The sequence below is a fragment of the Miniopterus natalensis genome, chromosome X, assembly GCF_054644295.1.
Source record: "Miniopterus natalensis isolate mMinNat1 chromosome X, mMinNat1.hap1, whole genome shotgun sequence".
In the NCBI taxonomy this organism is placed as follows: domain Eukaryota; kingdom Metazoa; phylum Chordata; class Mammalia; order Chiroptera; family Miniopteridae; genus Miniopterus; species Miniopterus natalensis.
The window spans coordinates 63452899-63524987 of record NC_142103.1 but is presented as its reverse complement, the minus strand read 5'-3'; the positions used below and the strand labels follow the sequence as shown (position 1 = coordinate 63524987).

General features: G+C 37.7%; 1 protein-coding gene across 1 annotated transcript; it reads right to left on the bottom strand.

The window, feature by feature from the left end:
* Positions 1–23758: 23758 nt before the first annotated feature.
* On the bottom strand, positions 23759–68888 carry UPRT (uracil phosphoribosyltransferase homolog). The gene is made up of 7 exons (XM_016203898.2): positions 68414–68888; positions 51399–51441; positions 39989–40058; positions 38881–38943; positions 27604–27765; positions 26853–26951; positions 23759–24906 (listed from the first exon to the last, which is right to left on the bottom strand). The coding sequence occupies exons 1-7, from the start codon at positions 68788–68790 to the stop codon at positions 24800–24802; spliced, it is 921 nt and encodes a 306-aa protein (XP_016059384.2). The 5' UTR covers positions 68791–68888; the 3' UTR covers positions 23759–24799.
* Positions 68889–72089: the final 3201 nt, after the last annotated feature.

Below are 72089 nucleotides of genomic sequence, written 5' to 3'. Positions count from 1 at the left end.
ACAAAAAAAAAAAAAAAAAAAAGGCTAAAGGAGTTCAGTAACACCAAACCAGGATTACAAGTAATGCTAAAAGGACGGCTCTAAGAAAACAAAAGAATAGTGAGAGAAAGGTACATCAGCATAAAGGGAAAAAATGGCATTGAGTAGATATCAATAGTAGCTTTAAATGTAAACAGAATAAATGGTCTAATCAAAAGACATAGAATAGCTGAATGAATAAGAAAACAGGAGCCAAATTTATGCTGTCTACAAGAGACGCACCTGAAAGCAAAAGATTCACGAAGGATAAAAATGAAGGGATGGAATAAAATATTCCATGCAAATAGAAAGGGGGAAAAAAGCTGGAGTAGCAGTACTTATTTCTGACAAAATAGACTTCAAAATAAAGGCCATAACAAGAGACAAAGATGGTCACTACATAATACTAAAGGGATCAATCCAACAGGAGGAAATAACCCTTATAAATATTTGTGCACCAATATAGGAGCACCTAAATATATAAAACTTTTCTCCATGGACTTTAAGGGAGAGATTGACAACATCACAATCATAGTGGGGGACTTTAACACCCCACTGTCAGCATTAAACAAATCATCAAGACAAAAAATCAACAGGGAAACACAAACCTTAAATGACTAACTAGACCTAATGGATTTAATGGACATTTACAGAACATTTCATCCCAAAGAAGCAGAATACACATTCTTCTCAAGTGCACATGGAACATTCTCAAAAATAGACCACACGTTAGGGCACAAGGCAAACCTCTACAAATTCAGGAAGATTGAAAACCTTTCAAGCATCTTCTCAGATCACAATGCCATGAAACTAGAAATCAAGCAGTATAAAAAAACTCACAAATTTTCAAACACATGGAAGCTAAATAGAATGCTATTAAAGAATGAATGGGTTACCAATGAGATCAAGGAAGAAATCAAACACTTCATGGAAAGAAAAAATGAACAGAAACAACCCAAAACCTATGGGACACAGTGAAAGCAGTCTTGAAAGGAAAATTCATAGCTTTACAGGCCTATCTCAAGAAACAAGCAAAAGCTCTAATGAACCATCTAACACAACAGCTAAAAGAACTACAACGAGAACAGCAAGAAAAGCCCAGAGGAAGTAGAAGGAAGGAAATAGTAAAGATCAGAGCAGAAATTAATGACATAGAGACTAAAAAAATAGTACAAAAAAAACAATGAAACCAAGAGCTGATTCTTTAAAAAAATAAATAAGACAAACAAAGATAGAGGACCCAAATAAATATAATCAGAAATGAAAGAGGCAATATAACAGCCAACCCAACAGACATACAAAGAATTGTAAGAAAATACTACCAGCAACTATATGCCAACAAACTGGACAACATGGGGGAAATGGACAAATTTCTAGAAGAATACAACCTTCCAAAGCTGAATCAAGAAGAGGCAAAAAACCTGAATAGGCTGATAACAACTAATGAAATTGAAGCAGTAATAAAAAACTCCCAGCAAACAAAAGTCCTGGACCAGATAGATTTACAGGAGAGTTTTACCAAACATTCAAAGAAGAATTAACACCTATTCTATTCAAACTATTCCAGAAAATTCAAGAGGAGGGAAAACTCCCAAACTCTTTTTATGATGCCAGCATCATCCTAATCCCAAAACGAGATAAAAAGTGTACAAGGAAAGAAAATTACAGGCCAATATATCTGATGAACATAGATGCTAAAATCCTAAGATACTAACAAACCGGATCCATCAATACATTAAAAAGATCATACTCCAAGACCAAGTGGGATTTATTCCAGAGATGCAAGGCTGGTATAACATCTGCAAATCAATAAATGTGATATGTCACATGAACAAAATGAAGGACAAAAATCATATGATCATATCAGTAGGTGCAGAAAAAGCACCTATTTGTGATAAAAAAAAATCTCAGCAAAGTCACAATAGAGGGATCACACCTCAATATATTCAAGGTCATATTTGACAAACCTTCAGTCAACTTCATACTCAATGGTCAAAAACTATAACCACTTCCCTTAAAAACAGGAACAAGACAGGGATGTTCACTTTCACCACTCTTATTCAACATAGTACTGGAAGTCCTTGCCACAGCCATCAGACACGAAGAAAACATAAAAGGTATGCAAATTGGAAAGGAGGAAGTAAAACTGTCATTATTTGCAGATGACATGATATTGTACATAAAAAACCCTAAAGACTTTATCAAAGTACTACTAGATTTGATAAACAAATTTTGCAAGATAGCTGGGTACAAAATCAACATCCAGAAATCAATGTCATTCTTATATAGCAACAGTGAACTTTCAGAGAGAGCAGCTAAAACAACGATACCATTTACCATTGCAACTAAAAAAATAGGATACCTAGGAATTAACTTAACCAAGCATGTAAAAGACCCATACTCGGAAAACTCTGGGACACTGAAAAAAGAAATAGAGAAAGATATAAACAAGTGGAAGAATATACCATGCTCATAAATTAGAAGAATTAATATTAAAATATCCATACTACCCAAAGAAACTTATAAATCCAATGCGATCTCTATTAAAATACCACCAGCATATTTCACAGATCTAGAACAATCATTTCAAAAATTTATATGGAACCAAAAAAGACCCTGAATAGCCGCAGCCATCTTGAGAAAAAAGAACAGAGTGGGAGGGATCACGTTGCTGGACTTCAAACTGTACTACAAAGCCATTGTAATTAAAATAGCCTGGTATTGCTACAACAACAGACATATAGATCAATGGAACAGAACAGAGACCCGAGAAATAAACCCATTCCAATCACGGTGACTTAATATTTGACAAAGGAGGGAAGAGCATACCATGGCATTAAGACAGTCTCCTAAATAAGTCGTGCTGGGAAAGCTGGACAGATACAAGCCAAAAAAATGAAGCTAGACCACCAACTTTCACCATACACAAAAATAAACTCAAAATGGATAAACGACTTAATGTAAGTCAGAAAACCATAAAAATTCTGGAAGAAAAGATAGGAAGTAAAGTCACAGACATCCCACGTAGTGGAATTTTTACTGATACATCTCTTAGGGCAAGAGAAACAAAAGAAAAAATAAACATATGGGACTATCTCAAACTAAAAAGCTTCTGCACAGCAAAAGAAAACAGCCTCAAAATAGAAAGGAATGAACCTCACATCTATGAAAACATATTTGCCAAGGATATATCTGTTAAGAGGCTAATTTTCAATGTGTACAAAGAACTCATACTACTTGGCAAGTGGAAGATAAACAACCCAATTAAAAAATGGCCAAAGGACCTGAATAGACACTTCTCCAAAGAGGACATGCCGTGGCCAAGAGACATACAAGAAAATGCTCAAGATAGCTAATCATCAGAGAGATGCAAATTAAAACCACAATGAGGTATCACTTCGCACCTGTAAAAATGGCTACCATCAACAAATCAACAAACATGACATGTGCTAGCGAGGGTGTGGAGAAAGGGGAACCCTAGTACACTGCTGGTGGGAATGCAGACTGGTGCAACCACTATGGAAAACAGTATGGAAGTTCCTTAAAAAATTAATAATGGAGCTGCGTTTTAACCCAGTGATTCCACTTCTAGGAATATATCCTAAGAATCCTGAAACACTAATCAGAAGGAATATATGCACCCCTATGTTCATAGCAGCTCAATTTACAATAACTAAAATCTGGAAACAGCTCAAGTGTCCATCAGTAGATGACTGCATAAAAACGTGTGGGACATTTACACCATGGAATATTATGCAGCTGTAAAGAAGACAGACCTCAAACTCTTTGGGACAGTACGGGTGGACCTGGAGAATATTATGCTAAGTGAAATAAGCCAGGCAGAGAAAGACAAACATCACAGGGTCTTACTTATATGAGGAATCTAAAGAACTTAATAAACTAATGAACAAAATAGGTTCAGTGACATGGAAGCACTGCCAGACTGACAAATTTCAGAGGGAAGGTGGGGGTGGGTGGGGAGAGATTAACTCCCCAAAGAATTTATATGCATAACCCAAGGACATAGACAATAGTGTTGTGATGGACTGGGGAGAAGAATGAGTATGGGGTGGAAGGGGTCAATGGGGAGAAAGGGGGACATTTGTAATAGTTTGAACAACAGCAACAAAAAAAGATATACCCATAGTGCGGTTAGCCAGAATAGGAAAAATTCAGTATTACTCTCTTGTATTAGCCATAGGAAAGAGATTGGCCCTGCTACACAACAGCATACAATGGAAACAGTCTCAGTGAAATCATGTATACTCATACAAGATGACTTGTCTAATTTTGTCCCCATGTTATGGATTGTATTGTGTATGCACAACATTCATATGCCAAAGTAGTAAACCCTAGCACCTCTGAATGTGATTGTATTGGCAATAGAGCCTTTTAAGAGGTGATTAAGTTAAAATGAGGGCATCAAGATGGGCCTTAATTTAATCTGACTGGTATCCTTATAAGAAGAGAAAAGTTGGACACACAAGGGATGTGTGTACAAGGAAGAAATACATGTGAGAACACAGCAAGGAGTTGGCTATTTTCAAGCCAAGAGGAGAGTCCTCAGAAGAAACTAAACCTTCCAACACCTTGACCTTCCAGCCTCCAGAACTTTGAGAAAATAAATTTCTGTTGCTTAAGACACTCAGTATTTTGTTATGACAGCCATAGCAAACTAATATACCATGTGATTTAGAACATAGAAATAACCCAATCCTGGCCAATGGTGATACCTGTCTATAATAATATCTGATATATGGGCAAAGGTCAATTACATTGGGAAGATATGATAAATCTCTAATTCTTATTGACTTGTGGAACGAAACAGAACTGTACTATAACTATAGTGTGATATGGTATATTTTGGCATTGCTGATAAGATTCAATTACCTTACATAAATAATTCCTATAATATAAATATTAATAATTTATATTTATTCAGAAATTGAATTAAAGCCTCCTCAGTGTATGATATCAATGGAAAATGGTTGGTATTAGGAGGAATTATATCTAGTTAATAACAATGAATTAATATGTTAAATAGAGTAGTCTCGGCCCTTATCCATAGTTTTGCTTTCAATGGTTTCAGTTACCACGATCAACTGCCATCCAAAAATATTAAATAGAAAATCCCCAAAATAACAATTCATGAGTTTTAGGTTGCAAGCCATTCTAAGTAGTGTAATAAAATCTTGCCATCCTGCTTTGGACATAAAGCATCCCTTTGCCTAAGGTATCCCTGCAGTATGCACTACCTGTCCATTAGTCACTTAGTATCCATCTCAGTTTTCATATTGTTGTGGTATTGCAATGCTTATGTTCAAGTCACCCTTACTTTACTCAATACTGGCTCCAAAGTGCAAGAGAATTGATGTTGGCAATTCTGATATGCCAAAGAGAAGCCATGAAGTGCTTCCTTTAGGTGAAAGGTGAAAGTTCACAGAAAAAAGTTGTATGCTGAGGTTGCTAAGATCTATGGTAATAACAAATCTTCTACCCATGAAATTGTAAAGGAAGAAAAAGAAATTCATGGTAGTTTTGCTGTCACATCTCAAACTGTAAAAGTTATGGCCATAGTGTGTAATAAGTGCTTAGTTAAGATGAAAAAGGCATTAAATTTGTGGGTGGAAGATGTGAACAGAAACCATGTTCCAATTAATGACAATGTGTTGTGTCAAAAAACACTGAGTGTATTATGAAGACTTAAGCAAGGGATCCCCTAAAATGAGTGGCATTAAACCATTTACCATAAGGAATGGTAATACAAATTCAGGAATAAGTTTGGAATGACAAACAATAATTACTGGAAAGGTTGCATCTGCCTATGAGGATGCCACTGACACAATTCTTGCAAAGTTGAAAAAGTTAAGGAAAAATGATACTATTCAAAACAAGTCTTCAATCGTGATGAAACTGGGCTCATCTGGAAGATGCCCAAGAGAACCCACATTCATAAAAATGGGAAGGAGGCACCAAAGCATAAAACAAGGAAGAACAGATTAATTTTGGTACTATGTGGTGACACTGCAGGGCATACAATAAAGCCCTTCATAATGTACAAAGAACCCATTTGCTTTCAAAAACAAAAATTATCTGCCTGTGTTCTAGCAACACAATCAGAAAGCATGAGTGACAGCAATCTTGTTTATGGAATTGTTCCACCAAAGTTTCATCTTAGAAGAGAAAGGGTTGGGTTTTAGAGTCCTGTTAATAGCAGACAATTTACCTGATCATCCTGAATTTGTTTGTTATGAAAAGGAAAATGTCCAAGTTGTATTTTTACCTCCAAATACAACCTCATTGTTTGAGCCCCTTTAACCAGGGCATGACTGTCAAGGCCACATACACACACCTGAGATCTGATTGCATTCAATCAGTAATTAATGGATATCCTAATCCTAACATAATGTAGTACAAGAATTCATTCAAAAATGCTGATGCAGTAACATTCACCAAAGCTGCAAAGAAGGAATTAAAGTGGAAAACTGTAAATGCCTCCTGGAAGAACAGGGACTGATGGAGAAATTAGGAAAATCATTCACAAAGCAAGACAAGTTGGTGGAGAAAATTTGCCGATATGTTTGATGAAGTTGAAGAACATATTGAAGGCCATCAAGTGTTAACAAATGAGGATTTGTAAGAACTTGTTGAGTCATCTACAGAAGAGAAAGAGCAAGATGAGGAAACTGAAGCAGAACCAGCAATGTGGACATTGCCAACATTTGCTGAAGTGTTTCTAATTGCAGATATTAAAGGACAAAATTAAAGAATACGACCTTCAGATGGAATTCAGCATTAAAATCACCCACGTGATTGCCAAAAGATTACCTGGGCAGCAACACTTTTATGAGTTAAAAGAAAAAGACAACTTAAGATTGCAATGATCTTCAAAAGGTTTCAGGAAAAAACCTTCAAATATTGAAAATGCCCAACCATCGACATCATCTGCTTCTGATATGCATCGATGTCATGGCTCAGTGATCCAAGATCACTTAAAACAAATGGTTCTCCTTCTGATATATTGTCAGGTCAATAGTAGTCTAACACTACAACACAGTGTCTACATCATTCACCTCACTTCATCTCATCACATAGGCATTTTATCATCCCACATCATAAGAAGGGTCAGTACAATAAAGTATTTATGAGAAGCTACATTAACATAACTTTTATTACAGTATAGTTATAGTTGTTCTATTTTATTAGTTATTGTTGTTAATCTCTTATTGTGCCTAATTTATAAATTAAATTTTATCATAGGTATGTATGTATAGGAAAAAACATGTATACAGGGTTTGGTGCTATTGGTGATTTCAGGCATCCACTGGGAGTCTTGGAAAGTATCCGCTATGGATAAGGGGAACCTACTATACTTCTATCACAGTTTATCATAAAGCACAAAAACTACAGATGAAGTGTAAATTAACAAAAATATGGAGATATACATAATGACTTTATAGTATGTATTAATTGCTACTTCATGTCTATCCCTATGCAGCACTGGCTCCTCCAAATGCTGGGCATACTCATGTTGATATTATTACTATATCTGTTATATAAATCCTATACTAAATGTAGGTGCTCAGAGAAATATAATTGTTTTCCTGTCAGAGAGCCTGGGTGAAAGGCCAGACAAGTGAATTGTGCAGGAAAGATTTGACTTAGCAGGTCTAAGTTGTTCATACCTTACACATTCCTAGAAGAGTCTATTTTCATGAATGGCCTTTGTCTAACAGCTAGACATTGAGCTCTTGGAATGTTTTAACTCATAAAAGATTTTTCACACACTTGGAGCTTCTTTGAACCACACTGTCTAGATAATGTGTGTAAATAATGTGATTTATGGTGAACATTTGCTTTCCTTAAGGTGGTTTGTTTTGATAACTGTGCCCTATCATGCAGGCAGTATGCCTTTGTGACCAAACCCAAATAAAAACTCTGGAATATTAGGCTAAAGCGAACTTCCTTGGTAGACTACACTTCACACCTATTGCTAGACATTCTAAGTAGAAGAACTAAGTATATCCTGTGTAGCTCCACTAGAAGAAGACTCTTGGAAAATTGTGCTGGTTTTCTCCAGATTTTGCCCTATGCACGTAATTCCCTTTGCTGATATTTTTTGTATCCTTTAGCTATAATAAATCATAACCATAAATATAATGAATTCTGAGTCATATTGAGTCCTGGGAGTGGTCATTGGGATCCCTAACACAAGTACACTACAAAATATTCAATTACCATGAAAGAAAGCAGCAATGGACAAATAGAGGAATGAAACAGGCATGTAAGACATAAAAATAGCAAAATTGCAGGTGTAAATCCTACTTTATCAGTAATTAAATGTAAATAAATAAATAACAAGAGAATTATCAAAAACATCCAACAAAGACAGTGGAACAATGTCTTTAAAGTACTGAAAGAAAAAAAGCTGACAACCTAGAATTCTATACTGATCATATGTCTTTCAAAAGTAGAGGTGAAATAAAGACTTTTGCTGACACAAAAGCTGAAAGACTCCATTACTAGGAAACGTGCACCATAAGAAATGTTAAAGGAAGTAACATGAGTAGAAGGAACATAATACCTAATGTAAATCTGGATCTACACAAAGAAAAGCACCAAAAAGATAAATAATAAAAACTTATTTGTTATTTTTTATATCTCTTTAATAGCACAAAAGCTGAGGGTGTGTGTGTGTGTGTGTGTGTGTGGAAAGATATTGTTTAAATTCTTACATTATACACGAAATAGACTGGGATAAGTTAAAGGTGTACTATAAACCCCCAAAAAAACCCCCCAAACCCCCACTAAAAACAAAGTATAATACTTAATAAGCCATTAAGTGATAAAATGGAATCATAAATAATATTCAATCCAAAAGAAGGTGGAAAAAGAGAATAAAGAACAAATGGGCCTAACAGAAGGCAAATACAAATAGCAAGATGGTAAGTTCAAAACCATTCATAACAATAATCACATTAAATTAAAATGATCTAAACATCCCAATTAAAAAGCAGACTGTCGAGAGAGGTAACAGCTGTACCTGCCACCTCCTGCAACGACATCAAAATTGCAACTAAAATACAGAAACATCATCACTCAGAAACTCCTGAAATCTGCCTAAACAGAAGCCCTAGAACCAGAGAACTGAAAAAGCATTGAGATCCGTAGGAGGGGCAAAGCTGGGGGCAGATCTGGGCTGAATCACGGAGACGTGGATGTAGGCCCACACCCAGTGCACAGTTTAAACATGGGAGGGATATCATAGCAGTGGAGGTTTCCAGGAGGAATGAGGGGGCCCACCCCAAAACAGGCCCCCAGCCCAGGGCTCCAGGGCTGGGAAGAGAAATCCCCACAAATTCAGGCTGTGAAAAACAGTGGGGACTGTCCCTGAGGGTCCTGGAGGGTGCAAGAGTCCCAGACTTTCCTCTTAAAGGGCCAGTGCACCGACTCACTCAGACACACTCCCTCTAAGCTCCAGCACCAGGCTGCAGCTTGAAAGGAACCTGGGACATTTGGGGAGAAACTAACCTGTCTGAACTTGGGGCAAAAGGTGGAGGGGTGGCTTTCTCCCAAACAGAAGAACTGACAGAGGCCATTGCTCCTTTGGCAAGCCCTCCCCCACAGTGCTGGCAGGGAGACACAATATTTAAATTTGCAGCATCTGACTCACACCTTTGGCCCCACCTCAGTGATTCGAAGAGGCCCCGCCCCTCCCTACCTGCAAGCTCATCCAAGCCATTTCCAGTGGCTTTTCCGTGCAAGTAGCATCTCTAGCCTTATGCCGACTTTTCTAAAATCTCTCAAACAAGCAGTAGTGTGCCTCATACGGCTTCATAAGTGGCCCCAGGCCTGGCACTAGTGGCAGCCTGCATTGGCTCATAGCCTGGCCTCTCCTAGACAACGCCAAGCCCAGCACAAGTAGCAGCCAACTACGGTTTGCTGTGCAGCTCATGCTGGGTGGCCCTGGGCAAGGTACTGACACAGGCTGACTTTGCACATCCTGGGAGGCCCCAGAGACAGTGCACCTGGTAGTCAGACTCGACCATGATGGATTACAACCCTACCACATCCACAAGTGACACTCAAGGGGCGCACTTGGTAAACACCAAACCTCCACTGAAGTAAATCATGCTCCATAGGGGTGTCTCCCGGACAGCAGCTCTTTGGCTATAGCTGCAGCTGGTCCTCACAGCCAATTGGCTTGAGGGTCAATTCCTCACAATGACACCAACAGCAACCAAGGCTGAACTACAACAGGACAGCGCACAAAGCCCACACAGGGGAGCACCTAGAAGGCCCAGCTCAGGTGACTGGGGATACTGAGCCATTGGACCCTACAGGACACCTACTACACAAAGCCACTCTACAAATTCCAGGAGACATAGCAGCTCTACCTAATTCATAGAAAAAAACACCTGGAAGCAGCCAAAATGTGGAGGCAAAGAGACATGTCACAAAGGAAAGAACAGAAGAAATCTCTAGAAGAGGAATTCAATGAAATAGAACCAAGCAAGATAACATATACAGAGTTCAGAATTTTGTTTTCAAGGATGCTCAAGCATATTAGTAAGAGTATTACAAAAACAATTAAGACCATCGATGACATAATAAAGTACCAATTTGAAATGAAAGCTACATGGGCTGAAACAAAGAATAATTTACAAGGAATCAATAGAGTAGAGGACACTGAGAATCAAATCAGCAATTTGGAACATGAGGAAACAAAAAGCACCCAACCAAAAGAGAGAGAGAAAAGAAAAAGGAATCCAGAAATAAGATTGTATACAGATCCTCTGGGACAACTTCAAGCGGCTCAACATTTGAATTATTGGGGTCCCAGGAGGAGAAGAAAGAGAGCAAGAAATTGAAAATCTATTTGAAAAAATGGCAGAAAACTTCCTCTACCTGGGGAAAGAAATAGACTCACAAGTCTAGAAAGTACAGAGGGTCCCAAACAAGAGGAACCCAAAGAGGCCCACAGCAAGACACATCATAATTAAAATGGAAAACTGAATAAAAAAGCAAGACCCAACTCTAAGCTGCCTATAAGAAACAGGATAAATATGAATCCAAATACGTTAAAAATAAAAGGATGAAAAAAGACATGCCATACTAAACTATCAAGAAAAAAGCTATCTCTATGCCATATACCTGAAACTAATAGAAAATAACGTTGAATGTAATCTGTAACTGAAAACTAAGAAAAAAAGAAAGAAGTGAAAATAAATGCAGGGAAAAGATAATTTTTTAATTATTTTAATAAAATGGCAAACTTGGTTTGAAAACCATAGCTGGAATGTTTATATTAATTTCAGCCAAAGTAGATTTCAGAACAAAGAATATTACCAGGGATGAAAGAAAATATTTGGTAACAATACAGGGTCAATCTATCAGTCCTAAAAGTTTATGCACCTGATGTGAGCAGAGTAGGGGGATATTGTTCGCAAGGCCTCCCATAACCAAAGTGGAAGTTACCGTTAAATGGGAAAAATCACCCTGAAATACTAACTGGAATCTATCCAAAGAGGTGACATTTTTGTTCGTTTGTTTGTTGGTTTAAAAACTTAGAGATGTCCCTTTGTCTCCACAACGACCCATTCTACCCCATCCCACCCACCTCCCCAGTCCCTCTCCATATCATTGTCCATGTCCTTGGGTTGTGCATATATGTGTATAAGTTCTTTGGTTAATCTCTTTACAGATACATCCTTGACAAATGTTTTCCCAGACTGAGGGGTTCCTTTATATTTTGAGGCTGTTTTCTTTTGCTGTGCAGCAGCTTTTTAGTTTGATGCAGTCCTATAAGTTTTTTTTTCTTTTGTTTCTCTTGCCATAGGATATGTATCAGTGAAAATTCCACTATGTCGGATGTCTGTGACTTTACTGCCTATGTTTTCTTCCAGGAGTTTTATAGTTTCGGGATTTACATTTAAGTCTTTTATCCATTTTGAGTTTATTTTTGTGTATGGTGAAAGTTGGTGGTCTAGTTTCATTTTTTTGCACATACCTGTCCAATTTCCCCAGCACCACTTATTGAAGAGACTGTCTTTACTCCATTGTATTGTCTTGCCTCCTTTGTCAAATATTAACTGACCATAATGGCTTTGGTCTATTCCTGGGGTCTCAGTTCAGTTCCAATGATTTATATGTCTGGTCCTGCACCAATACCAGGCTGTTTTGATTACAATGGCTTTGTAGTACAGTTTGATATATGGTAAAGTGATTCCTCACAAGCTGATTTTTTCCCTCAAGATGACTGGAGTTATTCGGGGTCTTTTTGGTTCCATATAAATTTTTGAAATGTTTGTTCTAGGTCTGTGAAATATGCTGTTGGTATTTTAATAGGACTTGCATTGAATCTATAAATTGCTTTGGGTAGAATGGACATTTTATTGGCATTAATTATTCTAATCCATGAGCATGGTATATTCTCCCACTTGTTTATATCTTCCTGTATTTCTTTTTTCAGTGTTCCATAGTTTTCCAGGTACGGGTCTTTTACATCTTTGGTTAAGTTTATTCCTAGATAACTTATTTTTTTAGTTGCAATGGTAAATGGCATTGTTTTTTTAATTTCTCTCTTTAAATGTTCACTCTTGGTGAATAAGAATGCCATTGATTTCTGGATGTTGATTTCGTATCCAGCTACCTTGCCAAATTAGTTTATGAAATCTAGTAGTACTTTGATGGAGTCTTTACGGTTTTCTATGTACAATATCCTGTCATCTGCAAATAAAGAGTTTTACTTCCTCCTTTTCAAATTAGATACCTTTTATGTTTTCTTCTTGTCTGATGGCTGTGGCAAGGATTTCCAGTACTATGTTGAATAAAAGTGTTGAAAATGGACATCCCTGTCATGTTTCTGTTTTTAAGGGAAATAGTTGTAGTTTTTGACCATTGAGTATGATGTTGTCTGTAGGTTTGTCATATATGGCCTTTATTATGTTGAGTGATGATCCCTCTATTCCCACTTTGCTGAGAGTTTTTATCAGAAATAGGTGCTGGATTTTGTAGAATGCTTTTTGTGCATCTATTGATATGATCATATGATTTTTGTTATTCCTTTTGTTCCTGTGATATATTGATTTGTGGATGTTATACCAGCCTTGCGTCTCCAAAATAAATCTCTCTTGGTCATAGAGTATGATCTTTTTAATGTATTGCTGGATACGGTTTGAGAGTACCTTAGGGAGGATTTTAGCATGAATGTTCATCAGGGATATTGGTCTGTAATTTTCTTTCTTTGTAGTGTCTTTATCTGCGTTTGGGATTAGGATGATGGTGGGCTACATCAAAAGAGTTTGGGAGATTTCCCGCCTCTTGAATTTTCGGTAATAGTTTGAATAGAATAAGTGTTAATTTTTCTGTGAATGTTTGGTAAAACTCATCTTAATTCCATCTGGACCAGGACTTTTGTTTGCTGAGACTTTTTTGATTACTGCTTCAATTTCATTAGTTGTTATCGGCCTATTCAGGTTTTCTGCCTCTTCTTGATTCAGCTTTGGAAGATTGTATGCTTCTAGGGATTTGTCCATTTCACCCAGGTTGACCAGTTTGTTGGCAAATAGTTGCTGGTAATATTTTCTTGCAATCCTTTGTATTTCTGTTGGATCAGTTGTTATATTGCCTCTTTCATTTCTGATTTTATTTGAGTCTTCTCTGTTTCTTAGTGAGTGTTGCTAAAGGTGCATCAATCTTATTTATCTTTAAAAAGAACAAGCTCTTGGTTTCATTATTTTTTTTTTGTATTTTTTTTAGTCCCTATGTCAGTAATTTCTGCTCTGATCTTTATTATTTCCCTCCCCTCTACTTCCTCGGGGACTTTCTTGCTATTCTTGTTCTAGTTCTTTTAGTTGTTGTGTTAGATGGTTCATTAGAGCTTTTTCTTGTCACTTGAAATAGCATGATACTAAACAATGAGTGAGTTACCAATGAGATCAAGGAAGAAATCAAATACTTTATGGAAAAAAACAAAAATGGACAACAACCCCAATCTACGGGATACAGCGAAAGCAGTCCTGAGAGGAAAATTCATAGCATTACAGGCCTATCTGAAGAGCTGACTTTTAAACTAGTACTGCTGCAGCCACTTCAAGAATAAGGAAAGGCAGAGTTACGAAAAGTACCTACCCCACTTCCAAGGGTAGCAGGCTAGGCTAAAGACAGAAACCTCAGCTGCAGAAAGTTCCTCCTGAGAAGCAAGAAGCCTAGTCCCCACAGTGTGTTTTCCCCATTCCGAAGCCTGAAACAGGCACCCATATCTAGCTGCGAAAAGCACTGTGGTTATTGTCTGCAAAGGGAAGGTGAAGTGTCTGAAGTCTTAGCCATCCATTTAAAGGGCCAACACAAAAAACATTTATTTGCAAACACTCACCTGGGGCACAGGAGGAGGCAGGGTGGTGAGGACTGGAGTCACCTGAGAGTTCGGGGTTGCTAGCATTGGGGAGAGGTCTAGGGGTGTACCCACCAGGAGCCTGGTGCTAGATCAGCCTCTGATACTGCAGCAGCCATTTTTCTTGGGATGAATAATAAATCGACTCCAGCCTAGGAAAAAGCAACTACCCCATTATGCTTGCCAAGTCTTCCAGAATCCTCATCACCCCACTTTTCATTTTAAGACCTGTTCAGGAGTCAGTAGCACAGGTTAAGGCTTAGAAAGTTGAGTGGTCTCAAGGGTTGTCAGTGACTTGCGTTGGGATGGGGCCATTCCTCTCACTTTCCAGGGAACCTTACCAGAGATCCAATAGAAACAACACCCTCAGCCTTTCTCACATGAAACTTCTGGGTTTGTGGGTTCAACTCACCTGGCTACAAGGGGCTCTGCCCTACTGAGGTCAGGGAAATATCCAGGGCAGGCTCAGTCTGTGGCTGGAGGGAGAAGAAACACATCTACCATCTTCCCTGAAGATGCCACCTCCTCATTATGGGAAATACAGTGGCTCTATCATCCTGATTCCACCAGAGGCTCTTTCAGAGGCCTTTTCAGTGTCTAAGCGTAGCAGCTGTTCAGTAGAGAGAGACAGGCACAGACAGATCCCTGGGAGGCTTGAGATATTTGCTGGCATACCACAGGCCCCTGTACTGCTAAAAACCAGCCTTATAATGCAGCTTGTTTTTTCCTGAACATAGCAAAACCCAGCAGAGACAGCCACACAATGAGGATTGCTTGTAGCCGCGGACAGGTTACCAGGAGGCCAGGAACCTATTAACCAAGTGGTCGACTTTGGACAGCATTGGGGCAAAATCTAACAAGCTTCACTGTTTTATTTATATTTATTTTAATTTTTTAAACTTGTTTCTTTTCTTTTTTTAAAAAAAAATGTATCTATTGATTTCAGAGAGAGAAAGGGAGAGGGAGAGAGAAAAACATCAATGATGAGAAAGTCATTGATTGGCTACCTCCTGCATGCCCCCAACTGGGGATTGAGCCTGCAAACTGGGCATATGCCCTGACTGGGAATCAAACCGCTATCTCCTGGATCATAGGTCGATGCTCCACCGCTGAACCATGCCCAGCCAGGCTTCTGTTTTCTTTAGATTTCATATTTCCCTTTCCGTTTCTAATTCTATTAGCTTTTCGTTTATACATTTTTTTCTGGTTTTCTTTTCCTAATCTTTTTTTGTTCTTTTTTATTTTCTTATTTTCTTCTTTTTTTTTCCTTTTCATATATTTTCTCTTCTTATTTTTTTTTCTTTGACTTATTCTGTATTTCTTTTTTCTATTTTCCCTTCTTACTCTTTTTGTTGATGCTGTTGGTGGTGTGCTTTTGTTGTTTTTGTCTTGTTTTTTGTTTTCCTTTGTTTTGTTCTGAGAACACCTGTGCACCAACTTGTACAACATGGTTGGAGTTGAGCCTCACAGTCAGCCAGCCTGAGGGTTGATCTTACAAATGAACAAGCCAACAACAGCAACCAGCACCCAATTAAAAGAGGAGGGCTCACATAATCCACACAAGGGACATTCCTAGATCATCCAGCTCAGGAGATAAAGGAGATAGTGCCACTGGGTCCCACAGGACACTTACTACATAAGGTCACCATACAAAGACTGGGAGACATAGCAGTCTACCTAATACATAAAAACAAAAACAAAGGCCTTGGCTGGTTTGGCCCACAGACTGAGGGGTCCTGGGTTCAATTCTGGCCAAGGCCATGTGCCTGGGTTGCGGGCTTGATCCCTTCCACTGGTCAGGGCATGTGCAGGAGGTGGTAAATCGATGTTTCTCTTTCACATTGATGTTTCTATCTCTCTCTCTCTCTCTCTCTCTCCCCCTTCCACTTGCTCTGAAAAGCAATGGAAAAGATATCCTTGAATGAGGATGAAAAACAAACAAGCAAACACAAAGAGACAACTAAAATGGGGAGACAAAGAAACAACACCCAAATGAAAGAAAAGGAACAATCTCCATAAAAAGCGATAAATGAAATAGAGGCAAGCAAGCAATCAGATATAGAGTTCAAAGTAATGGTTATAAGGATACTCAATAAACTTACTAAGAATTATAAGAAACTTAGTGGGAACTACAACAGCATGAAAAACTAAATAGAAACCATGAACCAGTCAGAAATGAAGAATACCATACTGACATTAAGAACACAATAGAAGGAATTGAAAGAAGACTGAAGTGGAGGATCACACCTGTGATTTGGAAGAGAAGGTAAAAATAAAAACACAATTACAGCAGCAAAAATAATTAAAAATCAGGATGTAGTTTGAGGGAACTTAGGGACAACATGAAATATAACACCATGAAATATAAAACCACACAACTTCAAGAAGCACAGATAGTCCCAAGCAAGATGAACACAAAGACATGCAACAAGACATGTCATAATTAAAATGACAAATGTAAAGACAAAGAAAGAAGCTTAAAGGCAGCAAGAGAGACAGAGCATTATCTACATGGCAGTTCGCATTAGACTGTCAGCTGACTTCTCATCATAAACACTTTAGGCCAGAGAGACTGGCATAAAGTATTCAGAGTAATGAAAAACAAGGACCTGAATCTAAGATTACTCTATCCAGCAAGACTATCATTTAAAATTGAAGGCAACATAAAGTCTTTCCAAGAAAAAAATAGGCTAAAGGACTACATTACTAACAAGCCAGCATTGCAAGAAATGTTAAAGGGACTGCATTAAGAAGAGGAAGAAATCAAGAGAGACAGGAACATAGGTATAAAAAAAAAAAAGAAGTAATTTATAAGTGTATATCAATAATAACCTTAAATGTAATGGGATTAAATGCTCCAATCAAAGGACTTAAGGAAGCTGAATGGACAAGAAAACATAACCCATATATATGCCACCTACAGGAGACCTACCCCAGAACAAAAGATTCACACAGACTGAAAGTAAAAGGATGTAAGAAAAATAGTTCATGCAAATGGAAGAGAGAAAAGTCTGGGGTAGCAATACTCATAGCTGACAAGATGGAGTTCAAAATAAAGGCCATAACATGAGAAACACAAGGTCACTGCATAATACTAAAGGGATCGATCCAACAAGAAAATATTACCCTTGTAAACACATATGCACCCAATATAGGAGCACCTAAAAATAAAAAACTTTTGGACTTTAAGTGAGAGATTGACAACAATATGGTCATAGCAGGGGTTTTAACACTGCACTGACATCACTGGATAGATTTCTAGAAAAAAACAACAACAAGGAAACAAAGGCCTTAAACAACTCACTACATCAGATGGATTTAATTGATATTTACATAACATTTCATTTCAAAGCTTCAGAATATACATTCTTCTCGAGTGCACAGGGAACATTCTCAAAGACAGACCACATGTTAGGACAAAAAGTCATAAAAAATTTAAAATGGAAATCATACCAAGCATCTCAGATCACAATGGCATGAAACTAGAAATCAACAAAACCCACAAAAACATTCAAGCACATGGACGTTAAACAGCATGTTATTAAACAATAAATGGGTTACCAATGAGATTAAGGAAGAAATCAAACACTTCATGGAAACAAGTGAAAATGAACAGAAACAACTCAAAATCTATGGGACAAAGCAATAGCAGTCCTACAAGGGTAGTTCAAAGCACTAAAGGCCTACATAAAAAAACAAAAAGAAAAATTCTAATAAACTATGTAACACTACAACTTAAAGAATAAGAAAGAGTACAACAAGCAAAGTCCAGAGTAATTAGAAGGAAGGAAATAATAAAGGACAGAGCGGAAATAATGACCTAGAGACTTAAAAAGCCATATAAAAGATCAATAAAACCAAGAGCTGGTTCTTTGATAAGATAAAAAAGACTGATAAATCTTTAGTCAGACTTATCAAGAAAAAAGAGAGAGGACCCAAATAAAAAATAAAAAAAAAAAAACAGAAATGAAAGTGGCGAAGTAACAACTGACATCACAGGAATACAAAGGATTGTAAGAAAATACTGTGAACAACTATAAGCCAACAAAATGGACAACCTGGGTAAAATGGACAAATTCCTAGAAACATATGGTCTTCCAAAATTCAATCAGGATGAATCAGAAAACCTAAATAGGCAGCTAACAATTAATGAAATTGAAGCAGTAATCAAAAAACTCCCAGCAAACAAAAGTCTTGGACCAGATAGCTTCACAGGGGAGTTCTACCAAACATTCAAAGAACTAACACCTATCCTCAAACTATTCCAAAAAAATTCAAGAGGAAGGAAAACTTCCAAGCTCTTTTTACGAGGACAGCATTATCTTAATTCCAAAACAAAATAAAGAAACTACAAAGAAAGAAAATAAGAAGCAAATATCTCTGATAAACACAGATGCTAAATTCTTCAATAAAATATTAGTAAATCGGATCCAGCAATATATTAAAAAGATCACACACGAAAACTAAGTGGGATATATATTCAGGGATGGAAGGTTCGTACAATATTTACAAATCAATAAATGTGATTTTTATATCACAGAAAAAAGGAAGGATAAAATTCACATGATCATATCAACAGATGCAGAAAAAGCATTAAAGAAAATACAGCACTAATTTCTGATAGAAATCTCAGCAAAGTGGGAACAAATTGTTCATACCTCAATATTATAAAGGCCATATATGACAAACCTATGGCCCAGATCATATTCAATGGGCAAAATCTAAAAGTGTTTCCCTTAAAATAAAAAGCAAGACATGGAATTCTGCTTTCACCACTCTATTCAACATAATAGTGGAAGTTCTAGCCACAGCAATCAGACAAGAAAAAATAAAAGGCATCAAATTGGATGACATGATATTGTACAAAGAAATCCCTAAAGTCTCCATCAAAAATCCACAAGATTTATAAAAGAGACTCATCTCAGAACAAGAGACTCACACAGGATAAAAAACAAACAAACAAACAATTATAAAACAAACAAACAAAAAACTTCTGGAGGACTTTAAAGGAGAGATAGACAGCAATACATTCACAGTAGGGGACTTTAACAACTCACTGACTTTACAGGATAGATCTTCCAGACAAAAAATCAACAAGGAAACAGTGATTCTAAATGACACACTAGATAAGATGGATTTAATTGACATTTACAGAATGTTTCACCCCAACACTGCAGAATATACATTCTCCTCAAGTGCACATGGGACATTATCAAAGATAGACCACATGTTAGGAGACAAACAAGTCCCTACAAGTAAAAGAAGATTGAAATCATATCAAGCATCTTCTCAGATATTCACACCACGGAATACTATGCAGCTGTAGTAACGAAGAATCACTTTCCCTTTGAGAGAGCATGGTGGGACCTGGAGAGTATTATGCTAAGCAAAATAAGCCAGTAAGAGCAAGACAAGTATCACATGATCTTACTCATTTATGGAATCTAATGAACAAAATAGATCCAGAGACATAGAAGCAGACTGACAAATCTCAGAGGAAAGGCAGGGGTGGGTGGGCGGGGAAAGATAAATCTACGAACTTATATGCATATATGTATGACCCATGGACAGAAACAATAGTGTGGTGAAGGCCTGGGGGAGGGGTGCCAGGGGGAGTGAATCAATGGGGAAAAAGGAGACATTTGTAATACTTTCAACAATAAAGATAAATTTTTAAAAATCCACTAGATTTAAAAAATGAATTGGGCAAATGAGCAGAATACAAAATTAACATCCAGAAATCAATGGCATTTTTATACACCAATAATAAACTCTCAAAAAGAAAAACTAAAAAAACAGTACTATTTACCACTGCAACAACAAAAATAAGATACCTAGAAATAAACTTAATCAAAGGGGTAAAAGTCCTGTACTCAGAAACCTATAGGATAGTGAAAAGAGAAATAAAGGAAGATATAAACAAGTGGAAGCATATACTATGCTAATGGAATGGAAGAATTAACATCATTAAACTGTCCATAGTTCCCAAAGAAATCTACAGATTCAACACAATCCTGATTAAAATACCAATGACATTTTTTCACAGATCTAAAACAAATTTTCCAATAATTTACACGAAACCAAAAAATACTCTGAATAGCCACAGCAATCTTGAGAAAGAAGAACAAAGTTGGAGGTATCACAATACTGGATATCAACCTAATCTACAAAGCCACTGTAATCAAAACAGCCTGGTACTGGCACAAGCACAAGCACTTAGACAAATAGTACAGAACAGATACCCCAGAAATTGACCCATGCCAACATGGTCAATTAATATTTGACAAAGGAGGCAAGTGCATACAATGGAGTAAATACATTCTCTTCAGTAAATGGTGTTGGGAAAATTGGACAGGTACATGCAAAAAAATGAAACTAGACCATCAACTTACACCACACACAAGAATAAACTCAAAATGGATAAGACTTAAGTTGCAAAACCATAAAAATCCTAGAAAAAAACCATAAGCAGTAAAATCTCAGACATCTCACATAGTAGTATTTTCACTGAAACATCTCCTAGGGCAAGAGAAACAAAGAAAAAATGAGCAAATGGGACTGCATCCCACTAAAAAGCTTCCGCACAGCAAAACAAACCATCAACAAAATGAAAAGGGAGTCCCACTGTATGGTAGAATATATTCACCACTGATGCATCTGATAAGGGGTTATTTTCCAAAATATATAAAGAACTCATACAACTTAACAAAAGGAAGACAAACAATCCATTAAAAAATGGACAAAGGACCTAAACAGACACTTCTCCAAAGAGGACATATAGATGGACAAGAGACCTATAAAAAAAGGTTAATTAGCCCTGGCTGGTGTGGCTTGGTGATTAGTTTCAGCCCACACACCTAAGGGACACAGGTTCAATTCCTGGTCAAGGGCATGTACCTGGGTTACTGTTCATTCCCCAGCACGGTCAGGGTGCATGCGGCAGGCAACCAATTAATGTGTCTCTCTTACATCAATGTTTCTCTCTCCCTCCCTCCTTTCCACTCTATCTAAAAGCAAAGGAAAAATATCTTCAGGTGAGTATTATCAAAAAAATGCTAAATCCTCAGAAAGATGCAAATTAAAACTATGAGTTATCACCTCACACCTGCCAGAATGGCTACCAACAATAAATCAACAAACAATAATTGCTGGCAAGGATGTGGAGAAAAGGGAGAGTGGTACCCTGCTGGTGGGAATGCAAGCTAGTGCAGACATTGTGAAAAACAGTACAGAATTTCCTCAAAAAATTAAAAATGGAATTGCCATTTGAGCCAGCAATACCACTTCTGGGAATATATCCTTAGAATCTGAAACACTAATCAGAAAGAATATATGCATACCTTTGTTCATAGCAGTGTCATTTACAATAGCTAAGATCTGGAAACAGCCCAAGTGCCCATCAGTAGATGACTGGATAAAAAAGCTGTGGTACATTTACATAATAGAATACTACGCAGCTATAAAAAAGAAGGGTATTTTACCGTTTTGGACAGCATGGATGGACCTCGACATTATGCTAAGAGAAATAATCCTGACAGAGAAAGACAAATATCGCATGATCTCACTTATAGGTAGACTCTAATGAACAAAAAATACTGACAAACTAAATCAATCCAGAGGCATGGATGTATGGAACAGACTGACAGACCTTAAGATCAGCAGGTAGCAAAGAGATTAAGCAAAGGACATATATGCATAGTCCATGGATACAGACAATAGTGCAGTTAAGGCCTGGGGAGGGGAGGTGGCTTGCTGGAACATGGTAAAGGGGAAAAAACAGGGGACATTTGTAATACTGTCAACAATAAAAAATAGTTTATGCACCTAACAACAGAACTGAGAGGAGAAACAGACAAATCCAAAATTTTAGTCTGAGATTTCAACACCCTTCTCTCAACAATTAAGACAACAACAAAAAGCCCCAGAAAATCTGTAAAGGAATAAAAAATTTGTTGATAGTGAACAACACTATCAACCAACCAAATGAACCTAACTAACATTTATAGAACACTTCACCCATCAACAGTAGGATAAGCATACTTTTTAAGTGCACAGGGAAGATTTACTAAGAGAGGATATATTCTGGGCCATAAAACAAATCTCAATAAATTTAAAATAATTCAAATTATATAAAGTATATTTTCTTCATTAAATTAAGAATCAATACCAAAAACGAATCTATAAATGCTATAAATAAGTGGAAAATAAATAAAACATTTAAATAACTCTAAATAGAAGAAATCAAAAGGGAAATGAGAAAGCATTTTGACCCAAAAGAAAACAAAAATACAACATATAAAAATTTGAGGGTTACAACTAAATCAGTATTTACAAGGAAATTTGTATCATTCAGTCTTTTCATTATAAAAGAATGTCTGAAATCAAAGTATGGCCACCAGACCAGCAACATGAACATCACCTGGGAACTCAGAAATATATGTCGTCAGTCCCTACTCCAGACCTACTGAATCAGGAACTATAGGGATGAGGCCTAGTCATCTGTCACCCCCTAAGTGATTGTGATCAACATTCAAGTTTTAGAAACACTGATATAGATTTATTTAGACTTGATGTGTCTTTGCTCCTTTTCATCATTTAACATGATGGGAAGTTTACTGTATTTGGTTCCCACATGTAGGGAATTCCTGTAAACAGTAGGAATTATTCAACAGTAAGAATTATAAAAATAATTTGCTTAAAATATGATTTTATACCTACACTTGACTATGTACTTGTCTGATGTTCTAGAAAGCCACTTCAAAGGAAATACTGAAGCCCTAACATCAGCACTAACTCAGTTGCACTGACTACTATAGTGGTAGATATCACTTTTCCAACTAACTCTATGCATCAATCTAAAGCAAATCCAGTCTCTATCTAATTTACTGGCTCACATCTTTCCTGGGACAGGGAGGTAACGATTTTGGTTTCAATGGGCTTCAGTTACAGCTTCTGCTAACCAGGAATAAACAAAATCAACATACGTAGCAAATATAAATGATAATTTCAATAACATGAAAGCAACATTTGCCATGGAATAACTACAATATGGGTAATCTATCAATTAATCTCACTTTATTATGGCAGTGTCTTCAAACATAAAAGAAAAAATATAGTGAAGTCCTTCTAGTATGCCTAGGCTCCAAAGGGAAAATGCAGTCGATTCCATTCTACACTAGCTTTCTTTCTTTACCTCAATCTTTGCTGACTTTCATCAGCTTTGGTTCTTTCAAACATACTGCCATCTGCTGTTTTCTGTTTTTGTTTTTCTTTTAAACAGAATTCAACAAAAGCGGTATATGGGGCTATGAGAGAGTATAATTAATCAAATAATCAGCCAGCAGCCACTGTTAAAATATTTTAATATCAATGTAAAATGAGACCACAGTTTCACAAGCAAATTTCAAAACAGAAACACCGATTTTGAAAAAGGTTTATCTTCCTTTCAGAAACCTAAATATGAATACATAAAGTTTAGGGATTTTAAAAAATACCATGGTATCTTCCCCATGTTAATTTGTCTACAGTTGACAAATATGCAAAAAAAACTAACTTCCAAATCAAAAGCCTCTAGTAGAAACATGCAAATTAAAAATCAAGCACTTTAATTTAATTTTTGGCCATAAAACCCAGCAAGAAACCAGGCTTTCCTCCCCCAACTCTTTCTAGGACATTGATGGCATTAACAGTACTTAGCCCTCCCTTGTCTGCATCCAGACATCCCTAGTTTGACCTATGTAAGTTAATGTTACAGTTCCAGTTGCAGGAAATGCCCTATTTTTTCCCCCACTGCATTACACTTGGTAAGGCACCCACCAGCACTATACAGAGTAGGAAATGAGTCAGGAAGAACATAATAGCTTGACTGAAAAGCTACATATAATTTATATATATCCTGGGTCTGCCAATTGAGTGAGGATATTAAGTTACCAGAATGTATAGTACTAGGAAGTAAATAGTAGAGGAAGGTGAAAACAGTCACATAAATGAAAACTCCCTAGAACTTAAAGCAAACTACACAAAATGCAAACTACAGTGGGCCAAATAACTTAGCCCCATTTGGGTTTATTTGTGGCTGAAAGACAGGTTCATAAATTAGGGGACAGTTTCAATGTAATGAGGGATCAGCAATTGGAATAAGATATTATTAAAATATTTTCTAAGAGTTGTGTGCTTCATTGTTGAATTTGGTGCCAACAGTCAAAAAACAACCAAATAAAATAAATAAACCTCAAACATTTTCTTTTTACTATACCCTCTTCCAAAAGTTACAAAGCATCTTTAACACAATTTTCTCTGCCAGTCCTTAAGTGAATCAGTAAAACAAATAGAATTTCAAAATATAACTGTAACATTACACAAGATAATTAATTTTCCTTTAATAACTTAGTCTGTTCCAAAGTATTTTTGTCCAAAATGTGTAGGTGCAACAGGATGAACTTCAGTAGTTAAAATTGTGATCTCTGGGAACTCTTGAATGATTGATTTGGCACCTTCAAAAAAATAAAAGGAAGAAAATTATTAATGCAGGATTTTTGGTAACATTAATTTGAATTCAGGAATTTTATGGTCAGTCACTAGGACTCATATTGACAGAGGACAGAGCAATGACCTTTGAGTACCTAGTGAGACTTGGTTAATCTTTTAGTTTTTAAATGTCTGATATCTGAAAAGCTTTAGTAGTCAGATTACACTCCCGCCCACTCACTAATAAATTCTTACAGTCAACTGTTTTATACCCATGATTTGAAAAATATATTCAGTTATAGCAACTTTCCCCTGCCAGAGTATTTTGTTTTATTTTAAAGGCATCTGGAATAGAGAAAATAGTTCTTTCTGACAACAGGATCATACATAAGATGATGGTTTCTCAACTGGAACATTGTGAAAGAAGTACAAAGACTTCTTTGTTATGTTAGAGCAAACTAGCTTTTAAGAAATTAGTACTCTAGCTTTTGCAGGGGAGGGTGTGGGAGCAGGGAAAGAGAATAGCTAGTACTCCACTCAAACTAAAAAGCCATAGCAAGGCTGCCAAAGAATATGATATTTTCATCTATACTGTCAAGGAATAGTATAATATTATAATGTATAGTATTAGAACTAACACAGTTTCTTTTCTACTCCCAAAGGCAGACAAGCCAATAATTATTTATCTCAATGTTTACAATGCCACCTGTTATATAAAAATGGATGACCAAGCAAATCACCCTTTGTCACCATCAATGTCTGAACTACAGGCAATTTCTTTTATTATGAAACAGCAAAATAATCAATGAACATAGCCTACTGAACACAGCCCTCCCAAAATGGTTATTGTGTAGCCAATTCAGGGTTGGATGAAACTTGGAACCTTTGGAAATGAGGAAATGTCCTAACTAGAAGCCATATATTTCTCTTTCTTTTCAATTATGAAACAAATAAAAATTCACTGTAGAATATTTTGAAAATATAAAAAATTTTCAAAACAAAATAAGTCACTTAGAATCCTACCATCCTAAGATAACTATTATTAATATTGTATGTGTATTTTAAAATGAAAATTGAAATAGTATTATGCATATGTTTAGCCTCTCTTGCTGAAGAAGGATTTATTAGGTTTCATGTTAAATCCAAGTCTGATTTTGGTAGTCATAATAGTCATAATTTGTATTAGTCATTTCTGAACTTGGTAATAACATTTAACACTATTTTAATGCTGTTATTTTTTTATCCTGCTCTTTTACATTCACCACATAGATTTTTTGATGTCATTATTTTTTGAAAACATGATTTAACAGTTAAATAATATTACATCCTTTGAATATATATATTTGTTTAAGCATTTCTTTATTGTAAGTCATTTACTTACATACATTCAAATTTTTTCTTATGCTACATAATTCTATATGCATCATACTTTCAGGATTGTACTAGTTTGCAAGGCAAAAAAAAGTAGGGTCTTAAATTAGGCTTACCTTCCTCAGGAAGTGGAGAACAGACAGTTTTCTCAAAAGGCCCTTTGAACAGACAGTCTAACTTCAAAATTTTTTGCTCTGCTTCACACTGCAAAGCTTACTTAAGACCACAGGGCTAGCTAGAATCTCTAATTTATTGCTGCTTGGGAGCAGTTCTTGGGCTCAGATGAGGAAACAGGAGAAACAGAGAACTTTTGGCGATTTACTGCTTTACGCAAAAAGAGCCACCAAGAAAACAATCTCAATACCTTTCCATGGGGTTAGTTCATACTTTTCCATTTGAATTTAAACAACATCAGCATGGTGTTAAATATTATCACTAGGCTTACAGATAAAAAACACAAGTTTTAACTACAAAAATCAGGTTTAGATTTAATGTGGAAGCAAATGAACTTTTTGTCAGGATGAGAGGCTGGACAGATGCACACTTACCCACCCAATGACCACCATCCAGAGCCCCAGTTACTGGCTCATGCTGAACTTACCACGAGGAGTGGAGAACAGACTGAGTAGGATGATAACACTGGGTTGAACTCCATGTTCTATAAGAACCTTTACAGCTTCAATTACAGTATTTCCAGTGCCTGAAATCAAATGACAACCAATTAAATTGCCAACTTCATTTATCTCAAAATGTATTTGATGCTTATTTGAAGTAAAGGCACTTTAGTAATCTAACATAAGACGCCACTAGGCAAAGCTTCATTATTTTCAATAATGGACACGAAACATAAACTTTACAGTTTTCAAAGGCACAACAAGCCCAAAATTCATTCAGTATTTGGGATATCAAATTTAACACCCATCCTCCACACCCAAGCCCAGGAGACCATGCCAAGTATAATCTGAGTAAGCTTAGATAAAAACATACAATGAGAAAAAAATTACCTCTGGAGATGATACACACTTGAGAAAATTATTGCTATAACTCATTGGGCTACAGAGGGGACATATTTCAATATATTTTCTGTGTTTTATACATATTGCCTCATTAAATTCTTTGCTTCAATGGGTTCATTTTAAGAAAGAAGTTCTTTGGAATTGATAAAGTTTGACAAATGTATATTCTCTTATTACTCAATAAAATTCTCCAGTGAACTGCCCAGGGTAACTCCAAACTCAAGTAAGAAAAAAAATTTAGAAACAGTTTCACCTTATAAACGGTATGCAGAAGGCAGGCACTAAGTTGAATTTAAATTCTAACCAAAGGTTACAAATTAAACTCAAGCCACTCACTGAGAATTGGGTACATCAGAAGGACTTTTCTCCTATAAATGTCTGGAGGGAACTTAGCATAATATACTTTGGCTCTCTGTGTCTCCTCATCACTCTGAATCAGGATCTTTCCAATACGTATGGATCGACAACAATCTCGTAAACCTTGTTCCATTGCCTCACCTTGAAAATGATAATAAAAAAGAAGAAAAAAAGGGTTAGGGGAGATAAAGTGAAAATCTGAGACTAGGCCAAAGCAGTATTTGTGACTGTTATTAATATAAAAAAGGGCATTGTCAAGATGGAAGCAATTCTTCTTAAACTAACAGATTTAATTCTGATACGTTTATATTTTATACTTAGTGCAGGTAAATGAAACTAGGCTAAAAGCTAGTCAATGAAACTAGAATAAGCTAGTTTTATTGCGGTACTGAAAATTTTAGAGCTGTCATGCTTACATGATTACAGGGGGGAAAAAAGTGTTTTGTTAAGCTGCTCCCTGAGCTTCTCCAACATCAGGAACATTTTACTCTTATTACTTGAGGGAGCCATTAAACCACTTAAAGTTGTTACTTTCATCTGAAAAAAAATATAAAGGGTTTATGGAAGAATGAAGGCTACAGACCAAAGGATATACATTTAAATCAAGGTGGCATCAGGAGACATGACTTAGCCCCAGCAACGACTTCAGTGGCAAAGGTTTTGCTGGCAAATATTGAAAAATAGTGTATTGTTACCTCTCACCCCAGAGACCACAATCAACAACACCGCCCCCCCCCCCCCCTTGGTTTCAAAACATGGAGCTATTCTGAGTCTGAATTCTTTTAAGGAAGTGTTTGACAAAAGTCAATCATTGTCATACCACCTTCATGATTTTAAGCTACAACAGAATTTTATTTGTATTACTATTTACTCAATATTTTTCTTTAATCATTTTTGTTTACACTATACTTTAAGAAGAAACCTTATCACTACTGTAAACATAGAAACACATTATAATATATATTAAAATTGACCAATAGCTCTTAAGGTTAAAAACAAGGCTGTCTATGTATCACCCCATGCTCATCTGGTATACACTAGGCATCCGAGGACCATGCTGATGCCTTTAGGGCAGGAGTAGAACTGAAACAGAAGAAATTCTAACTAAAAATCCTATCTACATTGTCTTACCCAATTTTAAAAGGTTGAACAAGAGATTCCAAGATGGTGGCGGAATAAGTGGAAGCTACACTGAGACACTCCCAGGAATTACAACTAAAACATAGAAAAACCATCCTGAATAATCAACTGCAACTGAAGACTAGCTGGGGAGCACCCTCACATCCAAGAACATAAAGTGGAGACCACATAGAGACTGGTAGGAAGTGTGGAGATTCTAAAGGGCTGGCTGGGCTCCCACAGGCGGCAGCTGAAGGTCCAGAGGGATATCTCAGCTGTGGGCGGTTCCCACTGAGAACTCTGGGAACTAAATCCCAAGCTGGGTTCCCCAGCCCAGAGCACCGGAAGGGAGAAAGATGCCGACATTAACAATGGGCTGGGAAAAGCAGCAGGGTTTTTATCTAACAGGAAGAGACTGCTGGAAATGCAGGCACCATCTTAAAGGGAAAATGAACAAAATTTTGTCTGGAGCCACTCACCTTGGGCTCCAGAGGAGGGTGGGTAGAGTGGACTACAGCTATGTGAGGAGAACCCAGAGTTGTTGGCTCTAGGGATATAGCTCGGAGGGCACCTGCCTGGATTCCTATGGTGAGTCATTCACCCAGAGTGCAGAGGACATATTTCTCAGGTAGACATTTGCCAGTGAGGCACCTTTTGCCTGGGGGGAGAGCAACTGCCCCACCTGTTAGAAAACCTCTCACTCCAACCTGTGGAGTTTCCACAATGCTGTGGTCTGTAGCTTGAGGCACATTAAGCTGTGGTCTGTAGCTTGAGAATAAAAATCAACCTGCAGGCAGAGGCAGATTTCTGGGTGCTTTGTCTTTTCCTGATCTGATGTAACTGCGGCTAGGAAAAGTAGACCTCAGTGGGCATCCTGGTCCTTTCCAAATGCACCAAGGCCCAGCAGAGGGGACCACAGCTGTGAATTGCTGATAGGTCTAAACAGGTTACTCAAGGCCAGTAACAAACAACATCTGATACTGTCCTGAACCAGAGGACCTCCAAAAAGACTAAGAGTCATATGAGATCTACTTAGTACATAGAAACAAACCCTAAAAAGCAGCCAAAAAGGGCAGAAAAAGAAAATAAGTCCCAAATGAAAGAAGAGAATTCTCCAGAAGGAGAGGTAAATGAAATGGAGATAAGCAATGTACCAAATATAGAGTTAACAAGAATAATTATAAGGATGCTCAAAAACATGAGAAAAGTTACAGAAACTATGAAAAATAACCAGTCGGAAATGAAGAATGAAATACCAGTAATAAAGAATATATTGGAAGGAATAAACAGCAGTTTAGAGTAAGCCAAGAATTGGATCAGCGAGTTAGAAAAGAGGGTAGAAAAAAAAATCACTCAGAGAACTAAAAATAAAAAAACAATTGGAAAAAAAAAAGACAGTTTAAGGGAGCTGTGGGAAAACATATATAATGTAACAATATCCACATCATAGGAAATCAAAAGGTGAAGAAAGTGAGCAAGGCACGGAAAACCTGTTTGAAAAAATAATGGCAGAAAACTTCCCTAACATGGTGAAGGAAAATGTCACACAAGTACAGGAGGCACAGAGAGTCACAAGCAAAAAGAACCCGAAGTTCGTGCTCAGACACATCATAATTAAAATGCTAAATATTAAGGACAAATGGAGAATCTTAAAAGCAGCAAGAGAAAAGCAATATGTGACCTACAAATGAGTTCGAATAAAGCTATCAGCTAATTTCTCATCAGAAATTCTACAGGCCAGGCCCAGCTGGGCGTGGCTCAGCGGTTGAGCATCAACCTGGGATCCAGGTGATCAGGGTTTGATTCCCGGTAGGGGCACATGCCCAGGTTGTGGGCTCGATCAATGACTCTCTCATCATTGATGTTTCTCTCTCTCCCTCTCCTTTCCTTTCTCTGAAATCAATAAAGATATCTTTAAAAAAAAAAAAAAAAAAATTCTACAGGCCAGAAGGGAATGGCATGAAGTATTCAAGGTAATGCAAAACAAAGATCTGAAACCAAGAATACTCTATCCAGCAAGGCTATCATTGAAGATAGATGATGAAATAAAGAGCTTCCCAGACAAAAAGGGTTAAAAGAGTTTATAACCACCAAACTAGCATTGCAAGAAATGTTAAAGAGACTGCAGTCATAATAAGAAGAAATAGAGAAAGAGAGAAACGTAGGCATGAAGAATTGACAGGGCAATAAATAAGTACCTATCAATAATAACCTTAAATGTAAACGGATTAAATGCTTCACCAAGACATAAGGTAGCTAAATGGATAAGGAAATGTGACAAAATACATGCTGTCTACATGAGACCCACCTAAAAACAAAAGACTAACACAGGACGAGAGCAAAGGAATGGGAAAAAAATTTCCATGCAAATAGAAATGAAAAAATGCAGGGGTACCAATACTCATATCTGACAAAATAGACTTCAAAATGAAGGCGATCCCAAGACACAATGAAGGTCACTACATAATACTACAGGGATTGATCCAACAAGAGGCTATAACCCTGGTAAACATATGTGTACCCAATATAGAATCACCTAAATATATATATTAAAAAACCTTCTGGAGTACTTAAGAAAGAAACTGACACGAATACAGTCACAGTAGGGTATTTTAACACCTCAGTGACATTACTGGATGGATCTTCCAGACAAAAAAAATCAACATAAAACAATGACTGTAAATTACGAACTAGATCAGATGGATTTAATCGACATTTACAGAACATTTCGCCCAAAAGCTGCAGAGTATACATTCTTCTAAAGTGCACATGGGAAACTCTCAAAGACCACCTGTTAACACACAAAACAAGAATCTACAAGTTCAAGAAGACTGAAATTATATCAAGGACCTTCTCAAATCACAATGGCATAAAATTAGAAATCAACTACAATAAAAACACTCAAAACCATTCAAACACATGGAGGCTAAATAGCATGGTTACCAATGAGATCATGGAAGAAATAAAAAACTACCTGGAAACAAATTAAAATGAGCACAAAGCAACCCAAATCTATGGGACACAGTAAAAACAGTCCTAAGAGGGAAGTTCATAGCACTACAGCCCTACCTCAAAAAACAAGAAATTGTGGACAAAATGGACAAATTTGTAGAAAAATACAGTCTTCCAAAACTGAATCAGGAAGAATCAGAAAACCTGAATAGACCAATAACAACTGATGCAATTGACGCAGTAATTAAAACACTCCAAAAAAACGAAAGCCCTGGTCCAGACGGATTCACAGGGGAGTTTTTCCAAACATTCAAAGAACTAACATGTAAACTCCTCAAACTATTCCAAAACATCCAAGAGGAATGAACACTTCCAAGCTCTTTTTATGCGGCAAGCATTATCCTAACTCCAAAACTAGATAAAGGCACTAATAAAGAAAGAGAATTACAGGCCAATATCCTTGATGAACATAGATGCTAAAATCCTCAACAAAATATTACCAAATTGGATCCTGGAAAATATTAAAAAGATCATACATCATAACCAAGTGGGATTTATTCCAGGCATGCAAGGCTGGTACAACATGCACAAATTAATAAATGTGATACATCACATAAACAAACTGAAAGACAAAAATCACATGATCATATCAACAGATGCAGAAAAAGCATTTGAAAAAAATCATCAACCATTTCTGATAAAAACTCTCAGCAAAGTGGGCACAAAAGGATCATACTTCAACATAATAAAGGCCATATATACAAATATACAGTCAACATCATACTCGGGCAAAAAATTAAAACCATTTCCCCTAAGAACTGGAACAAGATATGGGTGTCTGTCTTCACTATCCTTATTCAACATAGTACCAGAAGTCTTAGCCACGGTGATCAGACAAGAAGAAAAAATAAAAGGCATCCAATTTGGAAAGGAGGAAGTAAAACTGTTATTATTCACAGATGACATTATACTGTACATAGAAAACCCTAGAGAGTCCACCAAAAAACTACTAGATTTAATAACTGAATTCAGTAACGTAGCAGGATACAAAATTTATACCCAGAAATCTATGGTATTTTTATACAGCAATAATGAATTTTCAAAAAGAGAAATTAAAAAATAGTTCCATTTACCATTGGGAATAAACTTAACCAAGGAGGCAAAAGACCTGTTCTCGGAAAACTACAGGACATTAAAAAAAGAGACAGAGGAAGACATAAACAAGTGGAAGAATATACCATATTCCTGGATTGGTAGAATTAACAACATTAAAATGTCCATACTACCCAAAGCAATCTATAAATTCAAAGCAATCCCTATTATAATAACTACGGCACACTTCACAGATTTAGAACAAACACTCCAAAAATTTATATAGAAGCAAAAAGACGCAAAATAGCCACAGCATTCTTAAGAAAGAACAAAGTTGGAGGGATGATAAGACCAGATATTAAGTTATACAACACAAAGCCACTGTAATAAAAACAGCCTGGTACTGGCACAAGAACAGACATATAGATCAGTGGAACAGAACAGAGAACCCAGAAATCAACCCAAGCCGTAACGTTCAATTAATATTTGACAAAGGAGGAAAGAACATATGCTGGAGTAAAGATAGTCTCTTCAATAAATAGTGCTGGGAAAATTGGACAGGTACATGTCAAAATATGAAACTAATCTACCAACTCACACCATACACAAGAATAAACTCAAAATGTATAAAAGACTTAAATGTAAGTCATAAAACCATAAAAATCTTAGAAGAACAATAGGAAGCAAAATCTCAGGTGTCTCTCATAGCAATATGTTTGTTCATACATTTTCTAGGGCAAGGGAAACAAAAGAGAAAATAAACAAATGGGACTACGTCAAAATAAAAAGCATCTGCATAGCAAAAGAAACCATCAACAAAATGAAAGGGGAGCCCACTGTATGGGAGAACATATTTGTCAATGATACATGTAATAAAAGGTTAATTTCCAAAACATATAAGGAAATCATACAACTTTAGAAAAGGAAGTAGGATGGCGGCGTAGGTAACAGCTGAACCCACTGCCTCCCGCAAACACATCAAAATCACAACCAAAACACGGAACAACCATCACTCAGAGCCTCCTGAAATGTGGCTGAACAGAAGCCCTACAACCAGGGAACTGAAAGAGCATGGAGAGCAATAGGAGGGGCAGAGACGCAGGCGGATCTGGGCTGAATCGCGGAGATGCGGTCGCGGGCCCACACCTGGTGCCACAGTTGAAACCTGGGAGGGACATCTCGGAGGTGGGGGTCTTCCGGAGGAGTGAGGGGTCCCAGCCCCACAGCAGGCCCCAGCCCAGGGCTCCAGGACTGTGAAGAGATGTTCCCACAACTCCGGACTGTGAAACCAGCGGGGACTGTCCCTGAGGGTCGCAGAGGCTGTGGAAGCCCCAGGCAGCTCCTCTTAAAGGGTGGGCGCATGGAATCACTCAGACAAGCTCCGTCTGAGCCCCAGCGCCGGGAACCAGCTTGAAAGAAACCTGGGACACTTGGGAAGAAATTAACCTGCCTGAAATCCAGGAGAGAGGTGGAAGGGTAGCTTTCTCCCAGGCAGAAGAGCTGGCAGAGGCCATTGCTCTTTTGGCGAGTCCTCTCCACAAACAGCCGGCAGGCAGGTGCCATATTTGAATCACCAGCACCTGACCCAAACCTTTGGAACCGCCCTGGTGATTCCTGGGGGCCCCGCCCCTCCCTACTTGCAGGATCATTTCCAGTGGCTTTTCTGTAAACGTGGCCTCTCGAGTCTCATGCTTAGGACTTTCCTAAAAGTGTGCCCCACACGGCTTCATAAGTGGCCCTAGGCCTGATACTGGCAGCAGCCTGCATTGGCTCACAGCTTGGCCTCTCCTGGACACCTCCAAGCCCAGCACAAGTAGCAGCCAACTACGGTTTGCTGTGCAGCTCATGATGGGTGGCCCTGGGCAAGGCACTGGCAGAGGCTGACTTTGCACCTCACTGGAGCCCACAGAGACAGTGCACTGGGTGGTCAGACTCGACCATGCTGGACAACAACCCTACCACATCCACGAGTGACACACTCAAGGGGCGCACTTGGTGAACACCAAAGCTCCACTGAAGAAAATCCTGCTCCACAGGGGTGTCTGCACCACAGCAGCTCTCTGGCTGTATTGACAGCTGGTCCTCACAGCTGATTGGCCTGGAGGTCAATTCCTCCCAGTGACACCAACAGCAACCAAGGCTGAACTACAACAGGGCAGTGCACACAGCCCACACAGGGGAGCACCTAGAAGGCCCAACTCAGGTGACTGGGGAGGCTGAGCCACTGGACCCTACAGGACACCTACTACACAAAGCCACTCTACAAATTCCAGGAGACATAGCAGCTCTACCTAATACATAGAAACAAATACCTGGAAGCAGCCAAAATGTGGAGGCAAAGAAACATGTCACAAAGGAAAGAACAGAAGAAATCTCTAGAAAAGGAACTAAATGAAATAGATCCAAGCAAGCTAACAGATACAGAGTTCAGAATCATGGTTATAAGGATGCTCAAGGATATTAGTAAGAGTATGAAGAAAATAATTGAGAAAATCAATGACATAATAAAGTACCAATTTGAAATGAAGGCCACATGAACTGAAATGAAGAATAATTTACAGGGAATCAACAGTAGAGTAGAGGACGCTGAGAATCAAATCAGCAATTTGGAACATGAAGAAACAAAAACACCCAACCAGAGAGCAAAAAAAAAAAAAGAATCTAGAAATATGAAGATAGCATACGGAGCCTCTGGGACAATTTCAAGAGGCCCATCATTCATATTATTGGGGTGCCAGAAGGAGAGGAAAGAGAGCAAGAAATTGAAAACCTATTTGAAAAAATAATTACATAAAACTTCCCCTACCTGGGGAAAGAAAAAGACTTACAAGTCCAGGAAGCACAGAGGGCCCCAAACAAGAGGAATCCAAAGAGGCCCACAGCAAGACACATCATAATTAAAATGCCAAAGGTTAAAGACAAAGAGAGAATCTTAAAAGCAGCAAGAGAAAAGCAATTAGTTACCTACAAGGGAGCACCCATACGACTGTCAGCTGATTTCTCAACAGAAACTTTGCAGGCCAGAAGGGAGTGGCAAGAAATATTCAGCCCAGCCGGGCGTGGCTCAGAGCTTGAGCATGGACCTAGGATCCAGGTGATCAGGGTGCGATTCCCGGTCAGGGCACATGCATGGGTTGCGGGTTGCAGCCGATCAATGACTCTCTCATCATTGATGTTTCTATCTCTCTCTCCCTCTCCCTTCCTCTCTCTGAAATCAATAAAGATATATTTTAAAAAAAAGAAAAAAGAAAAAGAAATATTCACAGTGAGGAAAAACATGGAACTACAGCCAAGATTACTCTACCCAGCAAAGCTATCATTTAGAATTGAAGGTCAGATAAAGAGCTTTTCAGACAAGGAAAAGCTAAAGGATTTCATTACCACCAAACCAGCAACTACAGGAAATGTTGCAGGGTCTTTAACAAGAAGCTAATGAACAAAAGAATCTGATGAACTAAATAGATCCAGAGACATTGACGCATGTAACAGATGATCATATTTCAGAGGGAAGAGAGAAGGGGGTTGGAGGGTGGGAAGAAATTAACCAAAGAAGGAAAATTCATATATGCATAACCCATGGACACAGACAATGATGGGGTGAAAGCCTGGGGATGGGGTGGGAGCGAGGTGGAGGGGGTCAATTGGGGGGAAAAATGGAACACCTGTAATACTTTCAACAATAAAGATAAATTTAAAAAAAAGAAAGAAAAGGAAGACAAATAATCCAATTAAAAAATGGGCAAAGGACCTTAATAGATACTTCTCCTAAGTGGATATATAGATGGCCAAGAGACATATGAAAAAATGCTAAAAGTCACTAATCAGCAGAGATGCAAATTAATACCACAGAATGGCTGTCAGAATGGCTACCATCAACAAATCAACAAATGACAAGTGCTAGCAAGGATGTTGAGAAATGGGAACCCTAGTACACTGCTGGTGGGAATGCAGACTGCTGCAGCCACTATGGAAAACAGTATGGAGTTGCCTCAAAAAATGAAAGGTGGAACAGCCATTTGACCCAGTGATCACACTTCTAAGAATTCTGAAACACCAATCAGAAAGAATGTATGCACCCCAACGTTCATAGCAGCATTACTTGCAATAGTTAAGATCTGGAAACAGCCCAAGTGCCCATCAGTAGATGAGCGGATAAAAAAGTTGTGGTACATTTATAGCATGGAATTCTATGTAGCTGTAAAAAAAAACGATCTCTTGCCCGTTGAGACAGCATGGATGGAACTAGAAAGTATTACTCAAAGTGAAATAAGCCAGTCAGAGAAAAACAAATATCACATGATCTGACTCATATGTTGAAACTAATGAATAAAATAAAGGGATGAACAAAATAGATCCAAAGACATAGAAGCATGCAACAGACTGATGAATCTCAGAGGGAATGGCAAGGTGGGGGATTGGTTGGGGAGAGATTAATCAAAGAACTTATATGCATAACCCATGGACACAGACAATAGTGTGGTGATGGCCTGAGGAGGGAGGGCTTGAGGTGGAAGGGGTCAACGGAGGAAAAGAGGGGATACCTATAATAGTTTCAACAATAAAGATAAATTAAAATAAATAAATAAATAAAATGTTGAACAATATTGTCTTGAAAACCTATCAGTGTTTAAGAGCTACCTTCTAATGCAAAGGGATCTTAAAGCTCCTATTTTACTTCAAGTATTCTGTTATTCACAAACAGAACATAAGGAGAAAAGAGAATGTTTATATGTTTTAAAGAAATTAATAGTCCATCTGTTTCCAGTGCAAGCAAATGGGGTTCCCACTGTACCCTGGATCTTGTGCAAAAAAATAATTAAGTTGCTGAATAGAAATAATCATCCCTATATAACACATATAGGTTCTAATTATAGGCATTTGGTTTTGCTGCACAACGGTTACTTTAGAAGGGTAATCAGTTGGAATCAAACACAATACAAAATTTATGTGACCAGCAACTGGAAATACCTAGAGTTAATGACAGTTAAGTGCTTTTGCTTACATGGTCACATACTCATCTAATATAAAACTAAAATTATCAAACAGGTCATTCAGTCCAGCTCAAAAGAAATAAAAACAGAACAAATATTTTCTCCAGACAGGTATGCAGAGGTCTGCAGGCCTGAACTTTCGCCATATTCCCTCAGTCTTCAAGCTGCCCTGTTCTCCCCAAGACACATTATCGCATCCTCCTATCCTCCTTTAAATCTTTTTTTAAAATATTTACTGTTGAGAGTACTACAGATATCTCCCTCTTTTTACCCCTTGCCCCACCCCACCCGGCTCCCACCCTGCCCCAGGCCTTCACCACCCTATTGTCTGTGTCCACGGGCAATGCATATATGCATGTAAGTTCTTTGGTTAATCTCTCCCCGTCCCTCCTACCCCTTACCCCTCTGAGATTTATCAGTCTGTTCCATGTATCCATGCCTCTGGTTCTACTTTATTCATCAGTTTACTGTGTTCATTAGATCCCACATATAAGTGAGATCATGTGATATTTGTCTTTCTCTGACTGGCTTATTTTGCTTAGCATAATCATCTCCAGGTCGATCCATGCTCTCTCAAACGGCAAGAGATCCTTCTTTTTCACAGTTGCATAGAATTCCATGGTATAAATTTCCTACAGCTTTATAATCCATTCATCTACTGATGGGCACTTGGGCTATTTCCAGATCTTAGCTATTGTAAATTGCGCTGCTAGGAACATAGGGGTGCATATATTCCCTCTGATTGGTGTTTTGGGTTTCTTAGAATATATTCATAGAAGTGGAATCACTGGGTCAAATGGATGTCCCATCTTTAATTTTTTGAGGCAACTCCATACTGTTTTCCATACTGGCCGCACCAGTCTGCATTCCCACCAGCTGTCTTGCCCATGGGTCAGGCCACTAGGAAAGATGCTCTGCTGTTAAAACTAGCCAAACTCAGTAACACACATGCCACAGTTCCAATTCACCATGAGGATAAACAACACAGGTAGTGAGATTTAAGCTAAAGCAGGCTGTAATTATGACAGGCAAGCTCACTTCTCTCCTGGGAAACAACTGTTTCTATGCATGCAAAAACAGTATCACACATATGAGAACCTACCGCTTCTCATTATGCTGACGCCACAGTTTCCCTTCTCAAATTTCACTCCTTCATATTTGTACCCTGTTGAAAAACAAATCCAAAGAATGTATCTTTCATCATTGGAACAACCTACTTATTTTATAAAGTGCCTATTATTTAAAGTAGATGGGTACTGAGCAACCCTTGTCCAGACACACTATATAATGTCTTATGTTCCCTGTGAAAGTAATGCAAAGAATCAAGATGTTTCATAGTTATTTCTTAATTCTTCATAAGAAACTTGTGTGGATAATTGGGAGAGGTGGACTTCATTCATCAAGTGGGAACAGAACATATGATAGCATGATATTCATAAACATATTTCTCAAATTGAATTCAGAGAATTACTGCACTTGGAGAATGCTATAAACACCATCAATTCAAACTAGCTCCCAATGTAAGCCACAGCAGAGAGCTTTCTCATTCTGTCCCTTTTATGAACCTCCATTCTGCCTTAAAAAGCAAAAGAAAGAGATTGAAGTAGTTACCAAGATAGATTCAACTCTTGGTCTCATCCCGAATTTATTTCAATTATGCAGTAAACTCAGCTCCCAATTTAAAGTATCAAACTTTGAATAGAACAGCTTCCATTATTTACTAAAAAACAAAATCATAGTTTCAAATCCCTGAAACACAGATCTTTGGCTGCTTTCTGTTTGAGTACTACAAAGCACGTTCTCCAATTCTCATCATTTTTAGTTTTTGTTTTCTTTTTTACTTTTCACCCTTTTATTTGGAGTTTGAATGCCAGACCAGCCCACCCATTTGCTTCCTCACAGAGGTGAAGATATACTGCCAGTAATTCTTAACTCTGGTCCCAGTGAGCTGTCATCAAAAGCATCACCGGCATGGAGAAGAACATTTATTCATCTTTAATTTGAATTGACAAGCAAGCCATTAACAAAAAGTCATCCATATAAATTTCTTCACTAAATGTCTCTAGGTTTATTAAGCTGTTTAAAAGAACAGCTCCACCTAGACTCCACATTCTGCATACTAATTTATGCAGATTGCTTTCTTGCCATTTCCCCGAAATTTTAACTCAGAATTTTTATGAGAAAAATATGACAGTAATAGCTCCGGTTACCTGTTGGAGTTGTCACCATGCATTCTTTATATGGCAGCTGATTCAATCCCTCTTCCACAACAAGTCTGATCTAGAAAGTAAAATGAAATAATAAGATGAAAATCTGCTAAGATTCATACATTACTTGTTAGCTTCCAGGGCTGAACACTAGGAAAAATTCAGTAACACACTAAGCAAGGATTTTACTCATGGAGGAAGGAAGGGGGCCCCTATCATGTGTCAGATACAGAGATCGATCCAAATGCCAGGCTGCTTAACTCTTAGTTAAGCACCTGATTGCCAAAAAATAAAAAACTCAAGTATGCCTTATGATTCTCATTCAGTCAATTCAGGCTATATTCAAAGAGATGTAAAACTACAGTAAGTGACAAGAGTCATGATAGACAGCCTTGGAAGTAATAAACTTCTGGTTACTCTGGAAATAGTACCCTGAGGGAACTTCTTTGTCTTGTTCGGTACTTTGATATTGTTTAGTTAGATTGTTTTTAACACGGCCCACCAAAGTGCAAATAAAGCCTGAAACTTCTTAGTAAGAAATAAATGAGTGGATAGGGTTAAACCAATGAATGGTAGGAAGCAGGTGGAAGTACTGGGGCTTCTCAGCTAAACAACAAAGGCTCCTAATGATCTTAATGTGTGGTACAGAAGAAAGAATCCATCATAACTACAAGAAACAGCCTCCCAAAACCAGACATGGTATTCCTTCCTATGAGCACCTGGAGTCTACTACCATAAAGGCAGTGCTGAGCCTTGCAATGTACATTTTCTACAATCAAGAGTACATTACTGACTGAAAATCAGGAACAGCAGGGAGAGACGGCAGGCCCGTCTTCTGTTTTTTTGACTGTTGTCAAAAAAATGATCAATGCTAAATGAGTCAGTACTTTGTCAGCCTGCAGCACCACACAGAGGGTACAGGAACCTCATGAATACTGTGCGTGTGCACACTTACTTCTAACCACGAGCAAATTGCAAATTGTTATGAGAAAATTGCAAGGGAAGAAGAGGGTCTTTGATTTTGAAGAGCCAAGATCTCCTCCTAGAAACATTCCTCTAAAGAATCTTACTTCTGAAACCCTGAGACTGAAATTTGTGTGTCCAAGCCTTATACAAGAACATAAAACCGGAAGAAGGGTGACTAAAATACAAAGAATACAAGATCTGAGTGCCAGGGAAGCCAATCCTGATAAATTCATGATAGAATTAATGTCAACTATAATGGGATCTTTATCCTAGAAGAGACAGTGTACTAGAAATCCTCAACACTAGAAACCTAAACAGCTTCAGACCCTACCACAACCACACAGATCCTCTACCACCCACCTCCCAATATCAGGACCTACACAGCCAATTGCAGAGAAGAGAGAGGACCCAATTATCATCCCTTCAGGTGAGTTTTGCCCTTGGTATTATCTCCTTTGATTGAGATATGCTGCCTGATCTTCTAGGCAAAGATTTTATAATAAGCAGAAACTTAACTCCTATTTTCTGTAGAAAAGAAGCATAAGAAAGGCAAAAGAAGACAGGGAATGGGTCCCAGGAGTGGATTTTTGCTCTATGAACAGTGATGCTACATACATTCTTACACATATGTGGGGACCATGTTTTTCTTCTCTGTATCATTCCAAATTTAATATGTGTTATGCCAGATTCCAAGATGGCGGCAGATTAAGTGGAAGTTACGCTGATACTCTCCCAGAGCCAAACGGAAATTACATCTAAAATATAGAAAAACCATTGAGAAAACTCAACTGAAGACTAGCTGGAGAAACCCTTCATAACCAAGGACCTAAAGCAGAGAATGCATAGAGACTGGTAGGAAATGCGGAGGCAGGAGAGGGCTGGCTGGGCGCCCACAGACAGGGAGCTCTCCAAATAGTCTTCAGTTGATTATTCTATGTGGTTTACCTATATTTCAGTTATAATTCCCATTTCATCCTGGAAGAGTCCCAGTGTAGATTCCACTCAATATGCCGCCATTGTTCTATCACCTGATTTCTCATCAGAAACTACGGGCCAGAAGGGAACGCCATGAAGTATTCAAGGTAATGCAAAGGAAGGATATGAAACCATGAATACTCTATCAAGGTGGGCTATCATACAAAACAGAAGGTGAGAGGAGGGAAGATGGCGGCACTCTACAAGAAGCAGAGAGCCTTTGCTCCCAACCACAGACTGGATTTGTCACTAAAATACTACGTAAACAGCTTAGAAAAAAAATATGAGTGGAAATATTTTGAGTAAGGAGCACAAAAGAAACAGTAGTCTGGTAAGAGAGGGGAGCACATAAAAAGGGGAAGACCCCCTTGAAGCCAGTGCTGGGTTGCGAGGCTCAAGGTTTAGAGGCTACAAAGGTTTCATCCCTTGGGATTGTGGCCTGGCATCCAAAAGCTGTGATCTCAAACGCACAACAGAGGAGAAGGGAAGGAGAGCATATGCAAGGGGATGCAGGGAAGTAGTGTGGCTGTGAGGAGGAGACTACACCTTGTCAGTGAAACAATGAGCCTAATGGTGGTAGTCCGGAGAGGGGACTTTCACTTCAAGTGCTGACCCCAGGAAAGGTTGTTCCAAAAGGTGTGGCTTCCAAATAAGATAGGAGTAGAGGGCTCCTCTCACCAGCCACCTACAGGGACCCTATGCTTTCCTGTAAAGCATTGTGTAGAAACCCAGAAAGCATTTGATGCTCAATAAGAGCACCCAAAAGAAAAAAAACAGTTAAAGAGCATGAGGATAGTTTAAGGGAACTTTGGGACAACATGAAGGAAAACAACATTTGCATCATAGTGGTCCCAGATGGGGAGGAAAGTCAGCAAGGAATAGAGAACCTGGTGGAAGAAATAATGACAGAAAACTTACTTAACCTGGTGAAGGAGAGAGCCAAACAAGTTCAGGAAGAAAAGAGGATTCTAAACAAGAGGAACCCAAAGACACCCACTCCAAGACACATCATAATTAAAATGGTAAATGTTAAGGACAAAGAGAGAATATCAACGGCTGCAAGAGACAAGCAGTGACCTACCAGGGAGCCCCCATAAAGCTGAAATCAGATTTCTCGACACAAACACTTCAAGCCCAAAGGGAGTGGCATGAAGTTCTCAAGGTAATGAAAGCAAGAACCTGCAACCAAGACTGCTTTATTCGGGAAGGCTATCATTTAAAATTGAAGGTGAAATAAAGAGCTTCCCAGACAAAGGAAGGATAAAGGAGTTCAGTACCACCAAACCAGCATTGAAATAAATTCTCAAAGGACTGCTTTAAGAAGAAGAATGAATATTGAGAGAAAGGTACATCAAGGTAAAGGGGAAAATAGCATTAAGTAAGTATATATTTATCAATAACAACATTAGCCGGGCCAGGCAAGGTTCAGCAGTTGAGCATCAACCTAGGATCCAGGAGGTCGAGATTCGATTCCTGGTTGGGGCACGTGCCCAGGTTGCGGGCTTGATCCCCAGTCAGGGGCTTGCAGGAGGCAGCCGATCAATGAATCTCTCATCATCGATGTTTCCCTCCCTCCCTCCCTCTCTCTCTCTCCCTCTCTCTTTTCCTTTCTCTGAAATCAATAAAGATATAATATAAAAAGTAATAATAATAACAACCTTAAATGTAAATGGATTAACTGCTCAAATCAAAAGACATGAGGTAGCTGAATGGATAAAAAAACAAAAGGATCCAAATATATGCTGTCTACAGTTGATCTCCGTGAGTCCTCCCTGAAGCTGAAAGTGAAGGGATGGAAAAATATATTCCATGCAAACGGAAATGAAAAAAAAGCTAGAGTAGCAGTACTTACTTAAAACAAAATAGACTTCAAAATCAACACCATGACAAGAAACAAAGAAGGTGACTACATAATGCTAAAGGGATAAATCCAACAGGAGGAATTAACCCTATAAATATATATGCACCAATATTGGAGCACCTAGATATATAAAAAATTTCTTAGTGGAATTTAAGAGGGAGATAGATAGCAACACAATCAGATTGGGGACTTAAACACCCCACTGTCATCATTAGACAGATTATCAAAACAAAAAATCAACAGGGAAACAGAGACCTTAAATAACACACTGTATCTAATGGATTTAATTGACATTAACAGAACATTTCATCCTAAAGAAGCAGAATACACATTCTACTCAAGTGCACATGGAACATTATCAAAAGTAGTCCACATGTTAAGGCAGAAGACAAGTCTCCAGAAGTTCAAGCATCATATCATATCATAATAGCATGAGAATAGAAATCAACCACTATAAAAAGACTGAAAAGTATTCAAATACATGGAGGCTAAAAAGGAGGTTATTAAACAATGAATGGGTTACCAATGTGATCAAGGAAGAAATAAAAAACTTACTGGAAATCAAACAAACAAACGAAAAAAACAGACAATAACAGAAAACAGTCCTGGACACAGCGAAAACAGTCCTGAGGGGAAAGTACATAGCATGACAGGCATATCTCTCAAAACAGAAAAAGCTCTAATAAACCACCTAAGAAAACAATTAAAACAATTAGAAAGAGAAGAGCAAGAAAACCCTGAGGAAGTAGAAGAAAGGAAATAATAAAGATCAGAGTAGAAATTAATGACATAGAAACTAAAAAAATAATACAAAAGATCAATGAAACCAAGAGCTGGTTTTTTCAAAAGATAAATTAGATTGATGAACCTTTAGCCAGATTCGCCAAGAAACAAAGAGGTGGACCCAGAAAAAGAAAATGAGAAATGAAAGCGCCTATATAACAACTGAACCAACAATCATACAAGGGATTGTAAGAAAATATTATGAGCAAATATATGCCAACGAACTGGAAACCTAAGTGAAACGGAGCAGTTCCTAGAAGCATACATTCTTCAAAAGCAGAATCAGAAAACATGAATAGATCGATAACAACTAATGAAATTGAAGCAGTAATAAAAAAACTCGCAGCAAACAAAAGTCCATGACCAGATGGATTTACAAATGAGTTTTACCAAACATTCAAAGAATTAACACCTATTGTCCTCAAACTATTCCACAAAATTCTAGAGGAGGGAATAATTCCTAAGCTCTTTTCATGGGGCCACCATCATCCTAATCCCCAAACCAGATAAAGACACTACAAATAAAGAGAATTACAGGCCAATATCCCTGATGAGCATAGATGCTAAAATCCTCAACAAAAAAATAGCAAACCAGACCCAACAATACATTAAAAATATCAACCACAACCAAGTGGGATTTATTCCGGGGATGCAAAGCTGCTATAATATACACAAATCAATAAATGTGATACACCACATAAACAAAATGAAGGACAAAAATCAAATGATCATATCAATTCATGCAGAAAAAGCTCTGAACAAAATCCAGCACCCATTTTTGATAAAAACTCTCAACAGTGTGGGAATAGAGGGAATATACCTCAACATAATAAAGGCCGTGTGTGTCAAACCTACTACCTACATTATACTAAACGGTGAAAAACTACAACCATTTCCCTTAAAAACATGGACAAGACAGGGTTGTCTGCTTTCACCCTTCTTATTCAACATAGTACTGGAGGTCCTTGCCACAGCCATCAGACAGAAAGAAAACATAAAATGTATCCAAATTGGACAGAAGGAAGTAAAACTGTTAATACTGGCAAATGACATGATATTGTATATAGAAAACCCTAAAGACTCCACCAGAGTACTACGAGATTTGATCAATGAATTCGGCAACACAGCAAGATACAAAATTAACACCCAAAAATCGACAAATTTTTATACAACAATGAACTCTCCGGAAGAGAAACTAAAAAAACAATACCATGTACCATTGTGACTAAAAAATAAGATACCTAGGAATAAACTTAACCGAGGATATACAAGATCAGTACTCGGAAAACTACAGAACACTGAAAAAAGAAACAGAAGAAGATATAAACAAGTGAAAGAATGTACCATGTTCATGGATTGTAAGAATTAAAATCATTAAAATGTCCATACTACCCAAAGGAATCTATACATTCAATGCAATTCCTATTAAAATACCAAGAGCATATTTCACAGATCTAGAACAAACATTTCGAAAATTTATATGGAACCAAAAAAGACCCCGAATAGCTGCAGCCATCTTGAGAAAAAAGAACAGAGTGGGAGAGATCACTTCACTGGATATCAAAACCTACTACAAAGCCTTTGTAATCAAAACAGCCTGGTATTGGTACAACACCATACATACAGATAAACGCAACAGAACAGAGACTCCAGAAATAGATCCACGCCATTATGGTCAGTTAATATTTCACAAAGGAGTCAAGAGCATACAATGGAGTAAAGACAGTATCTTCAATAAATGGTGCTGGGAAAACTGGACAGATACATGCAAAAAAATGAAACTCGATCACTAACTTACTCCATACACAAGAATAAAATCAAAATGGATAAAAGACTTAAAAGTAAGCGTGAAACCATAAAAACAGCAAAAGAAATCAGCCTCAAAATACAAATAAACCCCACTGTATAGGCAAACATATTTGCCAAGGATGTATCTGATAAGGGGATAAGATTCAAAGTGTACAAAGAATTCATACAACACAACAAGAAGACAATCCAATTAAAAAATGGGCAAAGGACCTAAATAGACACTTCTCCAATGGGGACATACAGATGGACAAGAGACATGAAAAAATGATAATCATCAGAGAAATGCAAATGAAAACCACAAGGAGGTATCACTTCACACCTGTCTGAATGGCTACCATCAACAAATCAACAAATGACATGTGCTGGTGAGGATGTGGAGAAAAAGGAACCTTGGTACATTGCTAAAGGGAATGCATACTGGTGCAGCCACTATGGAAAACAGTATGGAGGTTCCTCAGAAAATTAAAAATGGAACTGCGTTTTGAACCAGTGATCCCACTTGTAGGAATATATCCTTAGAATCCTGAAACACTAATCAGAAAGAATATATGCACCCCTATGTTCATAGCAGTGCAATTTACAATAGCTAAGATCTTGAAACAGCCCAAGTGCCCATCAGTAGATGACTGGATAAAAACGCTGTGGGACATTTACACCATGGAATACTATGCAGCTGTGAAGAAGGATCCCATGCCCTTATGGAAAGTATGGATGAACCTGGAGAATATTATGCTAAATGAAATAAGCCAGGCAGAGAAAGACAAATATCAGATGACCTCACTTATATGTGGAATCTAAAGAATATAATAAACTGATGAACAAAATAGATTCAGTGATATTGATTAATGGAACAGATCGACAAATCTCAGAGGGAAGTCAGGGATGGGTGGGTGGGGAAATATTAACCAAAGAATTTATATGTATACATGCAAAACCCATGGACACAGACAATAGTGTGGTGGAGGCCTGGGGCAGGGAGTGGGTGTGGGGTGGAAGGGGTCAATGGGGAAAAAAGGGGACATCTGTAATATTTTGAACAATAAAAAAATAAAAAATAAATAGATGGTGAAATAAAGAGCTTCCCAGACAAAAAAAAAGGCTAAAGGAGTTTATCACCACCAAATCAGCATTGTAAGAAATGTTAAAGAGACTGCTGTACTAAGAAGTAGACATATGTAGAGAGAGAAACAGGCATGAAGAATTGGCATGGCAATAGATACGTACCTTTCAATAAGAACTTTATATAAATGGATTAAATACTTCAAACAAAAGACAGTGGGTAGCTGAATGGATAAGAAAACATGACCTAAATATATGATGTCTACAAGAGACCCACCTCAGAAAAAAAGACTCACACAGAATGAGAGTAAAGGGATGGAAAAAAAATTCCATAGAAATGGAAATAAAAAAATCTGGGGTTGCAATATTCATATTTGACAAAATAAGACTTCAAACTGAAGGGTATAACGAGAGACAATAAAGGTCACTACATAATACTAAAAGAATTTATCCAAAAAGATGATATAACCCTGGTAAGCGTATATGCACCCAATATAGGAACACCTGCATACATAAAAAAACTTTTGGAGAACTTTAAGGAAGAGATTGACAACAATACAGTCATAGTAGGGGACTGTAACAACCCCTGATTTCACTGGATAGATTTCCAGACAAAAAATCAACATGGAATCAGTGTCCCTAAAAGACACACTCGATCACATGGATTTAATTGACATTTACAGAACATTTTACCCCATAGATGCGGAATATGCATTCTTCTCAAGTGCACATGGGACATTCTCAAATATGGACCACATATTAGGACACTCAACAAGTCTCTACAAGTTCAAGAAGATTGAGATCATATCTCGGATATGACTCTGAGATCACAATGGCATGAAATTAGAAATCAACAAGAGCAAAATCACTCAAAAATATTCAAGCACGTGGAGGCTCAATGGCATGTTCAAACAATGAATGGGTTTACCAATGACTTCAAGGATTAAATTAAAAACTTCCTGGAAACAAATGAAAATGAACACAAGCAACCCAAAATATATAGGACACAGAGAAAGCAGTCTTGAGAGGGAAATTCATAGCACGACAGGTCTACGTGAAAAAACAAGAAAAACTTTTAATAAACTATCTGACCCTGCAATTTATAGACTTAGAGAACGACAAGAAAATCCCAGAGTAAGTAGAGGGAAGGAAATAATTAAAATCAGAGGAGAAATACATGACATAGTGACTAAAGAAACAATACAAAAGATCAATGAAACCTACTTCAAAAATTTATATGGAACCAAAAAAGACCTCGAATAGCAATGGCAATCTTAAGAAGAAAGAACAAAGTTGGAGGGATCACAATACCAGATATCAAGTTATACTACAAAGCCACTGTAATTAAAACAGCCTGGTAATGGCACAAGAACAGGCATATAATCAATGGAATAGAGTAGAGAACCCAGAAATGGACCCAAGCCATTATGCTCAATTAATATTTGACAATGGAGGCAAGAGCATACAGTGGAGTAAAAACAGTCCCTTCAATAAATGGTGTTGGGAAAATTGACAGGTAAATGCACAAAAATGAAACTAGACCGCCAACTTACACCATATACAAGAATAAGCTCAAAAATGGATAAAAGACTTAAATATAAGTTGTGAAACCATAAAAATCCTAGAAGAAACTATAGGCAGCAAAATCTCAGTCATGTCTCATAGCAGTATGTTTGCTAATACATCTCCTAGGGCAATGAAAACAAAGGAGAAAATAAGCAAATGGGACTACATAAAAAAAGAGGCTCATTCATATAACTCAACAAGAGGAAGACAAACAATCCAATTAAGAAATGGGCAAAGGATCTAAATAGATGCTTCTCTAAAGAGGGCATACAGATAGCCAAGAGACATGAAAAAATGCTCAAAGTCATTAATCATCAGAGGTGCAAATTAAAAACACAATGAGATATCCCCTCACACCTGCCAGGATGGCTGCCATTAACAAATCAACAAATGACACGTGCTGGCGAAGATGCAGAGAAAAGGAAACCCTAGTACACTGCTGGTGGGAATGCAGACTGGTTCAGCCACTATGGAAAACAGTATGGAGGTTCCTCAAAAAATTAAATATGAAACTGCCATTTGACCCAGTGATCACACTTCTAGGAATATATCCTAAAAAACCCAAAATACCAAGCAAGAAAAATTTATGTACCCCTATGTTCATAGCAACGCAATTTACAAAAGCTAAGATCTGGAAACAGCCCAAGTGCCCATCATTAGATGAGTGGATAAAAACACTGTGGTACATTTACACCATGGAATTCTATGCAGCTGTAAAAAAGAAGGATCTCTTACCCCCTGAGAGAGGGAACTGGAAAGGATTATCCTAAGCAAAATAAGCCAGTCAGAGAAAGTCAAGTATCACATGATCTTACTTATACGTGGAATCTAATGAACAAAATAAACTGATGAACAAAAATAGACGCAGAGACATAGAAGCATGAAACAGTCTGAGGAATCTCAGAGGGAAGGTGCAGGTGGGGGTTAAAGTGGAGAGAGAGAGATTTATCAAAGAACTTATATGCATAATGCATAACCTATAGACACAGACAATAGTGTGGAAAAGGCCTGGGGTGGCGCGAATGTGGGGTGGAGGAGATCAATGGGGGGAAAATAGGGACATTTGTAATACTTTCAACAATAAAGATAAAGTTAAAAAATAAAAATAAAGAAAGAAAGCAGGAGGAAGCATTTTCTACCAATGAACACCGACACTTCTGTTTTCCCCACAGCAGCCACTGACACAAGTTCCTTCCTCCTTGAACCTACTCCTTTAGGTTGATAAAAGCATAATGACATAATGACCTAACCAGCACTCCAGGAATGTCAATTACATTTATCTTCATGAAATCCAAGGGTTATTATTGCCCTTACAAACTCAAATAACTGTAAATAGAAGTTGCCTCTGAACCAAGAATATTTAAAGCCAAAAGTAGAATAGTTGTCTACACTCTTTTGACATAAATATTTTCCCATGAAAACTCTAAATGAAAAGTAATAAAGCACTTTTCTCTCTTTTCCAAACTAACTACTAACAACATTATTTAGATTGCAAATTCCATGAGAGCAGGGATCATGTGTCTGTATTATTTACTGCTGAGAGATCCCAAGATGGCCACAGATTAAATGGAAACTACAGTGACCTTCTCCCAGGTCCAAACTAGAATTACAACTAAAACATAGAAAAATCATCCTGAATAAGCAACTAAAGACTAGCTGGAGAGAACCCTTGTATTCTTTACTGCTATATCTCCTCCCCCAGCAACACAGCCTAGCACATGAATGGATGAACATTAATGATCACAGCAGAAAATTTGTCAACCTCATTGTAAGCACTGAGCACACTTAGGTATAAACACAAAAAGGAAACACAGTGTTTACCCTGAAGACAACACAATCTGGTCTGAGATCCTATTGGATCACACTAACTAAAAAGAATTGAGCTTGGTCAAGCCTTAACAGAAAATCCCTGAGCAAATTGTAGGTAGTCAGACTTAATATTTGACATGTGAGGATAGTACAGAAGAGGCAAAATAAATACCTTCCATGTAATCTACAAGAGAGTTATTAAGATTTGTGCATTAGATGTTTATCACAGGGTAACTACTAGGTCTTCTAAAACCATCTTGGTTTTCTTTTACTGTACTTCACTGCCCTAACATGAGGCATTTAAGGGTTACTTATGACCAGGTTACTGAGATCCATTTGAGAGGTAGGTATATCTGAAAGCTACAGAAAATGAGTTTGTGGGCAATGCTTTGAGGTGAAAGGGATTGAGACAGAACTTTAATACAACAGAAGAAACAATACTTCAGAAGTTTAGCAAGGTGATAGTTACTTGGTATAATCTCTCTCACCCCCAGAATGCTCAAAATAAAATAAAAAAACCCTTGGCCTACTATGGTTATATCGCTAAGCACAACAACGAAATAAAAATGGAAAGCCTCCACCTACCAAACGATCCGCAGAAAACATGAAGTCCCCTCTACTGGCTGTCCTAAAAAAAAAAATAAAAAAAAAATAAAAAATAAAAAATAGTAGTACAAGTTTTAGTCTAGATTAAGAGCTTTAAGGTAAAATATTACTCATTACATATAGCAACACTGATATTACAACCTATTACATACTAAAAGTTTAAAAGTTTACATGTACAGACATTTTTCACTAGGAGCTTTAATGGAATGACTTGGTAAGTATTATTGAGAATACTTATTTGATATCAACATTAGAGTTAGGGATTAGAAAGATTATGCAGTTACCCACTGAGCTTCCCAAATATGTTGTTATTCAACTAGAATGATGAACAAGATGGCAGCAGGCCCACAACTTAAGAAAAAACTTTGTAGTAAGAAAATCAGGTTCTCCCTTTCCTCCCCTTCCATTCATCTTGCCTTATTACCAAGATAAGTAACCCATCTACGTTATCTCTAATCCTTTTTGGAAAGAGAATGGTACAAACAAATAAGCCCTATACTTTTGCCACTGCTTTCAAGAATGCATAACTTAATTTCTAAGATCTCTTTCCCAAATTATTGACTGGTAATTTGTTCCTTTTGCCTACTTTTCAATCAAATATTTTGTTCCGTAGATCTTTCTGCCATTTTCCTGTACATTTCTTTCTGGTCAATCCTTTCATATCTTGAGGTATCCAAGTAATAATAATCCAGGATTGCACCTTCCCACAAGTGTTAACTGGTCAAAAAAAGGAATGTTAAAAGGCTGACTTTTTTTTCAGCACATAAAAATCAAGTATTGTTCCTCCTCCTTCTCCCATACAAGTTAAATGATTTGACTGAACAGACTGAGTTACAGTTTATGTACTTAAAAATCCCCATCTGCGTATACATAGCATACCTAAAACATTCCCCAACACAGCATCAAAATGGCATATGCAAACATATATTATCTCAGTATACCATTAACCATGACTTTTTTTTTCAAATTGCATTTACTTTCTCTGAAAGGAAAAAGCAATGAAATATTCCTAGTACAATTCCTAAGTTTCTTAGAGTAACCAGAGTTCTATCATATTATGATAATAATGAAACAGCAAATCATAATAGACTAGATATATTAGAATATAGCTTTTAGTTAAAATGATTAAATTAGTCCTTCTCAAGAGACATAGTCGCACTGGAATGCAGTCATGTTTTGGGTCCTGCAGGCCTATAAAGCAAGTTTCAGAAAGTATTCTCTACTTAAGATAACAGAAGAATGTAGCCTGGTAAGCATGAAATATATAGCTTTGTTCTTTGCTTTCTGCTCTTAAGACAATGTAACTGACACACAATCAATCACATGATGTTTTACAGAACTCTCTGTTCAAGACCACCTGGTCATAGTTAAGTAGACCAGGACAAGATGCTGCCAGGAGCTGAATAAATCAGACTGCTGAAGCTTGCATAAGAATTGACCAATCAACAGAGCCCATGACCCTGAACCCCTTACTCCTGACTTTTGCCCTTAAAATCCCTTAAAGTCATTGGGGAGTTACGGCTTTAATATAGCTTCCCATTCTCCTTGCTTAGCGTTCTGCAAAAAAAGTGACTGTGCTTTCTCTACTGCAAAACTGGGTGTTTGGCTCTGCTGCGTGCCAAGAGGGATGAACTCTTGTCCTGTTCAGTTACATTAATTCTCTAAAATATGAACCATAATTGAGCAATAGCAAGAATATAGGTCTATATTCTTTATATATAAATATTCCTTAAATTCAGAAAACCCTATTCACACACACCTACTACATACACAGAGAGCCCACTTAAAACAAGCTCTATATTATGTACTGTGGTTTTCAAATGAAACCATACTATTACACTAGCACCTTTCATTTCTGTAACTAATGTTCACAACATGCTTGCCAAGAGAGAAAAAATTAGTGAACTATAAAAGAAATACTGAAGCCTACTGCCCTGTTTGCTAGACCTGTACAAAGTTGTTTGTGTCTACGCAGCCAGAACACAGTTTTTCAATAGGGAAGAAAAGTCTGATTGGTCTTAAAGAAATATCCAGTAACATATCTTGGGAACACATCTGCAATATTTGGTTTTAATTTTTGAACAGTTACACATAAATGTATTACACAGAGTTGACCAAATCTGTTACTTTATTTTGGAATTAGACATTTTAGCATCTTTCACATTCTCCCCCAAAATATCATCTTCGGCTGATAACTTTCACATAATAATTACCTTCTCTACATTCCTAAAAAGGTACACATTATGAACTAATATGAACTGCCATCTCTTTATAGCTATTTGACTTCCAATTAAAGCATTCATTGCTCCAAATCATCTACTACAAGCAGTAATTACTAACATATCTCCTGCTATTTTAGACAGATTTCAGACTCATACTATTTAATTTAAATCAATTTTGAAATTAAAGTACAGCCAGAATACAGTAAGTTGGTTGAATTTTTTTTAAAAATGCACAGTGGTTTTCAATATCCACATCTAAATCCTTAACGCTATTTAACACTAGTTTCATAAAGCAGATATTTACTTGTTAGATCAATCAAGTTACACATTTTCTCCAAGTCCCTAATTTAGGCCCAACATTGGACTAAAGTATTTGTTAATAAAGGTGTTTTACTGTAAACTAGACCTCAGGTTTTATTAATCCCATGCAATTTATTTCACATCATATCTTTATTCACTTTTGTCTTAAAACCATTTTTAAAAAATATCTCATATTAAAAACAAAGCTTTGAGAGATATTTTAACCACCCTCTATCTAATAACAGTCCCAAATTAAAATCTAACGTAAAATTACAAAGCAACAAACACGCCAACACACATCTCTGGAATATTCTAAAATATATATATACATGTGACCAAATGTCAAATATTTAAAAAGTGATATACAGACACTCGTAATTCAGAGCATGAAAATCTAATTAATGTTAAGCTGAGCATCTTTTAAATTGTACAAACTCCAAACGGGATTAACGATGCAGACTTAACCGTCTCTGAGAACATAACTTTTCTTGACATTCCACCCAAATATGTCACACATCTGTAGCAACAAAATGAAAGCCAAAGGCAGCCATTAAAAAAAAAATGACCTTCACACTGAAACAACAAAAGAATGAGAATCATACTGGAAGTTAAATCATTTTAATGCGGACTTGATCAAACTAAGTTTGTACGGGTCCAGCAAACAGGGTAGTAGGCTTCAGCATTTTCTGTTGTTCACTGACTTTTCCCTACCTAAGACTGTCTATAAAGCATTTCAAAATTCTCAGAGAGGCTTCAGCAATATTTAGAAACATGTATATCGCAATCCAAACCCCAACCAAGATGAAAAACCTTGAATTTCACTGACCTTTCTTTCAAATGGTTAATAGGTATTTACTTATCATCCATAAGATATAGAAATATAAGAGAGGAATGTTTTTATAATATTAACAATTTAAGATTTTAGATAGATTCTTTCCCCTTTTTCTTTCTAGGCCTCACTGCTGCTGCTGCTAGAGGGATCCCCTCTAGTGGTAAAAGACACTGTTGACCTTAAACAAATAGATAATTCTCCAGCAAAATGGGTTTATTTGGGAACAAGAAAGAATTGCAATTTAGGACATGTGATCCAAGGGTGAACCATGGCAAGCCCAGAGAAGAAAGGAGAGGAACTTTTTTTATAGAGAAAAATGAGGGAGGGGATGGAGTTCAGAGGGGCGTTGTAAATAAAGAGTCCATTGGAGGAAACTGGGAGTTCAAAGTGTAGTGACTTTTTACTGGCTGAGTCTTTCATTCGCTAAGTGGGTGCCTGGGAGAAGATCCTCCTTCTTTGTAATGGTGTAGTAGAGTAGAAAAACATCTTCCTATTGGAGATGGGAAGTACATCTTTGCAAGTTTGAGGTAATTGACACTGAGTGGTAGGGCATAAGTGCTCCATTTACAAGCCTTCCCAACTGAAATTTAAGACATTTCTGTTCATTAATCTTCACAACATCCTCCCCTGGGACAATTACAACTTGAATTTCTACAGCAGAAATGCCCACTTGATCACTCTCTGCTACTTCTCTCTATTCAGAATGAACTTGACAATTCTTCCTTTTTTCCTACAAAAAATATTTTTATAACTCTTGCTCTATTTATATATACATATATATGCCAAGTGTACAAAGATTTAACTATAAAGCTTTTCTAAAGAGGTCCAAAAGTTACAGCAGGTAACTAATATTATACATATATTACTCCCTTCTTTCCCACAGGTCACCATTTATTAAAAGCCTCCTTGGTGCCAAGTAATAAGCACTTTTGGTGCATTACCTCATCCAATCCTCACAAAACCTTAAGAGGTAGATTCTGCTATTATCACCATTAAAGTGATAAAAATATGGAAGCTTACATAGGTAGAGTATTTCAAAGTTCTTCCCAGCCTGAAGCTGTCTGACTTGAAGTCCTTGAGTAAAGCAATTATTTATATTTGCTCTAATAAGGGAATGTTTACTAAAATGTAACCAATTTTTAGATGTAATTTAATGATATTTCTCTCACTGTGAATCATACTGGCATATACATACAATGCAAATAATAAAATAAAGAGTCTAGAAGCAAATAAAACATGAAATGTTCCTTCTGAAGAGGGAGCACCTAACACTATAATATGGCTTGTAAATAGTATATACTAAGGTTAATGCATACAGGAATACAGCCTTTCCAAAGATGATTACATGAAAGCTTCTGTTCCATTATTTAAAACAATTTAATTTAAATAAAATCCCAGCAGCACTGAATTAGGTGACATTTCAAAAATGAGGATTATGACTCAAGGAGTGTTTTCGGCATTTGGTGTGGGAGGAATTAGGGTTGGGCCTAGGGTTGCCAGATTTAGCAAAGAAAAATTCAGGAAACCTAGTTAAATTTATATTTCAGAAATATGTCCCATTCAAAGTTTAGGATATACTTATATGAAAAAAGAATTCACTGTTTATCTGAATTCACATTTAATTGAGTATCCTGTATTTTACCTGGCATCCAAAGTAAAGGAGGAAGAAGTAAACAGACTCAAATTCAGCTCTAATATGTTTTATTTGTTACTTGGTATTTTTTTGCATATTTTTAAAAACATTTATTTATAAACACATACAAATGTAGGCAGAACAGAATAATGATTTCCCTTTTCAACTCTCCTCCAAAATGATGAACTAATGGCCAATCTTGTTTCATAAATTTCCCTACTCAATCTCACTCCATTTCCAGTTTACTTTTTAAGTCAAGTTTATTTAAGTATAATTTGCAAACAATAAAACCCATTACTTTAGGCAAGGCTTACAGTTGTGTAATCTACACTACTATCAAGATATAGAATTTTCAAGGGTGGAGAAGATGGCAGTAGATTAAGTGGAAGCTACACTGACATTCTCCCAGCATGAAACTAGAACTATAACTAAAATATAAAAAAATTATTCTTAAGAACCAACTGAAGTCTAGCTGGAGAGAACTCTTATAGCCAAGGATGTAAAGAGGAGACCACATCGAGAGTGGCAGGAATTATGGAGGCATGAAGGAGCTGGCTGGGCTCCCGCAGGCAACAACTGAAGTTTTGGAGGGATATCTCAACTGCGGGGGTTCCTACTGAGAAGTCTGGAGTCTAAACCCCAAACAGCGATCCCCAGCCCATAGCACCAAAACTGGTAAAGGTGCCCACATGACATCTGGTTGTGAAAAGCACCAAGGGTTCTGTCAGGCAGGGACAGATGACTAGATACACAGACATTCCCTTAAAGAGCCAATGCACTGAATTTAATTTGCAGCAACTCATCTTGGGCTCTGGCAGGGGGAGGGCAGAGTGAACTATTGTTGTTTGAGGAGAATCTGGGGTAGGTGGCTTGGTGAGGAGAGCTGAGAGGATAACCATCAGGGTCCCTGTGCTGAGTCATTGCTCCATACTGCAGAAAGCATCTTTTTCAGGCTGCATCCCATCAATGCAGCTTTTGCTGGGGGGAAGAAATATCCCCACCCACTGGAAACCTTCTCTTCCCACCCTATGAAGTTTATACCCAGCTGAGCTCTACAGTCTGAGGCTCATTAAGTGACTGAGACTAACAATCAGGCTGCAGGCAGAGGCAGATCTCTGGATGCTTTGAGTCTTTGCCTGACCTGCCTCTGGGCCGAAAGAACGGAAAAGCAGACCTTCTTGCAGAGCTGGGTCCTTCCCAAATGCATTCAGCCCCAGCAGAGCGATCCACTGTGGATAGTTGATACCTCTAAACAGGGTACTCAAGGCCAGTCACAAACAGTCTGATATTTGTTTGCTCCAGAGACACTCTGAATAGGTCCTAAACCAATAAACCCAGTGGTCAGCATCAGAATACAACAGAACAAGATCCAATAAGCACCACAAGCAGTATATACATAGCGAGATACTGAGAGATTCCAAAACCTGCAGAGGAGAATTTTGCTTCATGTGATAAGCAACTGCACAGCAGCCTGCATGCTGTGTTGGGGGTTGAGCCTCACTGTCAGCCAGCCTGAGGGTCGAGCCCACACACGAATGAGGTAAGAGCAATCAAGACTCAATTACAACAGGAGGGCTGACACAATGAGCACAAAAGACATTATTCGATCACCCAGGTCTGGTGATCAGCGAGACTCTGCCATTGGGTCCCACAGGTCAACCACTACATAAGGTCACATACCAGGACTGGGCATCATAGCAGATCCACCTAATACATAGAAACAAACCCAAACAGGCAGCCAAAGTGGGGAGACAAAGAAACAGACTCTGAATGAAAGAACAAGAGAATTCTCCAGAAGAGCTAAATGAAATGGAGATAAGCAATTTACCAGATATAGAGTTCAGAGTATGGATTATAAGGATGTTCAACAGCATGAAAAAAAGATAAAGAAACTATGAAAAATGACCAGTGGGATATGAATGACATAGGAGAAATAAAGACTATCCTGGAAGAAATAAACAGAAGATTAGAGGAAGCTGTGTATCAGATCAGAGAATTAGAAGTCAGGGTAGAAAAAAACATTCAGAGAACCAAAAAGAAAAATCAATTAAAAAACAGGAGGACAGTTTAAGGGAGCTGTGGGACAACATGAAATGTAATAATATCCATATCATATTTCTTCACAAGAAGGTGAATAAAGTGAGCAAGGGATACAGATTATTTCTGTTTGAAGAAATAATGGCAGAAAGCTTCCTTAGCCTGGTCAAGAAAAAAGTTCCACAAGTTCAGGAACCACAACGAGTCGCAAGCAAGAAGAACCCAAAGCGGCCCAAGTAAACACACATCATAATCAAAATGCCAAAAATTAAAAACAAAGAGAGAATCTTAAAGGCAGCAAGAGAAAAGAAATTTGTTACCTACAAAGGCGCCCCCATGAGGCTGTCACCTGATCTCTCATCAGAAACTCTACAAGCCAAAAAGGAATGACATGAAGTATTCAAGGTAATGAAAAGCAAGGATCTGAAACCAAGACAAGGCTAGAGAGCTTCCCAGACAAAAAAGGATTAAAAGAGTTTATAGCCACCAAACCAGCAGTGGAAAAAATGATAAAGAGATTGGATAAGAAGAAAGAAAGAGAAAGAAACATAGGCAAAAAGAATAAAAATGGCAATAAACAAGAACATCAAAAATAACCTTAAATGTAAATGGATTAAATGCTCCATCAAAAGGCATAAGGTAACTGAATGGAGAAGAAAACATGACCTATATAAATGCTGTCTATAAAAGACCCACCTCAAAACAAAAGACTCACACAGCATGAGTGAAGGGATGGAAAAAAATTATCCATGAAAATAGAAATGAAAAAAAGCAGGGGTAGTAATACTCATATCTGACAAAAAAGACTTCAAAATGAAGACCATAACAAGAGAGAATGAAGAAGATAACAGGAGACAATGAAGGTCACTACATATTACTAAAGTGATCGATCCTACAAGAGGATATAACCCTGATAAACATATATGCACCCAATATAGAACCACCTAAATATATTTTTTAAAAACTTCTGGAGGACTTTAAGAACGAAATCAACAGGAACACAGTCATAGTAGAGGACTTTAACACCCCACTGATGTTACTGGATAGATCTTACAGAAAAAAATAAACAAGGAAACAGTGACCCTAAATGACACACTAGACCAGAAAGAGTTAATTGACAATGACAGAACATTTCACCTCAAAGCTACAAAATATACTTTCTTCTCAAGTGCACATGGGATACTCTCAAAGACAGACAACATGTTAGGATACAAAACAATTCTCTACAAGTTCAAGAAAATTGAAATCACACCTTTTGGGTGACACAGAATGAAACCAGAAATTAACTACAATAAAAACACTCGCCCAGCCGGATGTGGCTCAGTGACTGAGCATCGACCTGGGATCCAGGCGATCAGGGTTTGATTCCCGGTCAGGGCACATGCCTGGGTTGCGGGCTTGATCCCCTGTCGGGGGTGTGAGGGAGACAGCCAATCAGTGACTCTCTCATCACTGATGTTTCTCTTTCTCTCCCTCTCCTTTCCTCTCACTGAAATCAGTAAAGATATATTTTTTAAAAAACAAAAAACAAAACACTCAAAAATATTCAAAAACATGAAGCTAAATAGCATGTTATTAAACAATAAATGGGTTACTAGTGAAATTAAGGAAGAAATTAAAAGACTTCCTGGAAACGAATGAAAATGAACACACAACAACCCAAAATATATGGGACACAGTAAAAGCAGTCTTGAGAGGGAAGTTCCTAGCACTACAGGCCTACTTCAGGAAACAAGGAAAATCTCTAATAATCTATCTAACCCTACAACTAAAAGGATTAAAAAGAGACCAACAAGAAAAGCTTAGAATAAGTTAAAGAAAGGAAATAATAAAGATCAGAGTGGAAATAAATGACATAGATACTAAAAAATATATAAAAGATCAATGAAACCAAGAGGTGGTTCTTTGAAAAGATAAACAAGATTGACGAACTGCTAGCCAGACTCATCAGGAAACAAAAGAGAGGAAACAAATAAAATCAAAAGCAAAAGAGGTGAAGTAACAACTGACACCACAGAAATACAAAGGATTGTAAGAAAATATTACAAACAACTACGTGGCAACAAATTGGACAACCTGGGCAAAATGGACAAATTTCTAGAAACATACAATCTTCTAAAACTGACTTAGGAAGAATCAGAAACTCGGAACAGACCTATAACAACTAATGAAATTGAAGCAGTAATAAAAAAAAACCTCTAAGCAAACAAAAGTTGAGAAATGGACAGCATCTCAGGGGAGTTTCACCAAATATTCAAAGAACTAACACCCATTCTCCGGAAGCTATTACAAAAATTTGAAGAGGAAAGAGGACTTCCAAGCTCTTTTTATGAGGCCAGCATTATCCTAATTCCAAAACCAGATAAAGAAACTACAAAAAGAGAATTACAGGCCAATATCCCTGATGAACATAGATGTTGAAATGCTCAACAAAATATTACCAAATCGGATCCAGCAACATATTAAAAAGATTATTCACCATTACCATGTGGGAATTATCCCAGGGATGAAATAAATCTATAATACTGGCAAATCAATAACTGTGATACACCACATAAACAAAATGAAAAGTAAAAATCATATGATCATATCAATAGATGCAGAAAAAGTATTCAAAAAATCCAGCACCCATTTTTTATGTTTTTATAAATTGATTTCAGAGGGAGGAAGGGAGAGGGACAGAGAGATAGAAACATCAATGATGAGAATCAATGATCAGCAGCCTCTTGCACATCCCCTAATGGGGATCTAGCCCACAACCCGGGCATGTGCCCTGACCAGGGATCGAATCATGACCTCTTGGTTCACGGGCTGATGTTCAACCACTAAGCCACACCAGCCAAGCTAGCACCCATTTTTTATAAAAACTCTCAAAAATGTGGGAATAGAGAGATCATACCTCAACATAATAAAGGCTATGTATGACAAATCTATAGCTAACATTATCCTTAATGGGCAAAAACTAAAAGCACTACCCCTAAGAATAGGAACAAGACAGTGATGTCCCCTTTCACACACTTATTCAACATTGTACTGGAAGTCTTAGCTACAGCAATCAAACAAGAAAAAATAAAAGGCATCCAAATTGGAAAAAGAGGTGAAACTGTCAATATTCGCAGATGACATGATATTGTACAAAGAAAAACCTATAGATTCCATCAAAAAACTACTAGATTTAACACCTGAATTCAGCAAAGTAGCAGGATACAAAATTAACATCCAGAAATCAATGCCATTTTTATACACCAATAATGAACTCTCAGAAAGGGAAACTAAAAACGAATCTTATTTACCATTGCAACACACACAAAACTTTAAAAAAGATACCTTGGAATAAACTTAATTAAGGAGGTAAAAGACCTGTATTCAAAAAACTACAGGACATAGAAAAAAAAATAGGGGAAGATACAAACAAAGGGAAGATTATACCATGTTCATGGACTGGAAGAATTAACATCATCAAAATTTCCATATTACACAAAGCAAAATACACATTCAAAGAAATTCTTATAAAAATACCAATGGCATATTTCATAGATCTAAAAAACTCCAAAAATTTAGATGGAACCAAAAAAGATCCCGAATAGCCATGGCAACCTTGAGAAAGAAGAACAAAGTAGGAGGGATCACAATACTGCATATCAAACTAGACTACAAATCCACTAAAATCAAAACAGCTTGGTACAGACATATAGATAAGTGGAACAGAACAAGAGAAACCAGAAATTAACCCAAACCATAATGCTCAAATAATACTTGATAAAGGAGGCAAGAGCATACAGTGGAAGAGACAGTCACTTTCAATAAATGGTGTTAGGAAAAGTGGACAGGTACATGCAAAAAATGAAACTAGACCACCAACTTACACCATACACACGAATAAACACAAAATGGATAAAAGACTTAAATGTAAGTTGTGAAACCATAAAAATCCTAGAAGAAAACATAGGCAGCAAAATCTCAGACAACTCTTGGAGCAATATGTTTGCCAATACATCTCCTAGAGCAATAGAAACTAAGGAGACAAAGGAGAAAGTAAACAAATGGGATTACATCAAACTAACAATCTTCTGCACAGCAAAATAAACCATCAACAAAAATGAAAAGGGAGCCCACTGTATGGGAGAACATATTTGTCAATGATACATCTGATAAGGGGTTAATTTCTAAAATATATAAAGAACTCATAAAACTCAACACCAAACAAAAAACCCAATCAAACAGTGGGCAGAGGGCCTGAACAGACATCTCTCCCAAGAAGCCAAGAAGACATACAAACAGCCAATAGATATATGAAAAGATGCTCAACCTCACTGGCAACTAGGGAAAGGCAAATCAAAACTACAATGAGATACCACCTCACAACTGTTAGAGTGGCTGTTATCAAAAAGACAAGTAATAACAAGTGTTGGAGAGGTTGTGAAGAAAAGGAAACCCTCATTCACTGCTGGTGGGAATGCAGACTGGTACAACCACTATGAAAGCAACCTGGTAATTCCTCAAAAATTTAAATTAGAGCTACCATACAACCCAGCACTCCCTTACTGGGTATATACTTGAAAAACTCAAAAACATGTATTCACAAAGATATATGCACCCCTATGTTCTTTGCAGCATTATTCACGGTGACTAAGATGTGGAGACAACCAAAGTGTCCTGTGATAGAGGACTGGATAAAGATGTGGTTCATGTGCACAATGGACTACTACTGAGCCATAAGAAAGAATGAAATACAGCCATTTTCAACAACATGGATGGACCTTGAGAATACTATGCTAAGTGAAGTCAGTCAGAAAAAGCTAAGAACCATATGATTTCACTCATATGTGGGATACAAAACTGAAACTCATATACACAAACAGCAGTGTGGTGGCTGCCAGAGGGAAGAGGGTCAGGGTGAAGGGGGACTTAATATATGGTGATGGGAGAAGATATGACATCAGGTGGTGGGCACACACAGCAATATACAGATCTTGTAACATAGAAAGCCACACCTGAAACCTATATGTTCATATTAACCAGTTACCCCAATAAATTTAATAAAAAAATAGTGTCATTAATTATTTCCTTGTACCTCAAAGCAAAGTTCAATATACATATTCAAAATCAGGTAAAAAAATAAAGAGAAACTATCATTTTCCCTTAGAATCCAGGATTCAGTCATTCAGAAGTTTATTTTTTATAATGTTTGCAACATTAATGCCCCTATGTGCCAGGTACTGTGAGAGGCCAGACCTTCTTTCTGCCTCTTTGGGGTCCAGACTTGCTCCCAAAACATTATTAAAATATGCCCAATAAATATTATAACAGAAGTATGTATAGTTAGAATAGTGACTTCCTCCCTCCTATCTTAGAAACAGTAAGAAAATCCACATGAAATACCCAAGGAAACCAAAAACTTGTCCATGTTTTAAACAATTTGCAGGTGACAGGTGTTTTTTCTGTGGTGGATATTCTGGTTTTGTACAAGTTGAAGGGAAAAGTTCTGAGATTTCTCCATTCTCAAGGAGATGCCAGGCTCTCTAGGCTAGTTTGTTTCGTGTGTGGAATCCCTGGCTCAGCCTATTTCCCAAATCTGAAGTGAAGCCAGGCATACCACTATACACAGGGCAGTGGCCCAGCCTGAATGCCACATAATCACCCCTGTTTGTAAAGCTATAGATGCTCAGGTTCCATCCAAGACTACTCTTAAGAATGGGAAGTAAAAACTGAGAGGAAAAAAAGGACTCCCCAGGCAATTCAGATGCACAGCTTTGGTTAAAAATATTACATTACCTAGTCAGATGACTCAGATCACATTAGACTGTACTCACATTAGGGCTGCACAGGATGTTCATCCATCCTAAGGTTAATTTTCTCTGCTCTAGGGGACTGAAAAAAAGTCACAAGACTGAATGCACTCTTTCTTTAGTGCTAGTTCATGGACTAAAATTGCTAAGATTGTTCAACTTTCATACAAGCTTCAAACTGAGGCCATGGCAAACTCTCTTTGAGAACAAGTATACAGGAAATATTCAAATATTTGACAGCTCATGAAACAGCTTTACTTTAATGTTTCAGGAGACAAAACAAAACAACAACAACAAAAAAAACGGGAAGATGATCTTTTAAATACACTGCGTTGCCTTAAATAAGAGGTCATGAACAATAAGGGATAAGTGCACTACACTCAGATTTTATTGTGTTTAGGACATAAAGGTGGCAGCAGGAGAAGTATATGTGGTTTATTCCATTGCAACAATAGAAACTGGAAATGAAGGAGTCATTTCTCTTGTGTGACCCATGTATGACTGAGTAAATTATCTGACCATTGATGTTTTTAGATTACTCCATTCTCAGTGAGAGTAAACCATTTCCTTGAAATTCCACAATAGAACCAATATACTATGTTTCAAATATTGCACATTTAAAAAAAAACAAAAATTTTTTAAATCAGTCCAATTTTCTCAATCTTGCCTGCTTTATATAGTTACAGAAACATGCAGTCCTGCTGACTCAACCCCCATTTCCCCATGGCAAACTCAATTCAGAAAGCAATCCCTTCACTAGACAGACACTAAAGATCAAAAACAATAAAAGAAATAACTAGTCCTCCAATGTCTTCTATTATCAGACAGCCCCATATACATGCACATATATGATGTCACACCAAAATAGAGAAGAGTATAAAGCCCTGAGGAAGACAGGATATGATTAAGTGATGGCACCTTCCATAACTAGCCCTACATAAATATAGTTCCTCTTACCATAGGCACCCTTTACAAGCCCCTAAAGGGGATGGAACAGGTCTTTTTTGTGGGGGTGGATGCCAATTTTTAAAGATAAAAGCAAAAGAAGCCTCTGTTAACAGATTTGATTAACAAATACAAAACTAAAACACTGTTTCCAGCCTAAATAACTAAGCATCAGTTACCAAAAACCAGTGAGTCTTTCCATACTATATCATAGCATGATAAAAACTATCTAGAATCTCTCAGTGTTTTTAAAATAACAATGTAAGTTGTATGTACGATTTAAATTATTTTATTATCTTCTGGACACTCAAGAAACCAGCACTTATGGATGCAATCAGAACCATGCACAAATCCGAACATGAAGGCTTGAAATGCCTTCAATGCGCACAGTTCTTCATTGTTTATAACAAATATTCTGACAGTAAAGTATCTTGTTTTGGCCTCCCAGGAGCTTCGTGAGATACTGCCAACATCCTCATTTTACAAATGATAAAGTTGAACCACAAAGATGCTAAACATCTTGCCTAAGATCACTGTGGATCCCCATGTCTCCTTCCACACTCAGAAAAAAAAAAATGATTTCACTTATACCCAGGTTGACCATACCACCCAGGCTTTTCTAAGTAATGCAATAAAATCAGGTATTGATATTGTCATATATGAATGCTGAATGTCATACCCTCTCCAAGTTCTACAGCATGGGTTTACTCTTACATTGTCATGTAAAATATAATGAAATCTAAGGAACCCTTTCCCCATAAAAAAAGCATATATGCAAATGTTCATAGCAGCGTTATTCATAATAACCAGCGAGTAGAAACCACCCAAATGTTCATCACTTGATGAATGGATAAAAAATGTGGTATATCCATACCATGGAATATCATTCAGCCAAAAAAGGAATGGGGTACTGATACAACATGAATAAACCTTGAAAACAGTATGCTAAACAACAACAACAAAAAAGAACTAGTCACAAAACACCACATATTGTATGATTCCACTTGTATGAAATGTCCAGAACAGGCAAATCAATAGAGACAGAAAGTACTCTAAGGTTTTGGATGGGCTGAGGGGAAATGGGGACTGGCTGCTAATGAGTATGGGGTTTCTTGCTGGAGTGATAACAATGTTCTAAAATTGATTGTGTGATGATTGAACAGCCATGATTATACTAAAAAGCCACTGAATTGTACACTTTAAACAGCATATTATATGGTATGTGAATTATATATCAATAAAGATGTTATTTAAAAAACAACTATTAAAAATGCACATTAAAAATAACATTTTCCAGATAATTTCTGAAGGTTTGCTAAAGCACCTAAGCCCATCTGCAGGTACAGAGGGAGTCAAGACTCAAGGTCAGCAACTCTTGCTCTATCAGAAACAAGAACCATCATCCTATTTCTTTGTTTTATAGTTAATTTTATTTCAGCTTCCCTCACAACTACCAAGCCTATGCTTGCTACATTTTAAGATCACTACTTCAGCCCTAGCCAGTTTGGCTCAGTGGTTAGTGTCGGCCTGTGGACTTAAGGGTCCTGGGTTCCATTCCGGCCAAGGGCACATACCTCAGTTGCAGGCTTGATCCCTGGCCCGGTTGAGGCATGTGCAGGAGGCAAACAATCAATGTATCTCTCACATCGATGTTTCTCTCCTCCTCTCCCCTTCTCTTTCTCTCTCCCCCTTCCACTCTCTCTGAAAAGCAATGGAAAAAATATCCTCAGGCAAAGATTAAAAAAAAAAAAAAAAAAAGATTACTACTTCACCTATTAGATGACATGACCACAGTGGTTTACAGTATGGATTCATTAAAAAGCAGTTAAATAGTGTAGTTTCATAACTACAATTTTTAAGAGCTTTAGAAAGAACTTTTATTAATTGAGTATCTATTATTTGCAAGGCACGATTGGAATGATTGGAATGATAGGAATTCAAATATGTAAAAGATACATTTTTTTGTCCTCAAGGAGCTTAAAATCTAATAAGTGAGATAAGATCAGTACACAAATAACAATATACAAAACAGAAGGTGAATCATGCACTAAAAAGGCCAGGGAAGATCAGCAGAGGAAGAATGATTAAAGAAAAGCTTTTTGGCAGAGGGGGACATTTAATGCTGGGTTGACCTTAAGAATAAGTAGGATTTGAACATACAGAGGAGTAAAAAGAATTTCAGATGAGAGCAGAAGCAGGATTTTATATGGTAGGCTCTGGGAAGCTAAAGAGAGATGCTAAGTAGGGCAGTTACCTAATCAAAGCGGTATATTAATAGGATTGATTGTTCATTAATGTGTGGGTGAATGTGGAAGAGAGAAAAATTGGATCAGGGAAACAAATTAGGCTTATTACAATAGTATGGAAAAAAGTTATTAGTATGATTTAGGGAGTGGCATCCTGAGTCAGTAGTCATTTTAAAAGATCAAAGCATCCACCAAAAAATTAGATTGAAGGAATTCATTTAAAGTGCTGCCAATATAGAAGCCAGCTACAGTTCCATCATGATACATATATCCCTTGAGAAATCCCATCTACAGCATAAATTTTGAGATCCTAAAATAGTATTTACATGAAGTTTTTGCTACCTTAGCTTGTGGGATTAGGAAGAGCGTCAAAGGCTCCTTTAGGCTCCCTTTCCTCCATTAACTATACAGGAAACAGTTGATGCTCTAGAAGTTTACAATAAAACAATCCTGAGTTGGATGACAGGCTTGCACGTGACCAAGTAAACCTCAACTCCAAGACTAAAAGACCTTAGACAAATGATAACAGCAATAGCAAACACCAAAGGGACAGATGGCCTGTTGAGCACAACAGAATTTCCTTGAAATTGCTTTACTTCTATTTGTGAGCCTGAGGTGATTGCAGGCGGAGTATAACCTTGGGTAGTATTATAGATTTACCACGTAGATAGATACCAGACGAGCAGTATAGGCGCGTTTACCAGCTTGGAATGTCTTAGGATTCTCCATTGCTCAGAAAAGACAAAGAGGAAGCCGGAGGCTACCTACAAGGTTTCATTCCGCTGGAACACAAAGCGAGGTTAAAAGAGGAAGAAGAGGGTGGGAGGTATGAGTCACGAGATACTTCCTTTCAAAGAAAAAACCCTCCCAGATCTCCACAAACCAGTTTCCGCAGGCCAAGAAAATTACCCCTTAGCCCTTTTACTTCTAATTCCCACCCACCTCCAGAGAGACCCTCCAACTCCCATTCCCCTTCAGCTCTTGGCTCACTTGTCCCGGATGATGGTCTGCAGCTCCCGGATCTGCTCATTCATGGGTAGCAGCTTAAGCTGAGCCCCAATCTGCCAGGAGAGTTGGAAGTCCCTTGGGAGGGAGTCGCCTGACGACGCGTCGTAGTCGCCACTGCCATGGCTGCTCTCAGAGTTGAGGCTGGCGGCACCGCAGGCCTGAGGGCTCCCTTCCCCCGAAACGCTAGAATGGGCACGACTGGTGAGGGGAGTCGGCTTGGCCTTGGAGACGCTGTTTCCCCCGACATTATCCGGGATCAGGTCGCCAGGTCGCGGCGGCTCGGGGCTTGGGGTAAAGGCAGAGTTTACTTGTTGGTTGCGACAGGGCATGGAGTCCGGACACCGTAACTCCGTGGCCATACACCGACCCCGGGCTGTCCCCGCACCTACCAACCCCTAAGATAAAAGAGAGCTGGAAGAAAGGGTTGGATGCTCACGTGCTCTCCTGATCGCCCCAGCTTCCTCGGAACCTCTAGATTCTGCTGCCCTCTCACCCCCTAAGCTTCCTTTGGTTCCCTTTGGCCACGCCCCTTCCCAGCCCACCCCACCAGATGTACAGACTGACTAGACACTCTATTGGCTTCTCTCCCTGCCACTCTGCAGAGCACTGTTTGTTAACCCTTTGAGTCACTCCAGCGGTATGAGTTCCCACACCTAGGGAGGCAGATCCTTTGAGGCTAGGGACGCTTAGTTGCAGGATCTTCTGGAAGCCCCTAGGTATTCTGTATGCAGAACTTTGGGTGAGTGGTAGAGCCGCGAAAAACTAGGGGTAGAGGGTGATAAAATGACGACACACACAATGCCCATGTTTTCAGAATTTGTTTCTTGGCAGAGACTATATTTCAGTAACTGCATCTTCAGTTAGCTTTTCTGTGTAACTGAAGAAACCAAAGTTCTGCCACCCTGAAGCTGCTTTTCGGGATATTGATTTTAAGCTGTTTATTAAAAAACAAAAGACTCAGAAAGAACCTGCCCAAGAAATTCAGACAGAGAACCTGCTTCAGGAAATAGAATTTAGGACTTAAGATGCTCCCTTTAGCCTAATTTGAATTAATTATGATAAACAAGAGGGCTTCAGGCAGGGCGTGTTAGCAAGATATCCCCTGTGTCCCAATGTTTCTGTTACCTAGCTAGAATGTTTTTGCTATATGTATTCTGCTCTTCCTCAACTACCTGGAAACCCCCTATTCTCACTTCTGAAATCTAATGCCCTGTTCCCCCCTTTTCTCCTTTGTCCAAAATGTCTTATATACCCAATGTTGCCTCACTGTCTTTGAAATTTTTATGGATTTATTATGTCTATGTGAACCCCCCATGTGATGTATTAAACTTTGATTTTCTCCTGTCAATCTGTCTGTTAATTTGATTATTAACCCAGCCAGAAGAACTTAGAAGGTGGGAGGAATAGTATTAATATATTTTAGCCCCCACATAACCAAAAGAGGAATTAAAATATGCCTAGCAGGCTGCCCAAGAACCTGCCCTTTACTAGACTGCTCAACAAGTTGCAGCTTCCCAAGTGTGCTTGACTGCTAGAGTTTTCCATATCTGTTTTGGTTCAACCCTACACTGTAGAGTTACCAAGGGGATTCTGATAGCATTTTAGATCCACTACTGAGGCATGATAGTAAGAAGCCAGGAAAATTCCTTGACATGTGATACGGGGAAACTGAGACAGCTGATCCAAACTGGCTTCATCCAGCACCCTGCCTCAACTGCCCCCTTCTCCCTTGCATGACCACTCCCTTAAGCCCTCAAGACAATGAGGTTCTGATCAGCATCAAATCTTAGGGACAAAGCCTCACTTTTGTTGACAATAGAGACAGAGTTTTGCTTAAACTAGAGATAACATCTAGGCTTCCATTATGTTTCAGCTCCAGGCCCAGAAAAGCAGCAAAACCAGAAGCAACAACATGGCTGACATCAGGACCAGCTGCAATGATTAATGACCCCCTACCTTAGTGCAACCAATCAGTAGAGATCACTACCCTGAAAGTATACTCATAGAAAGCTGATTAACATTCTATTGAGATCCTCCCCTCAGACCTCTCCTAAAATTCCTGCCTTTACCAAACAGATGACCCCTTAAGACAGAGGACCCAGTGCACATACTCTCTCTCTAGAGCATGCCCCTGCCTTTCCCCCACTTCTTTCCTAAGGTGCATATCTTTGCTTTCTCTCTCCTAAGCCCTAAAAGTTCCCAGGAGACTTAAAACCAAGGAGCAGTGGGCAGCAGCAACTCGTCCAGAGCTAAGCCCCTGAACCTGTAAGGGCCCTTCTTTTGCCACTGTAACTTGTTTGTTGAGTCCATGCAGCCCAGCTGGCTCACTTCTGCCTCTGTGACTTTCTAAAAGTCTAAATGAACTTCTTGTGCTAGAGTTGTTGGCTATGAATTCTTTCTTTGCTCAGTTGAAGAACTGAGGTCTAACATCACCACTAACACTACCACTTTGTTTCTTTTAAATGCTTGAAAACGCATTTTTTTAATGTGTGAACTTAGTATAAATACTTCAAGTAAGCAGTACTTTTTAACATCAGTGTGTATTACAATTATAGAGCTTGATAAATTGCAGGTTCTCATGGACTACTTTTGAGATTCTGTTTCAGTAAACCTGAGATGGAACCCAAGAATCTTTATCCTTAACAACTAACCCAGCAAATTGACTTTTTTTACATGGAACTCTTTTAAACAGTGCTTAATAGGCTCCATTTTTAAAGAGCTACAACTTGAAAGTCAGAAACCTGATAATTCTGCTAAAAAATTATTGAGCAGCATTTAACAAGTCCCTTCCCCATCTATAAGTGAGCTGCATTGACAATTTGATCCCTATTCTTCCAATTTAGACATTCTATAATTCTATTTGCTTTCCAAACAGTCAATTCTTAAAATTTCTTGTTCTACACAGGAGCATAAGCAACAAATGCAGAGATTCAGAGAAATATAAATAACAGATAACAGGAATATCCAGGCCTTTGGTGGGAATTGATCAATTTCATGTTTGTTTGTTTGTTGATTGGGTATTAATATTATTTTTCTCCATTTCTCTCCCATTGTCTCTAGTTTGTGTCTGACCCTTTAGGTCAGTACACTACTAGCTGTAATTACAGAGTTTAAATTTTATTGGATGGTAAGAATTGCAGCGTGGAATTGTAATGTGACTCACTTTTTAAAGCCTGTGCATCTTTTCAACTAGCACAGAGTGCAATCCAAAAGATATATTTTAACCTTACAGAAAACACCCATGCATACATTTACCTATATTAACCAATAATCATTAGCAAATTTATCTAGTAAGATTAAGTATTTAAGATGCTATTAAAGCAAAATTCACTAATGATTAATCATAACACCTTAAATTTGGTGGTTTATAATTTACAAAGATCTTCTATACACTTTCTCATTTAATTCTCAAAAAAAAAAAAAAAAAAGCTTGAGGATAACCAATCCCAGTTTATAGGTGACATATGCATAATTTTTCTTCTTAAAGTGATTGTCCAAGGTTACCCATCCGAAAAGGAAAAGAAACAAGAGAGTAACCCCAGTCTTTTGAATTTAAATTCAGTCTTCTTTACACACAGCTACATATTCATAAAATCAGTAAGTTAACAAATACTGGCTTAGCCCTTAACTATTTGCCAAGCATGTCGCTAGGTACTAA

Coding starts and splice junctions, on each gene's coding strand:
- UPRT (XM_016203898.2), bottom strand. CDS start 68,790: ATGGCCACGGAGTTACGGTGTCCGGACTCCATGCCCTGTCGCAACCAA. Junction 26,952..27,603: donor TCTGATGTACCCAATTCTCA/GTGAGTGGCTTG, acceptor ATTTGATTTCAG/GCACTGGAAATACTGTAATT. Junction 24,907..26,852: donor TCTGTTCTCCACTCCTCGTG/GTAAGTTCAGCA, acceptor ATTTTTTTGAAG/GTGCCAAATCAATCATTCAA.